Source organism: Aptenodytes patagonicus, chromosome 1 (assembly GCF_965638725.1).
Source record: "Aptenodytes patagonicus chromosome 1, bAptPat1.pri.cur, whole genome shotgun sequence".
Lineage (NCBI taxonomy): Eukaryota > Metazoa > Chordata > Aves > Sphenisciformes > Spheniscidae > Aptenodytes > Aptenodytes patagonicus.
Genome location: NC_134949.1, coordinates 200,319,029 through 200,391,117, shown reverse-complemented (window position 1 = coordinate 200,391,117; position 72,089 = coordinate 200,319,029). Strand labels below are relative to the sequence as shown.

General features: G+C 43.8%; 1 protein-coding gene across 1 annotated transcript; it reads left to right on the top strand.

The window, feature by feature from the left end:
* The first annotated feature begins 52,381 nt into the window (after positions 1-52,381).
* CCNA1 (cyclin A1) lies at positions 52,382-58,590 on the top strand. Its single transcript, XM_076355766.1, has 8 exons — positions 52,382-52,507; positions 53,786-54,029; positions 54,253-54,374; positions 55,105-55,328; positions 55,970-56,174; positions 57,120-57,233; positions 57,921-58,054; positions 58,371-58,590. The coding sequence occupies exons 1-8, from the start codon at positions 52,382-52,384 to the stop codon at positions 58,420-58,422; spliced, it is 1,221 nt and encodes a 406-aa protein (XP_076211881.1). The 3' UTR covers positions 58,423-58,590.
* Positions 58,591-72,089: the final 13,499 nt, after the last annotated feature.

The following is a 72,089-nucleotide window of genomic DNA, read 5'->3' as shown; positions in this document are numbered from 1 at the left end:
TACATAAGCTAGGCAATATTTGTGTATATATATGTATTTAGGTATATAAGCATGTATATACACACAAGTTCTTTAAACATCATTCAAACAGTAAAATCATTGAGGGATCTCAAACTGATCTGTAAAAGTTAGCAAACATGGGGGGGTGAGCCTGTGAATAAAAAATACATGAGAATTATCCAAAACCACTTACTAGTATGCAAATAAATTTCATTGACTTATATCAAATGCTGGTACGACTGTAACCTGATTAAACATCTGATGGGAATCATGCTGTGTAGACAGAGTGCTTTTAGCCAGCAGCCCTTGAAACACTGATGGAAGCACAATAAATCACTGTTGTGTGGGTACAACTGAATACATAATTATTCTACAGCTTGTAACAATAGTAAAAACTTTTTTGGTAGATGAGTAGATGATCTTATCTGCGGCGATTACCTTTTTTCTGCCTTCAAACCCCATAATCATTTGCAGATAAATTGTCCTGAAGCCATGTGAGGAAATGGCGGTAACAGCTGTCTGACAAAGGTAATATTGCAGCTTTCTAAAATTATGCCAGCTACTGACCACAGAGTGAACTGCCACTTTGTTAAGGTGCAAGAACACGTCTTCAGCACGTATGTGCAATGTTCATAGGCTTGAACTACAAGCAGGGGTAATGCACTTAACAATCTAGACAGCAGATGAGCGTGAAACATCTGGAAAGGGTAGGTGGCTCCTGAGAAGATCTCATCTGGGATGCCCACTCCCAAAGGGTGATGGAATAACGTGGCTGTTAACAGTACGGCTGTGGGAAGGAGGAGGCTCTACCAATTCAAAGATATAGATACAGGCCCAGATACCATCTGTGCATTGCATTTGGCCACTTGCCAGACTGCAGCCATCTTGAGTAAGGTTTATTCCCTGCCCTTCGCTGTGAGCAGTCATTTGCATGTGTGTAATCATTAAATGCTATCTCCTCAATCTGCCACATTCTTCTGTTGAATAGGGGTACCCACAGAGTAAGCACAGAAAACCTAAGCCATTTTATGGGATCCCAGATTTAACATTTCCTGCCTTCAGAGATGCTACAAGCATGGTCCTCAAGTCAAGCCTAAGGGAATTTTTCTGGAAAGGGTTCAAAGTGCTCTTGAAGGGTCTGCTGCGGCAGGGTCTGCTGCAGTGGAGATAGGTATGTGAGAACTAGGGAGACAGATGATGGACCAGCTTAAGTTGACTGGAGTTCAGTTTCTTAATTCAACAGTACATAAGTTGACAAAAATGGTCAGAAGAGAATACTACCAGGAAAATACCTGGCTCTATAAAGACTAGTGGTAACAAAGCTATTCTCTTGGGTGGTTTATAGCTAAATGCATCCCTGCTAGGACAGATCACAGTGAAGCTGGGCATCACAAAACTCAAGTTTTTCACAATATTGAGATGCTGCTTGGTCAGGTCAGAGGAAAAATAAATTCAAATGCTGATGGAGTATTCTATCATCACTCTTGGTGGCACTTGGAATACTGGCCACTTTATTAGATAGCAGCTATGTGTTTTCCAGGATGATTTGATATACTGTCAGACTGCAGAAAGCAGCTGAGGTGGTGAAATATATTTATTTTTCTTTTAGCACCAAAGTTGCAATGTGTGCTGCTGTCAAAAAAGAGAGACCATTCAGGGGCAAGAACTTTGCACTTCACAAGTCTGGGAGTGAAATTTTATACAATTAATAAACAATCCTGAATTATGCAATTTATCCTGTTTGTTTGTTTTTTTTTTTTTTTGGGGGGGGGTACACAGTAGATTAAAAATGCAAAATTAAAAATGCAAAATTAGAAAGCAGTGCATCTCACACTGTATCCATAATTAAAGAATTTTTTTAATGCTCCTGATGTTTGGAAGAAACAGAGGTCTGCATGCTGATTTTACTTCACCATAAATTAATTTATCTGGGAACATAAAAGATAATTTCTTCTTTGTCTTCTGGCTTGTTGTGGCTCACACCACCATCAAGCACTAATGTGTCAAAGTGAAAGATATGTATAGCCCTAGCGATATCAAGCGTTGCTTTTTTTATTGTTTTCCAGTGGCCAAGAGTGGCTTGGCATTTGTGATAAATTGAGTTAGTCATTTGATTGCATGTAGTGTCTTCATCTTTTAATAAGAAGCTGTAACTCTCATTCAGCTCTCTGTGTGTGCTATTCAAAAAATAATATTGACAGAATTAGGGCCTTGTGATATACTATATGTAAGAACAACTATCATCAAGATTTTGCTACAAATGACATGGGAGAACATCTGTTTTCCTAACGATTTAGGTGAAGCAGTCTGGGGCCCTGCCTGTGGCAGTTCTGTCTTTTCTTCTTGTAGTCTCAGCTCTTCACGATTTGAAATTCAGGCTAATCTCCTGTTGCTTGAACTAGGATGGGCCTGAGGGCTGTTACTCTGTAAGTAACAACATGTTTTCTTGCATCTTCCTTTGATGAAGCTGGTATTGGTCAGGTTTTGGACAAGACAATTCTGTGACCTGGTCCTGTGCAGGGATATATGTCACATTGCGTGTCTTGTTCGGTAAGGATATATGAAATACTAGCTAAGAGACATCTACTTATGTAGATTTCCTCTCCTTTTATGTTTAAGCTATGTCTGTCTTTGGATAGGTTTCGCTTTCTAGTTGGAGTCCCACTGTGTGGGTGCTAGTTTACGTAGACTTTTTCTTCCTCAGGTGGGAAGTGGATAGCTTTCCCGATACCCTTGCACTTAGAAATGACACCGTGTGTTTAACTAGATGGCATATCTGTCATGTAATTGCATCAGTTTTCCCTGCCTAGGGAAGAAAGCTGAAAGAGTCACACGTCTCTGTTTTTGTTGTGGTTTAACCTCGGTCAGCAACTGAGCACCACACAGCCACTCGCTCGCTACCCTCCCCCCCCCGCCCCAGGTGGGATGGGGGAGAGAATCGGAAGGGTAAAAGTAAGAAAAACTCGTGGGTTGAGATAAAGACAGTTTAATAGGTAAAGCAAAAGCCACGCATGCAAGCAAAGCAAAACAAGGAATTCATTCACTACTTCCCATCGGCAGGCAGGTGTTCAGCCATCTCCAGGAAAGCAGGGCTCCATCACGCGTAACGGTTACTTGGGAAGACAAACGCCATCACTCCAAACGTCCCCCCTTCCTTCTTCTTCCCCCAGCTTTATATGCTGAGCATGACGTCACACGGTATGGAATATCCCTTTGGCCAGTTTGGGTCAGCTGTCCTGGCTGTGCCCCCTCCCAGCTTCTTGTGCACCTCCAGCCTTCTCAGTCAGTAGAGCATGGGATGCTGAGAAGTCCTTGACTAGTGTAAGCACTACCTAGCAACAACTAAAACATTGGTGTGTTATCAAAATTGTTCTCACCCTAAATCCAAAACACAGCACTGTACCAGCTACTAGGAAGGAAATTAACTCTATCCCTGCCGAAACCAGGACAAATAATAATACAGAAAGCAAGTGATGCACAGTGCAATTGCTCACCACCCGCTGACCGATGCTCAGCCAGTCCCCAAGCAGCGGCCCCCCCGGCCAGCTTTCCCCAGTTTATGTACTGAGCATGACGTCACATGGTATGGAATGTCCCTTTGGCCAGTTTGGGTCAGCTGTCCTGGCTGTACCCCCTCCCAGCTTCTTGTGCACCTCCAGCCTTCTCAGTTGGTAGAGCATGGGAAGCTGAAAAGTCCTCGACTAGTGTAAGCACTACTTAGCAACAGCTAAAACATCAGTGTGTTATCAACATTGTTCTCGTCCTAAATCCTGTACCAGCTACTAGGAAGGAAATTAACTCTATCCCAGCTGAAACCAGGACAATATCCACCCCTTATTCTATACCATCTACGTCATGCTCAAGTCTCATATTTTCCAGTACATTTTCATTAATCACCACCCCTTTTCCTGGTTTTCTTCATGTATATATATACACACACAGATATCATTCCCTTAGTCTATGGGCCGTCCCTCAGAAATGTTCGGTGAGTTCATTTAGTCCATGACTTCGGGCTCCATCTGTCGTAATAATCTTCCAGGGCAGGAAAGATGGAGATGGTATGTGGTGTTGGATTGTTTCATGTTGAAGACAGTTCATACCATCATCATTGTGCTTTGCTTGGTTTCATCAAAGTTATTCTTCATTAATCTGGGTGATTCTTATTGTAAAATCATTAGTATGGCATATAATATTATGTAGCACTTAACATCACATAATTCAGATCATTGGCTATTCTCACCCAAAATCAAATCCCCTTGAGGTACACATCAGACTTCCCCATCCTTCCACATTATCCACCAAGTGCACCCAGGTCCTTGAGCAAAAGCAATCCTACGGATGGGTTGCTTTTGCCCGAGGCAGGAATAACCCAAACTGTTTTCCCCAACATATTTTTTATGTGCACTACAGGGACTTTATTCCCATCTACAGTACATAAAAGTTCTGACTGGGCAGGGCCTGCTCGATTGGCAGATCCCCTCGTGTTGACTAACCAGGTGGCCTTTGCTAAATGTGTATCCCAATGTTTGAACATCCCACCACCCATTGCTCTCAGTGTAGTCTTTAACAGTCCATTGCATTGTTCGATTTTCCCGGAGGCTGGTGCATGATAGGGCATGTGATACACCCACTCAATGCCGTGCTCTTTGGCCCAGGTGTCTATGAGGTTGTTTCGGAAATGAGTCCCATTGTCTGACTCAATTCTTTCTGGGGTGCCATGTCACCATAGGACTTGCTTTTCAAGGCCCAGGATAGTGTTCCGGGCAGTGGCATGGGGCACGGGATATGTTTCCAGCCATCCGGTGGTTGCCTCCACCATTGTAAGCACATGGCATTTGCCTTGGCAGGTTTGTGGGAGTGTGATATAATCGATCTGCCAGGCCTCCCCATATTTATATTTCAACCATCGTCCTCTATACCAAAAAGGCTTTAACTGCTTGGCTTGTTTGATTGCAGCGCATGTTTCACATTCATGGATAACCTGTGCAATAGTGTCCATGGTCAAGTCCACCCCTCGATCACGAGCCCATCTGTATGTTGCCTCTCTTCCTTGGTGACCTGAGGTGTCATGGGCCCACCGAGCTATAAATAATTCCCCCTTATGTTGCCAGTCCAGATCCACCTGAGCCACTTCAATCTTAGCAGCCTGATCCACCTGCTGGTTGTTTTGATGTTCTTCAGTGGCCCGACTCTTGGGTACGTGAGCGTCTATGTGACGGACTTTTACAAGCAGGTTCTCCACCCGGGCAGCAATATCTTGCCACAACGCGGCAGTCCAGATGGGTTTGCCTCTGCGCTGCCAGTTGCTCTGCTTCTATTGCTGTAACCATCCCACAGGGCATTTGCCACCATCCATGAGTCAGTATAGAGATAGAGCACTGGCCACTTTTCTCGGTCAGCAATGTCTAAAGCCAGCTGGATGGCCTTCACTTCTGCAAATTGGCTCAATTCACCTTCTCCTTCAGCAGTTTCTACAACTTGTTGCATGGGACTCCATACAGCAGCTTTCCACCTCCGATGCTTTCCCACAATACGACAGCACCCATCAGTGAACAGGGCATATTGCTTCCCATTTTCTGGTAGTTTATTATACATTGGGGCCTCCTCAGCACGTGTCACCTCCTCCTCTGGTGATATTCCAAAATCTTTGCCCTCTGGCCAATCCATGATCACTTCCAGGATTCCTGGGCGACTGGGGTTTCCTATTCGAGCCCGTTTTGTGATCAGTGCGACCCACTTATCCATGTAGCATCAGTTGCATGATGTGTACAGGGGACCCTCCCTCTGAACATCCAACCTAGCACCGGCACTTGGCAGCACCAAGCCACTCCTTGGCTCTCCAGTCGACGAATCAGCTCATGAATGGGAATCAAGGAGTCTCGGTTGGTGCGATATTGCCGCCGGTGCACTGTGGTGGTAGCGATTGGCACCTGTTGGTCTTCGACCTTCAGCAACCCCACAACAGAGGGGTCCTCCGAGAGACCAGGCAAGGTGGACAACTGTTTAATTTCTTCCGTCTTAAAGGCAGCTATACCAAAAGCACAGGGTGCCAGGAGGAGCTGTGCTTCAGTGCCGATCACTTCTGAAGCAGCTCGAACCCCTTCATATGCTGCTAATATCTCTTTTTCAGTTGGAGTATAGCGGGCCTCGGATCCTCTGTATCCCCGACTCCAAAACCCTAGGGGTCGACCTCGAGTCTCCCCAGGTGCTTTCTGCCGGAGGCTCCAGGTAGGGCTGTTCTCCCCGGCTGCGGTGTAGAGCACATTTTTTACATCTTGTCCTGCCCGGACTGGCCCCAGGGCTACTGCATGAACTATCTCCTCTTTAATTTGTTCAAAGGCTTGTCGTTGCTCAGGGCCCCATTTGAAATTGTTCTTCTTTCGGGTCACTTGATAGAGAGGGTTTATGATCAGACTGTAATTTGGAATACGCATTCTCCAAAAACTCACAACGCCCAAGAAAGCTTGTGTTTCCTTTTTGCTAGTTGGTGGAGACATGGCTGTTATTTTGTTGATCACATCCATTGGGATTTGACGATGTCCATCTTGCCATTTTATTCCTAAAAATTGGATCTCCTGTGCAGGTCCCTTGACTTCACTTTGTTTTATGGCAAAACCAGCCTTCAGCAGGATTTGGGCTATTTTCTTCCCTTTCTCAAAAACTTCTCCTGCTGTGTTGCCCCACACGATGATGTCATCAATGTATTGTAGGTGTTCTGGAGCCTCACCCTGTTCCAGTGTGGTCTGGATCAGTCCATGGCAAATGGCAGGGCTGTGTTTCCACCCCTGGGGCAGTCGGTTCCAGGTGTACTGGATGCCTCTCCAAGTGAAAGCAAACTGTGGCCTGCACTCTGCCGCCAAAGGGATTGAGAAAAATGCATTAGCAATATCAATTGTGGCATACCACTTGGCTGCCTTTGACTCCAGCTCGTATTGAAGTTCTAGCATGTCTGGCAAAGCAGCACTCAGCGGTGGCGTGACTTCATTCAGGCCACGATAGTCTACTGTTAGTCTCCACTCTCCATTAGACTTTCGCACTGGCCATATGGGACTGTTAAAGGGTGAGCGAGTCTTGCTGATCACTCCTTGGCTCTCCAGTCGACGAATCAGCTCATGAATGGGAATCAAGGAGTCTCGGTTGGTGCGATATTGCCGCCGGTGCACTGTGGTGGTAGCGATTGGCACCTGTTGGTCTTCGACCTTCAGCAACCCCACAACAGAGGGGTCCTCCGAGAGACCAGGCAAGGTGGACAGCTGTTTAATTTCTTCCGTCTTAAAGGCAGCTATACCAAAAGCCCACCGGTACCCTTTTGGGTCCTTGAAATACCCTCTCCTGAGGTAGTCTATGCCAAGGATGCACGGAGCATCTGGGCCAGTCACAATGGGGTGCTTTTGCCACCCATTCCCAGTTAGACTTACTTTGTCTTCCAATACAGTTAGCTGTTGGGATCCCCCCGTCACCCCAGAAATACAGATAGGTTCTGCCCCCTTATAGCTTGATGGCATTAGGGTACACTGTGCACCGTTGTCTGCCAGATCCTTATACTTCTGTGGGTCTGATGTGCCAGGCCACCGAATCCACACAGTCCAGTAAACCCGGTTGTCCCTTTCCTCCCCCTGGCTGGAGGCAGGGCCCCTCTAATCCTCATCACAGTATTCATTTCTCATTTCTTGTACGTACGAGTCAGAAGTTTCTTCATTAACATCAGGAGTAAGATCAGCCCTTCTACTCTGTCTGAGGAACTGCCCACTGGAAACTGGAGCAGCAATTTTCCTGGAAGAACCCCTTTCTGTGATTGTTTTCCCTTGCAGCTCACGTACCCGTGCCCCTAGGGCTGAGGTGGGTTTTCCATCCCACTTCCTCATGTCCTCTCCGTGGTCATGCAGGTAAAACCATAGGGTGCCCCGTGGTGTGTACCCTTTATATCCTCTCTCTTGAGCAAAAGAACGCTGACTCCTAATAGCCGAGATACTGGTCCATACAGGTGGGGAGTAGGACATATCCTCTTTGAGTTGCTGGAACTCCCAGGGCAGTTTTTCGGACAGTTTCTCCACAGCCAAGATGAGGGAGGAAGAGAGACTTTCTTCATATTGCTGGAGCTGACCAGCCAATTCATCCACCATTTGTTCCTCTCTGTCTTTCCAGGTCATCACTGCCAATGAGTTGGCATATGACGATGGTGTGCTCTGTACAAACTTCCGCCACATGGGTCTCGTGCACTTGACTTCGTCTGGATCTTTGGATAGCTGTTCATTGTTCAGGTCATCATAAATCACCTCCAGCACAGCTAATTCCCTCAGGAACTGGATACCGTTCTCCATGGTGATCCACTTGCCTGGGCAACTTATGACATCTTCCTTGAAGGGATATGTTTCCTTCACACTTCACAAGAGTCGCCTCCAAAGGCTGAGATCTTGTGTCCCTTTTCCAATTACTTTGTCAATGCCCCCTTCCCTGGAAAGGGATCCCAGCTGCTTGGCTTCTTTACCCTCTAATTCCAGGCTGCTGGCCCCATTATCCCAACATTGGAGCAGCCAGGTGACAATATGCTCGCCTGGACGACGGCTGAAATCTTTTTGTATATCTCGCAGCTCACTCAGGGATAGAGATCGGGTGGTTACTGCCTTTTTCATGAATTCTTCCTCTTCTTCCTCCCCGAGCAGTTGCTGGCCCTCCTCCTGCTGTTCTCGTGATGGCCCTTCTCCAGGGCAGTCTGCCTTGTCCACTTCTTCCTCTGGCTCCCTTTTAGAAGAAGCTTCTTCCTCCCTTACTAAACGAGCCGACTTCCGCTTCCAAGATTTCTTCTTGGGTACAGGGGCGACTGATACCGGCACAGGTTGGCTTTTTGGTTCAGCCACAGGGCCTGTTGCCGGGGTCTGAGTGGCCGCAGGGGCCTGTCGCTGGGGTCGGAGTGGCCACAGGGCCTGTTGCCGGGGTCTGAGTGGCCGCAGGGCCTGTCACCAGGGTCGGAGTGGCCGCAGTGCATGTCGCTGGGGTTGGAGTGGCCGCAGGGCCTGTCGCCGGGGTCAGAGTGGCCACAGGGCCTGTCACTGGGGTCGGAGTGGCCGCAGTGCCTGTTGCCGGGGTCGGAGTGGCCACAGGGCATGTCGCTGGGGTCGGAGTGGCCGCAGGGTGTATCGCTGGGGTCTGAGTGGCCACAAGGCGTGTCGCTGGGGTCGGAGTGGCCACAGGGTGTGTTGTTTTACTGCCAGATCCAGAGACCTTCTCTTCCCTTTGAGGGTACTGAATAGTGTTGAACAGGGCTCGGTAGGCATGGGCCAGGCCCCAGCACGTTGCAATGATCTGCATCTCTCTGGAGTTGCTGGGGTGACAGCATACTTTTTCCAAATATTCTACTAACTCTTCAGGATTCTGCGCTTGCTCAGGGGTGAAGTTCCAAAACACTGGGGGTGCCCATTGGCCTAGGTACTTGCCCATCTTATTCCACACACCCTGCCACTCATAACTGTCCAGCCTTGGGGCAGGTCTCTGGATGATATTTTTAAATTGCTTATTAACTTTAGACAAAACCAAAACAATATGCCAAAGAAATACCAATGGAAGTATCTTAACTACCCAAGGATGTTCAAAATACTGAAAAGTTACTGTAATGAAGGAGGAAACATCATAGAAGAAGGTAGTGACACTGCCATTCTGTATTTCCTCCGTAAAATAACTCTCAGAAAAGTTACTGTAATTGCTAGTTGTCTCCATTAAGTGGTATCCATAATACAGTAATGGCTTCACTGCGAAATTCAGATACCAAATTAAGCCCAAGGTCAATGTTTTAAAAATAAACCTCACAAGCGAGACATCACCAATCACTGCAGACCACAGCAAACTGCAAAAACCAACACCAATCTTTAACATGTACAGCAAAGAAACGAGCACGATGCAGATTAGACAAATCAATATCGAGAACAGAGGAACCAACATTGTGACCCACAACTGTTAACAGATATTAATTCCGTATTAATACGCTCCGGTTAATCTGTTATTACCTCAAACCCTTCAAGCCCCACACTGGGTGCCAGAAAGGACTATCGTGGTTTAACCTCAGTCGGCAACTGAGCACCACACAGCCACTCGCTCAATCCTCCCCCCCCAACCCCCAGTGGGATGGGGGAGAGAATTGGAAGAGTAGAAGTGAGAAAAACTCGTGGGTTGAGATAAAAACAGTTTAATAATTGAAATAAAATAATAAATACCAATAATGATAATAATAATAATGTAATAATAATAATAATAATAATACACAAAGCAAGTGATGTACAGTACAATTGCTCACCACCTGCTGACCGATGCCCAGCCAGTCCCCGAGCAGCGGCCCCCCCGGCCAGCTTTCCCCAGTTTATGTACTGAGCATGACGTCACATGGTATGGAATGTCCCTTTGGCCAGTTTGGGTCAGCTGTCCTGGCTGTGCCCCCTCCCAGCTTCTTGTGCACCTCCAGCCTTCTCAGTCAGTAGAGCACGGGAAACTAAAAAGTCCTTGGCTAGTGTAAGCATTACCTAGCAACAACTAAAACATCGGTGCGTTATCAACATTGTTCTCATCCTAAATCCAAAACACAGCACTGTACCAGCTACTAGGAAGGAAATTAACTCTATCCCTGCCGAAACCAGGACAGTTTTGAAATACAGGCTCCTCAAATTGATGGGCAGGAGCTCAGCCAGAATGATTCTAGTTACCCATTAAGTAATCCCAAACAACAGTCTGGATCTGCACAGCTATGTACATAATGCTCTGGATGAAATGTGGAAATAGGCTGTGGAAATCAGTTCTTGTAGTTCCCAAGTCTGGGTGCTGAGACCATCCATGGCCCTCTCAGTATCAGGGCAAGTTCTGTGCATGTGTCTTCAGTCTCTCGGTCTTTTGGTTACCCAAAGAGGTGTTGAGTAGGATGCTTGGTGGATCAACATCTTGAGCATGCAATGATATTCATCTGAAAGTGCCTCTGTGTGGCCAATGGCAGAACTCAACCAGTACAGTTTGAATACTGAGTGTTCAGCTGACACTCTGTTACGACCCAGACTGGGTGACTCAGGGGGTCATAGCGGTTTCGTGATTCCCTTGGGCTAAATTAAGGTGAAATGACACCAGGCGATCAATTAAACGCTTTATTTATGGAGCATGCAACCTGAACTTGGAAAGCATAATAATAGGTGGCGTGGATTCTATTGAGGAATTTATAAGAAGAAAAGGAAAGAGAAGAAAAGGAGAGAGAGAGAGAGAAAGAGAAAGAGATCACCACTCTTGGATCCTGCGATGACGATGATGGATGTGGCAATCCTCCGATGATGGGCACGTGCACGGCTTCTTGGAGTTGTGCCTTTTATAGTCTAGTCCCCGCCTCTCGGGGGGTTATGTAGCTCCTGATCCTTTGTGCAGGCGCCATTGGGGGGGGTGGTCGTGAGCCCCTTCCTCAAATAAACTCTGTATGACCTCTGGCCATGTGTGGTGCGTTGTCATGCTGGGCCTATCAGAACATGGAACTGGGCACCCTCCGGCATGCCCTCTGCGTCCTGAGTTATCTGACCTCTCCTTTAAGGTTTATCGCTGCTATGCAGACCGTGACTTGTTTTACCACAATGCTTGAGACATTAACTCTTTCAGTCTCTCACACACTCTATATAAACAGTTTCCAAACAATTCATGGATCAAATATAATAATAAATATATTTGTTAGACAAAGTGTTTTGTAGAAATCCTGATATTTGGTAGGTAAATCTTAAACTGGCAAGAGGATCTAGACTTCAATTTACTAATGTGTGTTTTTAACTTTATTAGTTACCCCATTCAATTAAAGGTATAAACCTTTGAAGAATAAGATCCTGCATTTGTAAAATAAGTAATTCGCAAGGAATAGCTTGTTCACCATCAGGTGCAATAATTTGAACCTTCAGCTTGTTCTTAACTTTTCAGTTTGCTGTCAAAATAGTATTTTTTAATATTATAATATTATTTTAATAGTAAAAGGTACCTACATCTTTTTGAACTAACAGAAATACAATTGGAACTTTAGTATCATAGTTCTGCTCCATTCCAAACTGAAACGGAAAAAGTTTATGTCTAGCAGAATGGGACTAAAGATATACTGTTACTGTATAGCTAGATGGCAGTATTCACATTGCTTTGAGAAACAACAGGGTTAGTTGAAAGATTTTCAGAAAAATGTCACTGCTCTGTAACAGTTAAATGACATGGTCCTATTTTGAAATGTGCTGCATAAAATGTGCTGAAAACCTGATACATCTGAAAATCTGACCACTTCGTTTAGCTGTCTAAATCAGAGACACATAATTTGGCCCTACAGGTAATGAGTATGAAATGTAGTATTTCCCTGTTGATCATTTTATCTGATTATGTGTCTACCTCTTTCAAAACAGGCTAATATAATATTATAAATGATTATTTTAATTTGAGAATTTTATGAATAAGATACTGCAATAAAATAAAAATATTCTTTTTACATACATACTCCATTTCCTTAAAATTTGAGGAAATATTAATGGAAAAATTGAATCTTTGCCATTGACTCAGCAGGCCTTGAATCATACTTAAAATTATCTTTTACTGTTTTTCTTCAGTAGAAAACCTCCCAAATCTCATTTGTTTGATTACCAAAGCAAGTAAAAGGAACATAGTAAAATGCACAAGCTATTGAACATGTCTATAATAATAGACTAGTCTGTAAACACAGTGAACAGGGCAACAGATTCCATCTTCAAATCCCAAGAAGTTACTTTAAACAGCATTAAAGGGAAACATACGTTTATGATAGTATCATGAAATGCTACACCAAGCTTGCTTTGATTATATAGGAGTTTTCTTCCTCTAAGATACATAACAAAATACTTATTCAACAAAGTCTTTCTGAATGTCCAAGCTCCTTCTATCTATCCCACCAAGCCTTACCTATCTGCATCAGGCATAACCCCACCACCTCTGGCCTTGCCCTGTGAGGGGGCAAGGACACCTTTCAGAATGTTACAGCATTTTTCTTCCTGCTCACTTTAGATGTTTATTTGTCTAGTCCAGGCTACCGCGCACAGTGGCACAAGCCTTCCTGTCCCTAATGTGTTAGCCCATGTGAAGGTGAGCCTGGGAAGACCGGGGACAGGGGAGCTTGGGCCCCGCTGGCTCACACAGCCTGGGGCTCACACAGAGCTTCTACTACGAGCAAAGTTGTGGGCTGGCTCCACCTTGTCCTCTCAGCTTTCTGGAGGATGACCAATATCCTGAGGCTCATTTGCCAAAAAGCCTGCTTTGCAATTATATGCAACCTTGGATGCCTGATGCTTTATGAGAACCAGAGTTTGCTTGCGCTCAGCTGAAGAGCAGAGTGAGTTGCAAGGAGCTGAGTGGCAAAAAAGCACAGAGGAATGAGACCAGAAAGATATGGGTATGGGTATGGGTATGGGTAAGGAGGAGACAAGTAGGTTTGGGCAATGATTTCTGTGCAGCACAGGCAATATTTTGTAAATCAAAACCAGAAAATAATCTGGGCTAAGTAGTGTTGCTTTATGGTATATTTGCTGTTGGATGTAAGATGCTGTGTAGATGGCCAGTGACAACTGTGGATTGTTTAGGTCATTTGAAGGAGCATCTTGGAAGGTGTTAGAAGAGCTGAGTACTCTGGAGGTTTCTTCTACACTTTATTGTGTGCTGACTCTTCTGCATGAACAGAATTGTGAATTCTTTACTTACTGTCATTCTTGTAGGCAGTTGTTCACATGTTTATTTCAGTTGACTGGAGGTTAGCAAATTTGATGCTCATCTACAAGAAGGGCCGGAAGGAGGATCCAGGGAACTACAGGCCTGTCAGCCTGATCTTGGCACCAGGGAAGGTTATGGAGCAGATCATCCTGAGTGCCATCATGCGGCACATACAGGACAATCAGGTGATCAGGCCCAGTCAGCATGGGTTTATGAAAGGCAGGTCCTGCTTGACCAACCTGATCTTCTATGACCAGGTGACCCGCCTAGTGGATGAGGGAAAGGCTGTGGATGTGGTCTACCTGGACTTCAGTAAGGCCTTTGACACCGTCTCCCACAGCATTCTCCTAGAGAAGCTGGCGGCTCACGGCTTAGACAGGTGTACTCTGCGCTGGGTCAAAAACTGGCTGGACGGCTGGGCCCAGAGAGTTGTGAATGGAGTTCAATCCAGTTGGTGGCCGGTCACAAGCAGTGTTCCCCAGGGCTCAGTTTTGGGGCCGGTCTTGTTCAATATCTTTATCGATGATCTGGATGAGGGGATTGAGTGCACCGTCAGTATGTTTGCAGATGACACCAAGTTGGGCAGGAGTGTTGATCTGCTCGAGGGTAGGAAGGTTCTACAGAGGGACCTGGACAGGCTGGATCGATGGGCCCAGGCCAACTGTATGAGGTTCAACAAGGCCAAGTGCCGGGTCCTGCACTTCGGCCACAACAACCCCATGCAGCGCTACAGGCTTGGGGAAGAGTGGCTGGAAAGCTGCCTGTTAGAAAAGGACCTGGGGGTGCTGGTTGACAGCCGGCTGAATATGGGCCAGCAGCATGCCCAGGTGGCCAAGAAGGCCAATGGCATCCTGGCCTGTATCAGAAATAGTGTGGCCAGCAGGAGAAGGGAAGTGATCGTGCCCCTGTACTCAGCACTGGTGAGGCCGCACCTCGACTACTGTGTTGAGTTTTGGGCCCCTCACTACAAGAAGGACGTTGAGGTGCTTGAGTGTGTCCAGAGAAGGGCAACGAGGCTGGTGAAGGGTCTGGAGCACAAGTCTTCTGAGGAGTGGCTGAGGGAACTGGGGTTGTTTAGCCTGGAGAAAAGGAGGCTGAGGGGAGACCTCATCGCTCTCTACAACTACCTGGAAGGAGGTTGTAGTGAGGTGGGTGTCGGTCTCTTCTCCCAAGTAACTAGTGATAGGACGAGAGGAAATGGCCTCAAGTTGTGCCAGGGGAGGTTTAGATTGGATATTAAGAAAAATTTCTTCACCAAGAGGGTTGTCAAGCATTGGACCAGGCTGCCCAGGGAAGTGGTGGAGTCCCCCTCCCTGGAGGTATTTAAAAGACGAGTAGGTGTGGTGCTTAGGGACATGGTTTAGTGGTGGACTTGGCAGTGTTAGGTTTACAGTTGGACCTGATGATCTTAAAGGTCTTTTCCAACCTAAACAATTCTATGATTCTATGATTCTGTTTTTACTGATTTTACTGCTAACTGCTTAAAAATGGTCTCTAAATGTATGCAAAATTATATATCCATAGTGAAATGGTACTCCCTAGAATCTCCCTGTCCATGACATTCCTGTGCTGAGGGTTGCATAGATGTAGAGAACAACGGGGAAGCTCCTGCTCTGGAAGGACTTGCCTTCTCAGTAGGAGACTATAGACAGCAGGGGATACAGACGAGAAGTCCAAGGAAGCCATGGGACTGTTCAGAGCCACATTCAACCTTAAACTAAAGTAAATTAAAGAGTAAATTAGAGTGTTCTAATGTCTTCTGAAAATCAGCTCTACTACACACTTTTAAAGGGTCCATGGGGCCAGGGTGGCTGTGGACTACGTCAGACAGGCTGGTTCCCCGGCAGAGGAAGAGAAGAGGGAGAGCTGACAGCAGTGGCTTTCCTCAGGTGCTAGCCACCACTTCAAATGTGACACTAGTCATAAGAGCCTTTAAGATTGTGCTGACCTGATCTGGAGGCCAGAGGAGATCCTGGCATTGCCAGGATGATGTAGGCATATTGTCTTTTCTGGTAAGCTGTTGCTGTGGCCTCAGCATTAAAATAAGGCTGAGTTTAGCCCTGCTATCACAGTCCAATTATTTATAAATTTCAGCTCACTGTCCTTGGAGGTACCATTGAGAGAACCTTTTCTGCTGCTCTCTGTACTTTCTTATCTCTAGTTCATAGACTAAACTGCAGAAAGCAAAGCCAGCTAACGACCTAGTGTGCGGAGGTGTCAGCCTGAAATCAAATAATACTGCAGTAAAAATCAGGTTTTGCTCAGGGTCTGTCTATATTGCAGACCATAGGATAGTACAGAGATGCTTAAACCTATTTTCAGTATTTCTGCATAACACTGAAGGTTGTATTATGGACATATCTACTCGAAATCGTAATGTAGAGTCTAAGCATGATTTTATTAGCAAAAATGCACTATTATATTTCTATTCAGTAATTCTGGTCTTATAGCCCTGTTCTAACTGCCTTGCTTGCTAACCCATAGACTAAAAACTTTCTGAATTTTCTTTATTTCTGTAAATCCAATGCCTGTGCTTTTTAGTTTATAGGAATGTTTATATTTATCAGCTCAATGGAGGAAAGCTGCTGTCAGAACATGAAATGAAGCTCCAAAGTTTTTGCAGATGTGTAAAATCAGCCAAACGTCAGTAGTTCATTAAATCTCATAATCAAAAGCTGTATAATATGGAACAAAGGTCAATAGTTCATTAAATCTTATCATCAGAAGCTATAAATTTGGATGAAACAGTCACCTGAAAATTCACAACTCTTATCAATACTTAGGGAGCTTAGTGTGAAGCCTTGGCCTTGAATGTACAGGTAAACGTGCTAGGTAATAAATTGCTTATCAATATGACTGAATTTACTTTTAAATTTGCCAAAACATAGAGAAAAATGAGACCATGATGATACAGACATCTAAGTACATCCTTAATGTTAGGTACTGACGTGCTGCAAATGGACCTACACTTGTAGGATTTTGTCCAAGTGTCTAGAGAATTTGTGACCCGTCAACTGTTCTGTGCTTATGCTAATTCTTCTTTCCTAGGTTAGAAGGCTGCATCCTTTACTCAGAGATACCTCATGTTTATTCCAGCTTGGCAGTCACAATACTTAAGTACCTGAAGCATATATAAAAGTTGAACTTTAAAGAAAAGCTTCTTTGTTATTGTCTTTGTGTACTTCCCTAGGTAAGTTACCCAGTACAAGTGTTGGCATGTTGTTCCAACATTGTGTACATAAATTACAGTAGAATTACTGTTTTCTTCACTCAACCTTCTTGGGTAAAAAAGAAATATGTATTAAATTCAGTGAACATGAAACTCTTCTGAAATGAAATAGGTATTTTTTAATTTTCCAGAATTTATATTAGACTTCAGAATTATTGTAATTGAAATATTTAACATCTTTCCTTTTTATATAGGCATTACAAGGAAAACCCTTCTGGGAGTAATTTAACACAAACAAGTCCCAATAACTAGCACTGGGAACTCTTTAACCTACTGGATAAAGTGTCTGCATGATATTGAAATGCAAGTAACAAGGTTATATCCCAAGGATTACATCTTTATGAGAAATTTTTCACACCTTTTATTTCCTCAGTGTCTGAGACATTACTACATTCCAGTATAATTATTTTATTACCCTCAAATATTATTTATTAAAATATTTAAGAAAACATAATATGCAGCATAATTAAATCTAGACTTTTACGTGCATAGGTCTCAATACATGCTATTAGAGAATTAACCTAGTTTGAAGTCTGTACTTGTAGGACCAAAATACCCTTCCACTTTCCCTCTTGCAAATCAAATGAACTAATATTCATTTCACCCTTCAAAAGCTCAGGAATTCATGCTGCCTGCACACTAGTGGAGTGCAGAGAGGCTGAGGGCGTAATTACCTTAACAGTCAAATCATCCTGGTTTAAAAACCAACCAATGGACCAACCCATGAAGAACTGTTTCTTTTTCTTTGATTTGGCAGGTTTTTAATGCCACTGATGCAGTCCATGGTAGGTCCCTATCGCAGTCACATCTGCAGACCTGATGGGATGATGAACTGCAGCATGGAGGTGGGGAACTTGTTAAAATAGCCTTGCTGCTAGAGAAAATGGGGCACCGCCAGCACCCTAAGGATCTAAAATATACCCTCTAAGTTATTTCTTGGGTGTGTAGTAGTTAGCAGTTCATTTCTTTTGTTAGCGTAAGCTAACAATAAGCAATAAGGCAGGGTTCACCATTCTTTGCTGAGAACTTCGGCTCTGCAAAACTAAGGTGCCGTGAGAAAGGGACACGTCTGGGCATAAGGAAGCACATGCATTTGGAGGATGGTGGCTTGCGTTGTCCAGGGAAGTAACACCTCCATACAGTATCAGCTGTAACGGTGAAAGCTAAATTAGCTTTTCTCACAATATGCCATGTTCCATCTTGGTCTGGTCAAATGATTACTTTGTTCAAATTTAAAGAAAACACATTAATTCTCTCAAACTTGTTTCTACTTGTAAAATGCTTTAAATTCAATAAATATTCAATACACATTTACTCAAGCGGAACTTGTTCCACTGTTCTTGTCTACTGCATAAATTTTATAAGTATTTTCAAAAGCTGCCTGAGTAAAAATATAGATATTCAAGAGCAGAATGTTGTTCTCCCGGCTTCAAGGATGGGTAGTTAAGTAGCTTATACAGTTTTCTTGTTTTGTTTGAAGCTTTTAAAAACAAAGTAGTTCCTGTAGACATTTTTATCTGGTAGGCATGAAAACAGTGAGTGTATAAAAAATGCTTTTGGGCAGAAATTAAGGTGCCATATTCAACCTACATTTGAGTTAATCCCTATTGAACTGAATTCTGTATTAACAGGATTATACACATCAGAGGTGAGACAGCTTCTAGTTCATTGTCTGGTCTAGTTTGAAATACTTAAAGTAAGAGGGCTTATATCACCTCTGAAACATAGCGCTCTCATTTTGTTGTATTAGACCTTTCTGCCTCACCTTTTGCACTTATGGTAAAAGCAGCATTCTCCGGTGTTGTCAACTATTGCCCTATCTTTAATATTCCCTTCTGGAAAAGATTATAGCCAAAAAGATCTGGAAAGAGATTACCAAAAAAAAAAAAAAAAAAAAAAAAGAAAGAAACATGTTTACTCATGTAAACAACAAGTATGGCAGATACTGCATTTCCCTAAATAGATGCAGGAAATGCTCCCTCCTAAAACCATTCTTGCCTCTTGTAACCTTACTGAAAGTAATTCTGCTCGCTTGTCAGCCAGCACTGACTACCCTACCCTATATTATAACAGCACCTGATGTCAAGCCCTACAAATGATCCTAGATGTTATTCTGTATTAAATACACTCAAATAGCGGTGTGTTAAGGTATAACAACTAAACCAACATGAAGAGTCATGAACAAAACTTTGAGAGACTGATGAACAAAAAGAAGCAGCTAGCATGAACAAGCTAGCAGGCTGATATCACATATAAGGAGGAAATATAAGACAAAGTATGACTGAAGCAGTACAATACAGATATGGAAAACTGAAATGTTTTAACAACAGTTCAGTGATGGCCAGGACGTTGCACTACCTGGGCAAGGCAACAGCAATTCTGTGCTAATGTAAGGGCTCTGGAGGGGAGAAGAGCCTACTCCAACCTAGTGCTTAGGTACTCTTTCCAACTGTAAAGCAGGAAAACTTTCCAAGCTTGATGGGGTAATGGGAAGGTTTATATTATTAAGAGCAATGGGCCAACAAGTGTTCATTGTCAATCTTGGTCAATCTAGAGTACCTCAGGCAACCAGGTGGTATAATTAAATCAGATCGGGTAATTATGCTGGAAATACCCACATCAAACCAAAGATGATTCAGAAGTTCCTTGGACTAATTCTATCATTAACTGCAGAAAAACCTAGCTAATTATCTTATTATAATATACTGTATAGCCTTAACTCATAATCGATAGGTTTACTTTGTGGACACATTCTTGAAACAAACATTTTACTTAGAAAACACAGTGTAAATGTCGTAGGGCCTTATGAATAAAGTATTTGTTAGTAAAATTATTGAATACAATCCTCAGAATCAGTAAGATAATCACACCACTTTCCCACTGCTATAGGTGCTTACTGTTATAAAGGCTGTTGCCACGTGTGTTATTGAAGTGCAAAGCATGGTGCAGTGCTTACTCGCACCAGCTGCTGGCCAGCACAAATTATCCACCTTGTGCAATAACCTCTTTCTGAGGAGCAGCAATAGTGGCTGGAGCTGGTGAGGGCCAGGAGCTCTTCAGCTGGAAGCAGAAAAGGACGTATGTCCATGGCCTTATTCATATTTTGTCATTCAATTTCTATACAACCCAGGAAGTGTCTTACTGTGAGACAGGTACAATACACAAGTTTGTTGTGAAGCCCTTGGAAACCGAAGTGATTTCAATCTCCGGATAGATAGAAGAAGGTGTGCAGAGCCACCAGGCTGTATTGTCACACTGGCTCCTGGAAAAGTGTCCTCTGCACATGAAGGGTCTTGTGGGGGTACCCCAAAGGGAAGAGAATGCAGCTTCCCAATCTTTCAGAAACCTGAAGGGGTGAGGATATCCCTAGCTGCAGAAGCTGAATTCACGTCTTGCCTGCTGTTTTTTGCAGATGTGCTGATGCTCCTTTCTCATTCCTTTAGGGCTGGAACAGACACAGGCTCATGCCTCCAATGCACCATAACCGCAAAGTAGTTGCGATGTGTACCAGCATGCACAGTATTAAATAAAAACATCAATTTTTTTCAATTTCCAGGGAGGTTCTGGCCTCTGTCAGATCCCTTATCTATCCTATCACTGTAGAATAAATATTCCCCAAGGAATCATTAATATGGCTCTGTGGATTTTTGTGTATACGTTAGCAGCTATGTTGACCTGGGGCTGTAGCCTTTTAAAGCACATCTTTTGCTGCCTTTTTAAAACATCAACATTTCTAAAACTACCAGATGAGAATGTCCTCATGGTCAAGAATTTGGGAGGAATGAAATGTCTCTAGGTTTGCTGGCTGCCCACAGCTGTAACAGAGGTGGTCTGTGCATGAGGAGCTGATGCCTGGCTGCCAGCCTCGCTTCTGCCTGGCTCCCCTGGGCACAGCTGCTGTGGGAGCTGAGAGCTGGGCTTGGAGAAAGTCCAGGAGCGGTGGGGAGGTTCGGGCAGTCACTCCAGTACTGCTCTGTCTTTGTCGAAGTCTCTGCATTTCTTGCACGAGTGACAGTAAGGAACAATTAATTTGGCAACCTGCACGAAGGCGGTACGTCCGTCGCAACTGTTGTACGTCTGCAGCGATGATGCCCTGGTGATGTGGAGTGCCAGCCGTGCTGAGAGCAGCTGGGGTGTTAGCAGTGGTGCTGGCAGGTGTGAGAGCACTGAGTGGCATGAGGGGTGGTGGGGGAGCCCCAGCCAGGCAGCCGGGGACGGGGACGGTGCAGCCCAGCTTGGCATGTGAGGGCACACGGGTCTGTGTGTCTGGGATCGGGGGGCAGGTGTGTGCTGTGGGAGCTCCTCCAGCAGCACTTGCTTGAAAACTAACAAACTCCATCTCGCTTCACCCCTGCCAAGAGCCAGATACAAAGTCCTTGCATTTCCCAGCCTCCTCCCATGGTACGTCCCACCGCGCTGGGAGGCAGCTGCCTACGCTGACCCTGCAGTTTTGAGTCAGTGTGAGCAGTAAGTCCTGCCTATCAGCTGGAGAAGCTGACTTTCACAGCTCATCCTTTATCTTTGCTGTAGAATCACTGTGGGCTCTTCCTCCGAAAAGGCTGAGTTTCTGTGATTCCTTTGTCTGGTGTATGCAATTAATTAAAATCTCTGGGTGAAAAGCTCTTCTGAATGAAATGTCCTGTATGGATATGCTATTATCATTGCCAAAAACGATTTTGAAACCCTGCTTATCTCTATCTTGTTTTTCCTAGTTTGGTTTCTTTAGAAAAAGGCATAATAATAATGAATAATGTGACGATACCATCTTTTTTTATTGCTTTAGTTTTCTAGATATGTCAGTATTATCTTTCTCTGCAGTCATCATTGCACTGAGTGGATATAAACTCTTATTAGGAGACTGCATTACAGCATAAATTGCACATAGCAATCACCTTGAATTTGCTTGTCTGTCCTTCAAGCAAATTCTAAGCCAGAAAACCATTAGTAATACTTTAGTACTCCTGATGTACATCACCTTTACAAACAATTCAAGTGTTAATAAATTAAGTTCATTCCAAGAAATAGCATCCTGTGTTCTTGGAAATGAAACCAAATCCTATCATTTTACCATTTTTTAATTAAAGCTGGACAAACAGTCGGTTTATGATTTGGAGACAGCCAGTAAAGAAACAATATGCGTTACTCATCCATTCTTCACTTCTGAGACTAGTAGCAGCCAGAAGCTGCATATAAATATTCTACGTTGTTCAATAAACAAATGTCAATAGATGCATAGAGAAGGCAGCTCTTGATAAACAATCTTTTATGAAAGACTTCTTAGAGAAGCTCTTACCAGTGGAAGAGAGTGGCATCCCGTGTATTTGTTTTTGGTATAAGTTTCTACGGGTTGATGTGTACACTAGTCCTAATTAGCATGACTGCACATCAGCTCGAAGCTCTCTTGGTAGCTAATATCAGCAGTGCTACAACTAGCTGTGTAACTGAAGAAATGTGTGGTGGCCACTGTTGTACTACACTATTGGAATTACAAAGATGTTGCGGTCTCTTAGTAAGAGACACTGCAGGTTAGAAGACCAGGTATTTTGGATCTTAAAGCAGCAGGGCTAAAATCTATACAGAGCTTCAGATGAATTAACAATTTCTTGGAAATAGGCTGAGCAAAAACCTTTTTTAAAAATCTAGCTATAGATTTTTTAAAATCTAGCTATAGACTTTAAAAGAACCCTAGATATAGATCTCTGCACCACAGAAGGTGCCGGGTGAATGCTAAAACAAAGACCGAAGGGCACTGGAGAGAAACATCCTGTAATCTTTTTAATACTCTTCCTCTCACCTTACCTGCAGCCATTAGGCACAGAGGGATGTGCCATGGAGCACCCCACCAGCTTTGCCTACCTGCAGCGCCCAGCAGCAGCCGGCTGTTTGTTTTTCTTCTTCATCTATGTCTCTCAGCTTTTCTTTGAATCTATGAATCCTGTGGTTTACCTTTTATTGCTCACCAGAGGGAGATAACAAGAATTAACCCCTTTGTTCCAACAGTGATAAAAGCATGAGAGGGAGAGATGGCATCCTTCATCTTCCTTCAGATCAACAAAAGTTGGTCTGAGAGAATGCCGTGTGCATGAGGTTGCGGATTAAGGGGCTGTGTTGGGCCAATGTAGGGAGTGAACATGATGCCAGGACGGTTTGCTTCATCCTCCTGGCAAGCCAGCAGCAAAAGATTTGCAGGAGAAAATTACTGTCCGCAACGATTCATATACGTTTCTATACAGAACATCTATCTCTCAGTGGGAAGAGAAGGGAAGCAGTGACAAATTGTTCAAGATCATGGGTAGCCAAAAGATCCTGACCCTGCAAGCTGCATATCAGAATCTCCTGTAAGCTTGGGGAACAGTTTGCAGGCAGCAGCTCTCCCAGGGTCCCAGCACTTCGTTTTTGCAGGATGAGGTTACACTGGGCAAGCTGGTGATGGCAGCCTTAGCAGCACGCGCTGGTTTGCTTTTTCCCACCATGGAGAATTCAAAAACCCCCTCAGCACTCTCTGCCTCATGGGGGGACACATCTCCTGCCTGAGGACTGTTCTTGGACCATGAGGCCATGCAGATCACGAGTTAAAGGGTGACCACTGCTGTTCTAGACAGCACTCAGCACAAAAATCTCAACTTTTGCTAAACATAGCTTTTTCACAAAGAGATGTTCAACATACAGAAATCAAAATAAGTATAGAGCCCTTGGTGTCCAGATCATTAGACTGAAGTTCCTTCTCAAGAAAGGTATTTCTCCCTCTACTCAGAAAATGAAACTACTACATTAGCCGATGTCATAGTCTATTTACACTTTAATTTTTCTACTTGAAGACATTCTTATAAAGGTCTGCCCTGACCACTGCTCTGGAGCTGAGGTGGCTGGCAGCAGCCTATATGGTGATTAGAGCACAGAAAGGGTCAGGGTTCACATCCTCTTAGTCAAGGAGACATCTGACATGAAGTCTCCCCCATCTTAGCTTGGGACGCCTGTTACCTGAGCATTGTTACCACCAGCACTAACGATTTTGTGAATCTAGGCTGTCATTTCCCATGCTTTTCAATGTCCTAAAACAAGTCCTCAGACAAAACATTTTCTTTGTTACAGAATAAAATAAATGCAAAACCCTGAAAATACTTATTTTATCTCAGTATCCCTTCTTCTTAGAGTTGTTTTTTTTTTTGGTTAAGGCACAAGAGAAGAAAGGATATTGGCACAATCCTGGTCTGTACTACCAGGCAGCAGATTCAAACCTTGGGGTTCTATTACTGTGAGAGTGGGGGAATGGAGCTCACTGACAGCCCCCCTCCAGGTAGGAGGCTCCCCCTCAGTGAGGCTCTTTGGCAATACGTTCAGCTGAATGTCAGGTATATCGGTTAATATGGCTCTTGCTACATTGTTTCCTGAAAAAGTCATGCATTTTCCTTACTCAGAGCCTGTGCACACTCTTTTCCATGTAATTTCAAAATACAGTCTGTTCAAAACCATTGTCAAAAGCATAAAGAAACAAAATTATTTTTCCTTAAATATAGCATATCTTATTTTTCTTATGATCTTACTTTGCAATGGTTTTCTACAGATAATGCTGTACATGGTACTGTATATGTTGGCAGTATTATTGAAAAGCTAAGCGCAGGGGAAGAAAAAATATGAAGTTTATCTCATTATCTTTAGGAGCCTCCAGATAAAATTGTAAATGGGTGTTTTCATAAAGCTTTCCAGTTCTCACCACCCAGTACTAATTAGAGCTTTGTATAAATTCACACATCTTGTCACAAGCACAGGGTAAGTATGGGAAAATTAAAAATGCAAGCTTTGCTGACATGCATGTGACCTTTTAATTTTGCATATTTTTGCTATCTTTGTTTTGAACAAGAATTTTGAACAAGAATTTTGAAGGGGAAGTTAATGCTGTCCTATTAAGAGAGCTCTTTTATATATATATATGTACACACACATATATGTGTGTGTATTACTGTACTAGCCCTAGCAGTACCTGCACCTGGAACACAGAATTCACACACGGAGCTGAGCTAATACAGACACACAGAGACATTCAGCCTCCTCCCAAGAGCCTTGCAATACAATTTAAAATAAGTTGCAAGCGTGAGGAATAACAATCACTGAGAAGAATGTGGGAAGAAGACGGGATATCACAGATAGCACTGCGAAACACAAGCCATTGTAGATTTAGCTTTAAGCCCTTCTTTTAATTTCCTATGCAGTGAGCACCTGGCTGGGCCGGTATTTCTGGCTGCCTCTGATATCAGAGAGAAGCAGGAGCCTGCTCTGCTGGGAGCCGAACAGACAGATTTGTTCAGTGGGACATTTCTCCCCTCTCAAGGCCACTTAGTGTTTCCAAAGTGGCCCCAAAAAAGCTTGTCTTTCTGAGAGCCAGGCTGCCTTTTTAACTCAGGGCAGCACCGGGGTGTAATGTTTCCTCATTATTTGAGGTCTCTCTCTCCCGTCAGTCAGGGTTGCCTCTGACTCAGGGAGCCGATGCGCTCTGCACTGCAAAACCTTGTGAGAGGCGAGGTGATGTTCTCATTACAGTAACTGTGAATCCCTTGGGAACATCCCTGCCTTCAAGAAACTCAATTTGTTGTTTGACTTGTTTTCTTCAGTGAGGACGCTGGAGAATGCGGAGGAAAGGTTTGACACACGTTGCCCACACTGACACGTCAGGCAGAATCATGGGAATACGTCATTTATGAATCACTGTGTGTTAAGTCACCTATAGCTCTACAGAGAATACAACCTGTAAAAAACATTCTTAAAACGTTACCTGAGGTACTGCATAGCAAATCAATTAATAATTAGTAATCCACTAATAATGAGCAATTTTTACAGTTTAATAGAGTTCCGTGCTGAACTTCGATGAAAAGTTGTTTCAAGGGTTATAGGAACTATAGATTTTATACGTGTATGTGTGTGTTTGATTTCTCACTGCCTTGGATTTTGTATAATTGCATGCATATGGAAAAAATGCTGGAAAGCTCTGTTAAATCACACTGGTAGCGATATACAGTCTGGATAGTTGCAGATGACTACATGGCTGGAGAATCAGACCCTCTTCTGCGAAGACAGTGGTGAAAGACCAGGTTCCAAAGCCTAACTTGGACAGCAAGAGATGGGAATAGCTTTGTAGCAATTCATTAAACAATAGTGCATTTATGCTATATAGCACTTACTGTAGTGGCTTCTGAATGTGTCATTTTAGCAGTCTTTTTTGTTACCAAGTCTCAACAGATCATGCAAAAAAACGAACTGTGACTTGGCAGTCACAACATTAGTCTGCTGCACATTTAAACAGACTGTTGAAAAAGAAATTTTTAACAGCTAAAATCCAAGCACCTGGCAAACAGAATGGTTTGCAAGAAGATTGGTTTATTTCACTTGACAGTTTTATTAAACTTTAATCGCCTTCTCAATGCGTGCATTGTCTAGTACCTGCTGTTCCTATGGCCTCAATCAGGGACTTTTAAAAAAGATGAATACTTATTTTTCTGATTCTCAAGCACAGTGTAGTTCTGCTGTCTTTCATTATTAACCGTAAACGAGAGACAGAAATTGGTGAGGTAAAATGAGGCAATAAAACAAAATTAAAGTGCTGTCAACACTAGATTTGTCAGGAATTTAATGAGCTTTGCAATAAAGGGTGCTGATTATAGGTAATATTTCACAATGCCATTCACTCAACAAAATAATATACTTTTAGGAGACAACTGTAACTGTGTTCTGAAATGATGGAGGTACTTACAGATGAGAACGATGGGTGCTGTGAGCAGATGCCATTGCCACTATGCTCCAATTAAAGGCTATGTGCACTGTACGAGGTTAAAGTCGTCTCTTACCCAGCATTTGCTTTACAGAAAGCTTAAATAACAGTAACGGAACACTCAACTCAGCTTGAACTGTCTCCTGCTAGCCATTCCCATGGTTTAATGCAAATCCCATGTTTCCCCCATTTCCCTCTGATCTCCACATCTTCTCTCACGCTGCAGGAATGCGTTCGGCATGTGCAGCTGAGGCATGTCAACAGTCAGTAGCCAAAGGTGTATGATAAGGCTGCTGCCCAGTCTGGCTGCTGTGGACCAGACGCCCGTCAGCAGCCCAGCCTCCAGGGGACAGCCTTTATGGCAAGCACTATGCAATGTTTACATTTCTGGCACAGGGGCCACAGTGAGACACTTCAATTGCTCTGTCACTTCCCCGGGTACCTGAGAAACTTGCCCTCCAGTTGTTTTCTAGGAACGTGAAAAACCTGAAGAATTTACTGAAGAACTTAAAGGCAGATTTTCCAGCTGGGTCATATCTTTCATTTACCTTCAATGCTTTTTTTCTCAGCTATAAATCTAGTTGTTTCCGTAGGTTACTTTCACTTCACACTTGTGCAGATGAGAAAATGAGGTCAGTCAGATCTGCTAGGTATCATCCTCTACTTATTTGCATTGGTGTAACTTAGGTAGCTGCCAAACCTGTAAAAACAAGAGAGGAATGAGGATCTATCAGCACAATGACTCACACCTGGTGGGTGTGCACAAGCAATATCAGAAGTGTCTTGCCCGATGGGGAATCTGCTTGGAAACTGTCCTTTGTGTCCACAAAGAGCTGTGTAGAAATGACAGTCTGAATAATGAAGCAGCTGACTCCAGTGTGGACACAGGTACTTAGGTGTCTAAAAGCTGGGAAGTGTTTCAATTCACAAGGCTGTGGATGTGGTCTACCTGGACTTCAGTAAGGCCTTTGACACCGTCTCCCACAGCATTCTCCTAGAGAAGCTGGGGGCTCACGGCTTAGACAGGTGTACTCTGCGCTGGGTAAAAAACTGGCTGGACGGCCGGGCCCAGAGAGTTGTGGTGAATGGAGTTCAATCCAGTTGGCGGCCGGTCACGAGCGGTGTTCCCCAGGGCTCAGTTTTGGGGCCGGTCTTGTTCAATATCTTTATCAATGATCTGGATGAGGGGATTGAGTGCACCCTCAGTAAGTTTGCAGACGACACCAAGTTGGGCGGGAGTGTTGATCTGCTCGAGGGCAGGAAGGCTCTGCAGAGGGACCTGGACAGGCTGGATCGATGGGCCCAGGCCAACTGTATGAGGTTCAACAAGGCCAAGTGCCGGGTCCTGCACTTTGGCCACAACAACCCCATGCAGCGCTACAGGCTTGGGGAAGAGTGGCTGGAAAGCTGCCTGTCGGAAAAGGACCTGGGGGTGTTGGTCGACAGCCAGCTGAACATGAGCCAGCAGTGTGCCCAGGTGGCCAAGAAGGCCAACAGCATCCTGGCCTGTATCAGCACTAGTGTGGCCAGCAGGAGTAGGGAAGTGATCGTGCCCCTCTACTCGGCACTGGTGAGGCCGCACCTCGACTACTGTGTTCAGTTTTGGGCCCCTCACTACAAGAAGGACATTGAGGTGCTGGAGCGTGTCCAGAGAAGGGCAACGAGGCTGGTGAGGGGTCTGGAGAACAAGTCTTATGAGGAGGGACTGAGGGAACTGGGGTTGTTTAGCCTGGAGGAAAGGAGGCTGAGGGGAGGCCTCATCGCTCTCTACAACTGCCTGAAAGGAGGTTGTCGCGAGGTGGGTGTCGGTCTCTTCTCCCAAGTAACTAGCGATAGGACGAGAGGAAATGGCCTCAAGTTGCACCAGGGGAGGTTTAGATTGGACATGAGGAAGAATTTCTTTACTGAAAGAGTGGTGAAACATTGGAACAGGCTGCCCAGGGAAGTGGTGGAGTCCCCATCCCTGGAGGTATTTAAAAGACGAGTAGATGAGGCACTTAGGGACGTGGTTTAGTGGGTGGTGGTGTTGGGTCGACGGTTGGACTCGATGATCTTAGAGGTCTTTTCCAACCTTAATGATTCTATGATTCTATTCTATGATTCTAATTGCACACGCACCTTTATGCTACTTATTATTTTTGGCTGCAATCACACAAAAAATACTGTCTGTCTTTCTTGTTAGCAGAGGTTGAGAAGATTACATCAAAGCTAATCAAAAAGGCAGTTTTAGAGCTGAAAGCTATAATATGTCAGTCCAAGTCCTGAAAATCCTTATTGAGCCTGGTAGTCTGACTCACTCAACCGTTTCCTCCTTATCAGAGCCTGCTTCATCTGAAGAAAGAGTACCGAAGAGTCTGAGAATATCTGATCACATATTACCTGGAGATGGCTCAGTACAGCTGTAAGATTCGATACATCAGTATTTCTGAAACTAAGAAAGAAATCGTTTTTATGCACTAAGATTTTAATTGCTACCCCGATCAACAGTATTCAGTATTCCTCAAATATGCAGCCATTGCTTTATTTTAACTACATATTGTCACTGATCCATGTGATATCAAGACATCAGGGCATCAAGAATGTAGGCCTGAGCCTATGGACTATCATGTGAGGCTATGGCAGACGTTCTGGGTAATCTAATATGGACAGGAAAAAAAGAGCAAACCCACAATTAGCTGTGACCACTATCAATGGCTTACACCTTACAGTGCACAGAGCACTGGACTCAGCATTGACATTGAGTTACTTAGCACTGAGTGGTCCAGGGCAAGCCAGGGAGCTCTAAATCTGGGGCATTTTCCGGTATCCTTGTAACTGTCAGCCAAGGCATATATAGTATCATTTTGCTTTTTGATGCATGCCAAATCACTTTTGGACTGAGATTTGTCAAGGTGATTTTCATTCCTTTTGGGGCGCTCTGTAAGATGCTATCAAGGTTGTGAAAAAGATTCACTAGCTCTTTATTAAAGTCCTTACCCAGTAAATGCTGGAGTGAATGGAAAAACTCTTTTTGTCTCCAGTCATGGTTAGATGAAGACACAAATCTCCTGGGATTCATTACAAAATCCAAAATGGTGCAGCCCAGTTGAACAGCCGGTAGCCTGAAAGTTGATTCTGATCAACAGCCGGGGAGTTTCTGGGCTGTCGGTTCCCTTTGGATCCTCACAGTCTGCAGACATGATCTTCTCTTTGGTCTTTCCCTCATTTCACAGGGGCGAGATCCAAGCTCAGTGCCCATCACCACATGTACAACACAAGACACCTTCAGCCCAGTACCTGCGTCACCCCACACTCCTCGGGACTGAGAGGGGAACCACCCGCCAGTGGCCACGTTCTTGGCAACTTCCTAATCTCAGACCACAGTTATTCAGGGTGTTTTTCCATTATGTCATTTGTTTCAGCCTGTTTTTATTGACTGGGTAAATAACTCTTGATTACAGCAGTTACAGTTTTCCCTGTGGTTATGTTTGGCAACAAGCTGCTCACCCTTCTTTAACTGCACTGTTAATTAGGAGATCTATGTTTCCCTTCTTGTCAAAAGCAACTAAGCTCCCTGCCACTGGAATTGCTTCTCCTTCCTTCTCCTCCCTTCTCCTAGGGTGAGAGAACAGCGATAGTTTGCTTGGTTACGCTTCAAGCCTTCTGTATGCTTTTAATAAAACCTGTAATTAATACTTTGAGAGGGTTTTTTTTTTCCTGTGGCTGAGCACATCTTGAGCACAATTTTTTAATGACAGTAAACAAAAGTAAAGAACACTTAATTGTGCTCTCAGCACGACTCTGACATTTCTTGTAACGATGCAATAGCCTTGGGTGGCTAAATGTGAATGTCTGAAAGAAGTTAGTATAGTATTTGTAACAAGAAACCTGACTTCATTAATTAATCAAGCATTAGAGGGAGAAATCTGCCCAAACACTGCCAAATCTTTGGCAGTGTTAAAATTCAGGGACACTGGACCTTCTGGGAACACAGGGCAAGCCATTAGTGCCCTTTTCCTAGGTTTTAGAAGAAAGCAGCAATAGTCTTTGACCTGTAAAAATGTATAAAGAGCATGAAAAGCTTGAACTGACTCCAGCTGAAGCCAAAGACAAAACTAGACATGTCAATATAAGCAGAAATAAGCCCAAAATATCCACACATGGAAAACTGATAACTATTATTTCTACATACAGTCAGTATTATTTCTAAATACAGAGTATATATTACTTATTGCCATCAGATATCACAGACTGAGAGTTTAGTTTTAGACTTCGAAAAAAATAAGACATTAATATGCTTCTAGATACAAAATAATCACAAGAGATTGTGTTCATCTCACATAACTTGTTGAGATAGTCTCCATCTAAAGCCAAAGGAGGGAGAAAGGCACCTCCTAAGATTGACTCAGCTTTTCAGTCTTTAGGCCCCAGTTTAAAATAAGATGTGCCTTTCTCTTGCAAGAGAACATAAATTTCAAATTTGTCTTCAAGAGAAGATAAATTGTCAAGCAAGACATACTCTACTTTCTATATCTGGACTACAAGAAAATTTTCTCTGATTTATATGCCACTGATCACTACCATGACCAGAAATCTGGAATATAATCATAGAATCATTAAGGTTGGAAAAGACCTCTAAGATCATCGAGTCCAACCGTCAACCCAACACCACCATGCCCACTAAACCATGTCCCTAAACGCCTCATCTACTCGTCTTTTAAATACCTCCAGGGATGGGGACTCCACCACTTCCCTGGGCAGCCTGTTCCAATGTTTCACCACTCTTTCAGTAAAGAAATTCTTCCTCACGTCCAATCTAAACCTCCCCTGGCGCAACTTGAGGCCATTTCCTCTCATCCTATCTCTAGTTACTTGGGAGAAGAGACCAACACCCACCTCGCTACAACCTCCTTTCAGGCAGTTGTAGAGAGCGATGAGGTCTCCCCTCAGCCTCCTTTTCTGCAGGCTAAACAACCCCAGTTCCCTCAGCTGCTCCTCATAAGACTTGTTCTCCAGACCCCTCACCAGCCTCGTTGCCCTTCTCTGGACACGCTCCAGCACCTCGATGTCCTTCTTGTAGTGAGGGGCCCAAAACTGAACACAGTAGTCGAGGTGCGGCCTCACCAGTGCCGAGTAGAGGGGCACGATCACTTCCCTACTCCTGCTGGCCACACTATTGCTGATACAGGCCAGGATGCTGTTGGCCTTCTTGGCCACCTGGGCACACTGCCGGCTCATGTTCAGCCAGCTGTCGACCAACACCCCCAGGTCCTTTTCCGACAGGCAGCTTTCCAGCCACTCTTCCCCAAGCCTGTAGCGCTGCATGGGGTTGTTGTGGCCGAAGTGCAGGACCCGGCACTTGGCCTTGTTGAACCTCATACAGTTGGCCTGGGCCCATCGATCCAGCCTGTCCAGGTCCCTCTGCAGAGCCTTCCTGCCCTCGAGCAGATCAACACTCCTGCCCAACTTGGTGTCGTCTGCAAACTTACTGAGGGTGCACTCAATCCCCTCATCCAGATCATTGATAAAGATATTGAACAAGACCGGCCCCAAAACTGAGCCCTGGGGAACACCGCTCGTGACCGGCCGCCAACTGGATTGAACTCCATTCACCACAACTCTCTGGGCCCGGCCGTCCAGCCAGTTTTTTACCCAGCTTACTGTCTAAGCCGTGAGCTGCCAGCTTCTCTAGGAGAATGCTGTGGGAGACGGTGTCAAAGGCCTTACTGAAGTCCAGGTAGACCACATCCACAGCCTTTCCCTGGTCCACTAGGCAGGTCAGCTAGTCATAGAAGGAGATCAGGTTGGTCAAGCAGGACCTGCCTCTCATGAACCCGTGCTGGCTGGGCCTGATCCCCTGGTTGTCCCACACATGCCTTGTGATCGCCCTCAAGATGAACCGCTCCATAATCTACCCCGGCACTGAGGTCAGGCTGACAGGCCTGTAGTTCCCCGGATCCTCCTTCCGGCCCTTCTTGTAGATGGGCGTCACATTGGCAAGCCTCCAGTCATCTGGGATCTCCCCTGTTAACCAGGACTGCTGATAAATGATGGAGAGTGGCTTGGTGAGCTCCTCCGCCAACTCCCTCAGCACTCTTGGGTGGATCCCATCTGGCCCCATAGACCTGTGAGCGTCCAGGTGGTGTAGCAGGTCATTGACTGCTTCCTCTTGGATTACGGGGGGTTCATCCTGCTCGCCACCCCTGTCTTCCAGCTCAGGGGGCTGAATACCCTGAGGATAACTGGTCTGACTATTAAAGACTGAGGCAAAGAAAGCATTAAGTGCCTCAGCCTTTTCCTCATCCTCGGTGACAATGTTCCCTCCTGCATCCAATAAGGGATGGAGATTCTCCTTGGCTCTCTTCTTGTCATTAATATATTTGTAAAAACTTTTTTTGTTGTCTTTAACGACAGCGGCCAGATTGCGTTCTAGCTGGGCTTTTGCCTTTCTCATTTCTTCTCTGCACGACCTAACGAGATCCCTGTACTCTTCTTGAGTCGCCTGCCCCTTCTTCCACAAGAAGTAAACTCTCCTTTTTTTCCTGAGTCCCAGCAAGAGCTCCCTGTTCAGCCAGGCCGGTCGTCTTCCCTGCCCATTCTTCTTACGGCACAATGGGACAGCCTGCTCCTGCGCCTTTAAGACTTCCTTCTTGAAGAACATCCAGCCTTCCTGGACCCCTTTGCCCTTCAGGACTGTCTCCCAAGGGACTCTCTCAACCAGCGTCCTGAACAGGCCAAAGTCCACCCTGCAGAAGTCCATGGTTGCGGTTTTGCTGGCCCCCCTCCTTACTTCACCGAGAACCAAGAATTCTACCATTTCATGGTCGCTAAGCCCAAGACGGCCTCCAACCACCACATCTCCCACTCATCCTTCTCTGTTTGTAAACAGGAGGTCGAGCGAGGCACCTCCCCTGGTCGGCTCACTTACCAGCTGTGTCAGGAAGTTGTCTTCCACACACTCCAGGAACCTCCTAGACTGCTTCCTCTCTGCCATGTTGTATTTCCAGCAGATGTCCAGGAAGTTGAAGTCCCCCACGAGAACAAGGGCTAGCGAATGTGAGACTTCTGCCAGCCGCTTGTAGAACGCTTCATCCACCTCTTCATCCTGGTTGGGTAGTCTATAACAGACTCCCATCAGGATATCTGCCTTGTTGGCCTTCCCCCTCATTCTTACCCATAAACGCTTGAACATATCATCATCACAATCATTGAGCTCTAGACAATCGAAACACTCCCTAACATACAGAGCCACCCCATCACCTCTCCTTCCTCACCTGTCCCCTCTGAAGAGTTTATAGACATCCATTGTAGCACTCCAACTGTGAGAGTCACCCCACCATGTTTCTGTGATGGCGACTAAGTCATATCTATCCCGCTGCACAATGGCTTCCAGCTCCTCCTGTTTGCCGCCCGTGCTGCGTGCATTGGTGTAGATGCACTTGAGCTGGGCTAATGAGGATGCAGCACTTTCTGTATTCATACGATGTGCTCATGAAAGGAATTTTGTATTTTTCTGAATAATAAAGTGTTGGTCCTTGCCTGAGGTAGGCTGTTCAACTAGATGAACCACAGGTCTGCTGGGAAGACTGTCATTATATACCTATTCATGCATTCTTATTCTTACCTATTTTCATATTCTTGTAAGAGCTTTACACTACATTTTAAAACCTCAACCTGATTTTCTGAAAGAAGTCATATTTATGTAGCCATTGAATGAAAAATGTATTTATTGGCTCTGAAGAAACATACTATTCCCCACTATGAAGTGCCCTGTTCAATACTTACAAATCTTTTACCACTTTGTTTGTACTATAGCATTTCCATATAGTTTGATTTGAAGGCATCCAGCTCTTCAAGTTTTGAGATTCCCTTGTGTACCAAGCAACTACACAGATAGGTTCATTACAGTGCCTTAGGTCAGAAATCACAAGATGCATTTAAAAACTTGAGCCTGGGAGGGGACGAAAGATGCCACATCAATGCAGCCTTCAACACCTATTGTGAAGATACAAAGAACAGCAACTCTATCACATTCAAAGTATGGGTTAGATAAAGTGACAGGGCGGTGGATTGAAAACTGGCTGAAATGCCAGGCTGAAAGGACTGTAGTCAGTGGCAAAAAGTCCAGATGGAGGCAAGTCACTACCGGTGTACCCCAGGGGTCAATACTGGGGCCAATCCTGTTTAACATCTTCATTAATGACCTGGATGATGGGAAAGAGTGCACCCTTAGCAAGTTTGCACAATACAAAACTGGGAAGAGTGACTGATACACCATATGTGTGTGCTGCCCTGCAGAGGGACCTCAGCAGGCTGGAGAAATGGGCTGACAGAAACCTTATGCAGTTCAGTAACGGGAAATGCCAAATCCTGCACCTGGGAAGGAACAAGCCCAGGCACCAGCATATGCTGGGGGCTGACCAGCTGGGAAGCAGCTTGGCCGAAAATGGCCAATGGGATCCTGGTAGACAACAGGTGACCACGAGCCAGCAATGCACTCTTGCTGCAAAGGCAGCCAATGGCTTCCTGGGCTGCATTAGGAAGAACATTGCCAGTAGGTTGAGGAAGGTGATCCGTCCCCTCCGCTCAGCACCGGTGAGGCCATACCTGGAGTGCTGTGTCCAGTTCTGGGCTCCTCAGTACAAGATACAGATTTACTGGAGTGAGTCCAGCACAAGGCTATGAAGATGATTAAGGGACTGGAGCATCTGACAAGTGAGGAGAGGCTGAGAGAGCTGGGACGGTTCAGCACGGAGAAGAGAAGGCCCCGGGGGATCTCAGCAATGTGTATAAATACGTGATGGGAGGGAATGAAGAAGAAGGAGCCAGGCTCTTCTCAGTGGTGCCCACTGACAGGATGAGAGGCAATGGGCACAAACCGACACACGTGAAATTCCATCTGATCGCAAGAAAGCACTTTTCTTACTGTGAGGGTGGTCAAACACCAGAACACATTGCCCAGAGAAGCTGTGAAGTCTCCATCTGCAGAGATATTCAAACCCAACTGGGCATGATGCTGGGCATCCTGCTGTAGGTGGCCCTGCTTGAGCAAGGGGACTCAACTAGATGATCTCAAGACCTCCCTTCCAACCTAAATGATTTTGTGACTTCATGATTCATGATCCTTGAAAATCCTGGTATTACTAACAGCTTACTGTAACTGCAGTTGCCTGCAACTGCAGACTGCATGGCTGTTTGCTCTGTCTTTGTAAAAAGTTTCCAGAAGCTTGGTGGAAACTAGCCCAAACACATTTGTTGGGGTTTTTTTCCCCACAAAATCGTATTACTTCAATGAAAATTCCTATAAATGTTTCTCCATATATTTCATTTTGGAATATTTTCATTTTAGAAAACTTTGAAACTCCTTCATATTTGACTTTATGCATTTTTATTTATTATTTTTGTTTCATGACAGGTCAGGAATGGTAGTGCTACAGCATAGATGGAATATTTAATTCTTAAAATCAGTAAAAGCAGTTAATACATTTTACTGATCAAAACAGCTTATATTTTTTTGAGATTAATATCTCAGGTTGTTTCATTTCAGTGCACAGGGAATCTAGAGAAAGTATTCTGTCCAACCACAAAGTAGTAATTTATCTTCATGATTCTAGAGTAAAATTAAAATAACAAGAATATTTCCTCTATGTATATGCAGTATGTTCATGGTGGTGCACATTATATACTACCATAGGTATTTTATGAAATAAATCAACATTAAAAATATTTGAAATTACATTCTCATATTTTAAAAAGAAGTTTTGCGTATTAATTTTTACGTGCAAATCCCATTTCATGAGAAACTAAAATGTGTCTTCAGGCAAGGAAGACATTTCAAAAAGTCATAATTTCCAGCAAATTAGGAATTCTGTTTCAACTCTCGCAATTTCTCCAGATTAAGAGTGTTTTACTTATCAGTTTCATAAGCAGCAACAGAGAAAGAGCATCACATAAAAAGAGGAGGACCTGATCCCCTGGATGTTATGCTTACATAAACCGGAGTGGAAAGTCTCCCAAAGTCAAATGAGAGTTTCTTGTGTCATGCCAATAAATGTGAGAGAAGAACCAGGTGTAGAGGTAACCAGTTGGTTATTTAGATACTAATTAACCTTTCCAAGACTTCAGTACACCACTGTTTCACAGGCACGCAGCAGAGAAGTCCTTCTGGGCGTTTCCAGCCAGGTGCTGAGAAGCCCAGTTTCCCCGAAAGGGGACTGTTTGCACATTAAAGATGCTCAGCGGCAACCAGGACCGGGTCCAGATTGTCTCTGGTGAAAGAGCGTATTCTGGGACTGCCAAATAACCACGCTGGCACCGTGTGCTGGGGAGGGACCCCGGAGAAGGGGAACGGCCGTACGGTGCTTGGGCGGGACTGCTGCACAGAGGAGCTGGCCTTGCCTGCTGGGGCTGATCTGCTGCGACAGGCACCGGGTCATTCGCAGGCAGAAACATGATTACCATGTTCCAAAAGGAATACTAAGATTAAATGGACAACAAGGAGACAGTAATTACAGAAGAAGGGGAAAGCAGTGACATTTATGTCCTGTTTTGGTATATCTGGCTCCAAAGACTTCCTTATTCGCCCTAAAATAGTGGGATCCCATGTCTCCATCACCCTAGTGCTGAGACCTATGCAAGAATCAGGTATAAAGCTGTCAGCAGTGCACAACTATATGCTGGAAAAGGACCACCAGGAAAATTCTTCATGGTCTTAAAGGGTATCATGCATTGCTGTCTGAAAATGAGATCTGAAACCCTAAAAAGCTGGTAAAAAGGTAAAAGCTCTCTACTCTTTTGGTACTAAGCAAGTATAAAAAATAAAAGAAGAAAGTCTGAATACATATGCTAGGCATTAAAAGGAAATCTAAATTCAGTAAATGAAACAGAGTTCTGTAAGTACTGTCTCTGACAGTATATTCTATTTTGAGAAAGGCATTTATTTCTCACTATCTTATCAGTACCACAGTGGTAGTCTGTAAGCTAAACAGAAATTATTTTTTTCTGGCTAACAAATGAATACTTAAAGGCCTGGGCTGTTTTACAGATAAGGACTCTTCTAAAATGGCTATAGTTCCTTCACCTCTCAGATGCCTATCTCTTTTCAGGAAGGTATCAGAGGCAAAGGTTTCCCCGGCTTTAGAGACAACCTACGGATGTTTATTAACTACCTGAGAATAGGACACAGTTGGCTTCTCGGGTGGTAAGTAGGGAATGATGAAAACGGAGAAGGCAGCATCTGGAGGACAGAAGAATGTGACAGCAATCTCTTGACTGTCCAGACTAAAAAGCGAGGAAAGAGTTTGCAGTTCTCTTACCGTGTTTTCTGAGGAAAGAGCTGCTTCCAGTGTAGGGAATTAGGTAAATATAAACACACAGGTGAAAGCATCATCTAGTCAGTGATGCTATAGCCCAAATATAGCTTTACAGGAACTAATTTTCAGATAAGAGTTGTTTTGATCTTAGAGGCCAAAAAGTCTGTTAGATCACCTCGTTGAGCTTTCTATCTATTAGCATACCATACATTTTTTTCCCCAGTTACTCCAGTATACAGTCTGGTAGCATGTATATCTTTTAGATAATTAATATCTTAAGTAAAGGCATACTGAAAACATTGAAAGACATCCTGTTTTCCCCTGGGGGTTTGCTGTTATGGGTAATCAATCTCATTGTTACAAACATTTGCTTTATGTCTAATTGGAATCTGACTGTTTTCAGGTACCTGTCATTGAATCTTATTATCTCAATGTCTGCTAGAATAAATGGGCTTTTCAGGCTTGGTATCTTCTTCCCATGGGAGTCCTGATGCAATCCTGTCATCTTTCAGTCTTCTGCTTAGTAAGATGTTGAGATATTTAAATCTCTTTCTGTAAGGCTTTTTTTTTTAAATAAAAACCTCCTCCACATCTTTTTTTTTTATTATTTTTATTAATTCTGTTCTGCATCCTTTGCTACATTTTCAACATCTTTTTTATATGCAGACATTGGGTTTTCCTATTAAAATCATAATTCGTGTTTTCTACATTATAGAGTTCTTATTCTCCACCACATTGAATTTGGAAATTCAAACTCTGTGATCTCAAAGCTTCTTGGCTTTCCAAGATGTAGCCAAGATGAATGTTAGCAAGCCAAAGAGCACAGATGACTACATGAGTAGAGCTTTTTAAATTTTAAACAATGTAAAATAGATGTGCTGAATTTTCCAGTCCTCTATTTTCCCCTTCTAATTACCCATCTCCACTGCTTATATACAGATTTGCTCTCTATTTAGTAATTGGATTATTCTATTGTTTGGATTTCTTTTATTCACACTGTTAGGATTTCAGGATTCACGCTAGACTTTTAATATCTCTCCCTCTCACAAGGTCATTTTTTCCAGCTATGCATTCATGAGAGGTATACGCTTGCAATTACAGGTGCTCTATAAATCATCATCACTGTGAATCACGGACATAAATAAACAAGGTTGATGAAAGACCTCTTACTCCTATCAGTTATAACATAAAACGGGTTACACAGACAAGCTGTGACCTGTGAGATCAGATTGGTATCTAGAGTTTTAATCTCTGTTCTTGGCTGGGGTAGAGAAAAACGGCTATCATTTATCACTAGCAAAGCATGCAGTAAGCAATACGAATGTGTGAGCTCAACTACATTAAACAGTAGCTGCTGTGTACGTACATAAGCAGTGCTGTACCATACATCTACTACAAACATTTATTAGCAATATGCTGTAATTATCAACACAGATTCATTATAGATGACTTGAAACAGCAGAATTCAGATAATTGCCATGGGAAAGTGTAATTGTAATGAGCAAGCATCATTAACTAATTTACTCAGATAATCAAGGGCCAGCTAAAATTGCATTATGGAGAAACCACACAGTATTCCAATTAAAACACATAAACCAAAGAAAAAAGGCAGGGGAACTCTCTAAGTAATGGAAGAGTTTGGCTACATCTGTTTCTTCTTTCAATACACTTTCCTGGCCATAAGGCTAATAATCCTGGTATGCAGTTTGTGATGAACAGTGCATTGTTGCCAGCAGCTATATATTTGTAGTTTTCTTTAGTTTGAAAACGGCAAGACTGCAATGCTCCAGGTATGATCAGTACAGTACAGCCTACTTGCTTCACAGGTTATGAAATCCACACTAATGGCCTGATATCTAAGGAGCTCATCTAACAGTTCTGACGAATCTTATCACTGACTTCTAGGGAAAATAGGGGAAAGAGTGCCAGGGACACAAAACCACCAGGCAATGGCTCTGTTAAGCCATCCTCTGTCTAAGCGCTTATCTCTCCCTTCACCCATGCATGGTGGCATGAAGTCATGTACTTAATATGTAAGGCATAGAGTTCAGAGGACAACTTCTCTTCCAGTTTAGATAAAACCATTGCCAGACTCCAGCAATGCCAAATCTTGCATGCAGAGCTAACTGAAAAACAACAGTTGCTTGTCATGATTCATTCTGATAAATAGTTGTCATTCTGATCATTCCCTCCAAAACCAAAACATGCATTGCTTTTGTTCAGAGATTGTTCATGCCTTCAACAGAGATTTTCAATTTAATTTGAAATAAATGCTTGTAATATCAAAAGGTTAAATTACTGAAAGATAAGATCTGAAAGTTTTGGTGTTTGATTTCTTTTTATTATAAGTCAAAAAGGAAATCCCATATCAAACTTCTATTCTATTAAGAAAGCTATTAAAATGGCTTCAGACAATTATAGTGATCAGTTCTGCCCACATCCTTTAGTTTAGCTGTAACAAAATTTTACGGTATGAATTTTAGGATGTGAAAAGGCCCGAAGAAGTCACCACCCTGTCAACATCCAACATACAGCATTTACACCAGCATTTCAGAGTTCTGCTGAGCTGAGGCCTTCATGAATAGCTTTTGCCTTCACAACACTATAGATGTTGATCATTGCACCTACTTTTCAAAACAACAAAGGTAAAAAACTATTTTCCAAGATTCCTGTTGCTATAAATTTTGCCTCAATTATTGTTACAGGTAGTTGATCTCCAACTAGTCATGCATACAAAACTCATCTGCTTTATATGCATACAAGCCACTCCGTTTGAGTTACTAACATGAGCACGTAGAACTGATAGCAACAAATAATAAATAACTGCTCTTTTAATGTCCAGATGCTGCACTCTGAGAACTTGTCTGTGATTTGTAACCTGAGAAACAGAACCCAAGAGTCAGCTTCCATAGGACCATCAAGTCAAAACATGAATTTCTTTTGAAACTTTTCAACTGTCAGCTTCTGAGTAGAAATGAACAGCAGCTGTCAAAAACAGCTGAGTAACAGATGCTGTGAATATAGGGACCATAAATTAGGGGCCTGACTGAGAAAAGATCTGCTATACAACAAGGGCACTTTAGCATGCACTTCAGCAATATCTGGCGGAAGGGACTGGAGCTAGACGGTTATTAAAGACAGTGATTGGAACAATCCAGAAATGTCTATTTCTGAATTATGCAGAACCGTTTCAAGGTTCTGTCAAAGTTACAGGTGTTTTCCTGTGTTGTTCTGAAATGAAAAGCAGGGTTGACGCATTAATGTTCTGTGAAGGACATTCATTTAAAACATGCACAGTGCTAAAGTACGCTATCAGCTGCTTTATGATACAGAGAAGCTTGTAAGGGAATAAAATAAGGACAGCAGAAATGTTTGATTTTAAGCTTGATATTTTCCGTTCACATGCAGCACTAAAGGGTACAGTTTATATTCTGTGATTGTTTTGATACTGAAAAACCTAATTTTCTTGTCCTTCTGGGTGAAATGGGAGTAACTGCAGTGGTGCTGGGCAACCTACGTAGTCACAAAGCTAGCAGGAGCAGCCCTGGACTGCTGTGGAGGAGCAACCCCAAAGCTGGAAATGTTTGGAGCCATATTTGTCACCTGTCACACCGCTTGATTCAGAAACATCTTTGGGGTCAGCTTCAGGCTATTCTGCTGATACCCTGTAGTGCAAGGCACTGGGGCTAGTGTACCTTACGATCCCAGTAAGAAAGGCACTCAGACTCCATAAGCTATTGTTTAAAATACTGTTTTCTGGAGCTAACACAAGAAAGAGAAAGAATACAGATAATCTTACATCCCTTCAGGTGCTGGGAACCCCGAGCTGTGCAGCTTCAGACAGACCTCTGCTCAGGGCATGTGGTACAGATCCCACCCATAGAAAGGTTCACTGACATTTTGGTTTCGAGACCTCTTATAGAATTTTCTTAGACAAAAAATATTGTATTCATCATTTCTACCATCAAACAACCATATGTTCACATGAGAACTTGCTGCTCCACTTTAAGATAAAGACAAGGCCACGCAGGTGGTGTAATTGACAATACCAAGTGGGAGTTGCCTGCGGGCTCCTCTGTTACCCTCACCCAGCTGAGTTTATGCTGTGGCCAAGAGACCTGCGCAGCCCAGCACAGGCCTGAAGGACAAGCTGTACGTGCAACACAGCGCAGCACAGCACCGGCCTGTACCTACTCAGGTTCACTGTTACGTGGATCACTAACTCTTTGATGCACAATAGTCTTCTGGTTAGGATCATTACAACCCTGAAGGGGAAAATCTTGCAGCTGCTTGAGGCTTTAGGCTTTGCTTCCCTGCTGTGGGCATTAGCTGGTGTTCTATGCCAGCTTGGTAGCTTCCACTGCTCCTTGAGGTGAGTTCTGCCTACTATCAGACATGAGACACGGTGCCAAAGGATTGTTCCTGGAGGGTCCCTTTATTATCTAGCATGAGGGTGATGGGATTTGCAGGTAGGCTGTGCTCCAAGGTCAGGGGACCTACAGAGTTAATAAGGATGCAGAGTGCATCAGGCTTCTCCCTGCATCAACCACACCATGAACAATGCAGCTGCAAGCACAGAAGCGAGCGTTATCTTCCTGTAGAGGGAACAAGATGCTTATGGCTCTGTCTGGGATGTAGGATATATTCCTGCTACCGTTCCTTGTTTACATAGACATCCTGGGACTTTCACAGATCACTTCTGTTTTCTACAGCAAGTGGAGGATGAGTATGTGCACAATACAGGCAAATCTCACAGTCTTACCTTGCACAGCTGTCCTGGTTTTGGCAGGGATAGAGTTAATTTCCTTCCTAGTAGCTGGTACAGTGCTGTGTTTTGGATTTAGGATGAGAACAATGTTGATAACACACCGATGTTTTAGTTGTTGCTAAGTAGTGCTTACACTAGTCAAGGACTTTTCATCTTCCCATGCTCTACCGACTGAGAAGGCTGGAGGTGCACAAGAAGCTGGGAGGGGGGCACAGCCGAGAGAGCTGACCCAAACTGGCCAAGGGCATATTCCATACCGTGTGACGTCATGCTCAACCACCGACACACGGCCACCTCACTTTTACTCTTCCGATTCTCTCCCCCATCCCACCGCAGAGCAGGGGGGGAGAGTGAGAGAGTGGCTGTGTGGTGCTCAGTTGCTGGCTGAGGTTAAACCATGACAACAGCATTTGCCAAGAACACGAATTGTGTACTGTAACTCTGAAGACATTCAGCATCTGGGGAACAGGAATCTGCTTTTGAGGGCTGCTCTGGGATCATCAGAGCTCTTCTTACACCAGCCTCACATGGTTGTCTCTGGGCTGTTCTGCAGAATGGACTTTAAAGAACACTCTGCTTACTAAGGTCCTACATTTATTGTTCTCTCTCATGCCCCTGGCTCCAAATCTCTATGTAAGAATTACTCCACACCCACTTTACATTTAATACATGTGCTATAGTGGCATGCAGTATAGTAAGAATCAGAAATTGTGTCATAGTAACAAAAATTGTCCCATGTAACAAAATGGGCTGCTTGATGGATCCTGCAAGCAATATGACCCTCTCGCACTGACTGGCAATTTGGCTTGAGGAAAATCACTCGGTTCACTTTCCAGATAAATTTCAGCTCTCAGATTTGATAATCTGCTATCATACATGGAATGAGTAAGAGTTATTAGTTTAGGTAGTTTAGGAAGAGAGCTTTAACTCTAAGCCTTGGAGTTAAGTGATCTTATAAAGTCAGTATATTTAAAAATACACAAAAGTTTGTATTACAGCAGAGCCCTAATACACATAGAGAAAATGTAATTTTGCACAATGCAAAATTGTATGTATGAGGTGGTTTGACTATTTTCTTTTTTATAACTGAAAGATTTAGTGCATGAAACCTAGTAGAACTTGCTTAACAGAGAGCACTGGCAAAGTTACAAGAGCAAGCTTAATCACTAAATGATTCCAAAAGGAAAATATGAAGTATTTTCTAGAGAAGCCTAAAGAATACTGATGCATTACAAATTAAAGCTACATAGACATCATTCACAGAAGCATCATAGAGGGGAAACGTAGATTTTAAAGTACATCAGGTGTGCATAAGCAACAGTTTAAAGAAATATGTCCATTGGAAGAAGCTACTTCCTTTTACATCCTGTAAATTACAGGTGAATATTACACATAGCCTCAGCTGACAAGCGTATATGTAGCCCTATTTAAATTATACCAATTAACACTAGATAATCAGTACAACCTGCACCATTAAGTTTAGATTAAGGGTTAGTAAAAAAAAAAAGGTTATAAACATTCCAATGTAGTTTCCATCTTCTAGGACTCAGAACATAGTTATTTTTCTAAAACTTTCCTGAAATATTTTAGAAAAGCAATTTAGTGTTTTCTCTGATTTAAATGCAGTATTTCTTCCTTTTTATCTCTGCCCTCTTTTTGCCTGTGAAGGCAACAGAATACATTATAGCTTTGGTTTTCTTCTACTTTTTCTTTTGGACAAGTGTAACTTTGCAAAAGCTCCGGGCATTTGGAAAAGTTACGGAATGGCAAAAGGAGAAACACAAGAAGATGAAAGGAAACCAGATGACAGATATTACTAATTTGATTGCATCCTGACAACCTCTTTCAGTTATGGCCTCTTTTTGAGTTTCTTGAGGGTGCTGAACAAGCACAATCCTTACTCTCAGACTATTTCTTCTATGCTTAGGAATACAGGCTCAGAAAAACTTCAGAGTATTAGGTTCTCTTATCTATCAAAACAGGGAGTCCACATGTCTACTGCCAATGGGGACTGCTCTCTGGCCATGCTAACCTTTGGATTATGCTCACAAACTGTTGAAAAGCACAATCTGCCATGAGCCTGAACTGCACAAGGGACCATGTCAGAGCTGTACTAACAACTGTACTGTACAGATGACTGCACTGCATGGTAGTGTACATTTTCTCGCCCTTTTTAATGCACTATTGTAAGCCAAGCAATACAGACTGTGTCTGTGACTGCCCACGCTACCAGTGACACCTGACCCTATCTGTTAGGTTGTTAGGTGCACAGAGCTTTTTCTCGTTGGGCTACAGAGTTGTCCAAACTCACCGTTCACTGTGGGCTTTCATGCAGAGGAATACTAGGTAAGTTCGGACTTCAGTGTTGGTTTGGGCCTGTGCTAAATATCCAGTACAGACAGAGAAAGCCAAAGTGATCTGTCTTATATATGTGGAGAGTTGGTGGCTCAACCAAGGCTGTGTCTTGGTCTCGTTGTATGCCTTGGCCAACAACTCCTGAGCCCTGGACTCATGTCTTAATTGTTGACCATTTTTCTGATTTTGATAGTTGAAACACTGAAACTCAAGATAAAATTAATTTACTGGTATGATAATCAAAGCAAACTGCAGCCAGGGGACTATTCACAGCTAGAAATCATAGACATATGAAAGGCGAGATCATGTTCTTCACTGCTTTGCTGCTCTAAGACCATGCAACAAGATCCTGATGGGACCTTGCAGGTCGCTGAGTCCAGGCACTGCTCTCACTGCAGTGAGAGGATTATTTCATAATCCTTTTTATAAACTTCCTGAACTCAAAGACTGCTCCCACAGCACATTTTCCAGGGTAATATGCAGCCGTGCATTAAATTTGCTATGCAGTGGGACTTCCAGGGTTGCTCTGCAATAAGCTGACCTCAGAAGAGTCTGTGGCACACATGGACCTGCTGTGTGATTGCTCGGTACATTGGTCTGAAAAAACTTGCCGAATATTGAATGTGACCTGGCCAAGGTCATAATAACTCAGTGTCTAACCTGCCTGAATGGGTTTTCCTATATGAATATTGTGTTGTAATTCAATGTGAGACTTACTTAGAGAAACAAGGCTGTGACGTTGCAACAGTCTTACATTAACCGCTTCCCATCTTATACTGACATGTATTTGTAAGATAATGGCTGTTTTATTACCAGTGAAGATGCTACTTCCAGGCTGCAGGCCAAATAGCTATTTAGGCTAACCTGAAAAACTAGGGATCAAAACACACTAGGGACCAAAAATACTTGAAAGGGTGAAGAGAGAAGGGGACAGCTGACAGTGGTCTGATTTGTGGACAGGTGGAACTGCTGGGAGCTTCTGAAGCAGCTGTGTCCTTCTCAAGCTCAAAAGAGGAAGAAATAAGCTGAAAAATATTTTGAGTCAAAATATGCTATTATTTCCTTTCAAAAGGCAGTTTTGCCCCTGTATGCTTATAATTAGAGCATGAGTGAATTATGTGGTTTCAAGCCACAGAGGTAAAGGATGGTCCCTGTAAGGGCAACATGACCAAGAACCCAGGAGGGGGGTGTGGTGGTGGTGGTAGCCCGAAAACTCTCAGTTGAATGAGGAAGGAAAAACCAGAGTGTGCTTCATCTCTCCTCCTGCTCCCAGGCACAGTACCAAGCACCTGCATTTGTACAGACAACATCTCTCTCTCCTGCAAACAAGTCTTGCAAAAAGGTTGATATAAAAAAGAAATTGAAAAATAAAATCTAGCTCTTCAATCTCTAAAGAAACCCTCTATGGCACTTCTGGGAGGTCTAACATCAGGGCAGAACTGGAGGCCAGGCACAGTCACTCTCCATGCCCCGGATCGTGAACTGAAGCCTGTGCGGAGCTTGCTGTGTAAAAGCTGGGACTTAAGAGTCGTCCTCAGAGAGGAAAGCAGGAGCCCATCACTGCTCCCATGGCATGGCAGAAGTGAAGTCCCTTTAATTGAAAAAGGTGCCAAATCTGGAAATTTCAACATTCAAAGAAAAAACTGCAAAAAGGAGAAAGAGCTAAGGAGCTAGGAAAGATTCACGAGACAGAAATGAGTCCTAACCAGCCCTTTAATACTATGTTCTCCAGAGCCACAGAGGAAGCATCCTCGCCAAGTCAGGAATTGCTCTTGACTTCTCTGTCTTCCTAGAAATCATAAGTAAGACAGTAATTACTGCAAGAAGCCCTAAGGAGTCCACTCGGGAAGGCTTCGGTTTCCTCTCAAGCACACACAGGGAAGCTCAGAAGTAAATGATTAATGGCCTAAAGCTTTATTTGATCTGCTGCTACAATTAAATAGTGGCTGGCAAAACTCACTGGCCTCCCTCAGATACTAATCCATATTGGGCTGTTTCAAAGAGTTTCTGAGAAACTGGAGCTTAGATAATGTCATTAAAAGCTATCTGAGAGGTGTTTCAGTTACATTGATGTACTACGTGACTACTGAGGATATCCATATGCTGCTCATATATAAAAATATGAATAAGTCATCTGTTGGATAGCTGAAGTTCTTCAGTTATAGAATCATAGAATCATAGAATAGTTTGGGTTGGAAGGGACCTCTAAAGGTCATCTAGTCCAACCCCCCTGCAATGAGCAGGGACATCTTCAACTAGATCAGGTTGCTCAGAGCCCCGTCCAACCTGACCTTGAATGTTTCCAGGGATGGGGCATCTACCACCTCTCTGGGCAACCTGTTCCAGTGGTTCACCACCCTCAGCATAAAAAATTTCTGCCTTATATCTAGTCTAGATCTACCCCCCACTAGTTTAAAGCCATTCCCCCTTGTCCTGTCACAACAGGCCCTGCTAAAAAGTTTGCCACCATCTTTCTTATAAGCCCCCTTTCAGTACTGATAGGCTGCAATAAGGTCTCCCCAAAGCCTTCTCTTCTCTAGGCTGAACAACCCCAACTCTCTCAGCCTTTCTTCATAGCAGGGGTGTTCCATCCCCCTGATCATTTTCGTGGCCCTCTTCTGGACCTGCTCCAACAGGTCCGTGTCTTTCTTATGCTGAGGGCTCCAGAGCTGGACGCAGGACTCCAGGTGGGGTCTCACCAGAGCAGAGGAGAAAGGCAGAATCACCTCCCTCGACCTGCTGGCCACGCTTCTTTGGATGCAGCCCAGGATACGATTGGCCTTCTGGGCTGTGAGCGCACATTGCTGGCTCATGTCCAGCTTTTCATCCACCAGCACCCCCAAGTCCTTCTCAGCAGGGCTGCTCTCAATCCCTGCATCCCCCAGGCTGTATTGATACTGGGGGTTGCCCCGACCCAGGTGCAAGACCTTGCACTTGGCCTTGTTAAACCTCATGAAGTTCACATGGGCCCACTTCTCAAGCTTGTCCAGGTCCCTCTGGATGGCATCCTGTCCCTCTGGCGTGTCGACCGCACCACTCAGCTTGGTGTCATCTGCAAATGTGCTGAGGGTGCACTTGATCCCACTGTCTGTGTCCTTGATGAAGATATTAAACAGTACCGGTTCCAATACAGACCCCTGTGGGACGCCAATCGTCACCAATCTCCATCTGGACATTGAGTCGTTGACCACTACCCTCTGGATGCGACCGTCTAACCAATTCCTCACCCACTGGACAGTCCACCCATCGCATCCATACCTCTCCAGTTTAGAGAGAAGGATGTTGTGGGGGACCGTGTCAAAGGCCTTACAGAGGTCCAGACAGATGACATCTGTAGCCCTTCCTGTGTCCTCTGATGTAGTCATTCCATCATAGAAGGCTACTAGGTTAGTCAGGCAGGCCTTGCCCTTGGTGAAGCCATGCTGGCTGTCTCGAATCACCTCCCTGTCCTCCATGTGCCTTAGCATAGCTTCCAGGAGGATCCGCTCCACAATCTTCCCAGGCACAGAGGTGAGACTGACTGGCCTGTAGTTCCCCAGCTCTTCCTTTTTTCCCTTTTTCAAAATGGGGGTTACGTTTCCCCTTTTCCAGTCAGTGGGAACTTCACCAGACTGCCACGACTTCTCAAATATGATGGGTAGTGGCTTAGCAACTTCATCCACCAGTTCCTTCAGGACCTGCGGATGGATCTCATTGGGTCCCATGGACTTGTGCACCTTCAGGTGCCTTAGATGGTCTCGAACCTGATGTTCTCCTACAGTGGGCGGCTCTTCATTCTCCCAGTCCCTGCCTTTGCCTTCTGTGGCTTGGGTGGGAGGCTCGAGCACTTGCTGGTGAAGACCGAGGCAAAAAAGTCGTTGAGTACCTCCGCCTTCTCTGTGTCCCAGGTAACCAGGTCTCCCGTTTCATTCCAGAGAGGGCCCACATTTTCCCTCATCTTCCTTTTATCCCCGACGTACCTATAGAATCTTTTCTTGTCTAAATGGTATATGGATATGATGGGTACTTGGATGTAAAGGATATTCACTGACTGAAGATGAATTTAGTAAATAACTTCCATCCATGTATTTGGCTAGGAGTGAGACATGATCTTTGTATGAATGTGAGTTACGTGTTAGACCTGTAACTACCAAGTTCTGACATATCTTGTGACAAATGCCATATGGAAAGACTGAGTAGTTAGTCAGAAAAATATGTTTGGGCAGAGGTAAGATTATTTTTATAAGCTACAGGCAGTTTTCACAAACAGCATTTACCTATCTGAAAATATGTACTTGCATAATATTTCATCTATCTCAGTATCATACCCAGATATTTTTACTGAAAATAAAAAAAAAACCAGCTCTGGCACTGCCAAAGTAAGATCCCTTGAAAGAACAGCTGATATTTTCAATGTTGACAAAGAATAGGATAACATTTTTAAAATTATGAAAAATTAAACAGCACTTAAAATTATTCAGGCATGGACTGCTAGGTGTACAACGACAAGGGATGGCACTACCCCCACTGCCTTCCTGATGCTGGTACCTCAGTCTCATAATTTCCTTTGTGCTGGACCTACAGTTCATGGAGCTGTCCAGAAACCCAGCTCAGAGAACTGACCGGGCTGGTAACAACGCTGTGTTGTTGTTGCAGCCATGTTACTTTTCAGGTGGACTAGGTCCTTGGTTTGTCTCATGACCACACAGATCCTTGTGCCAGCAGAAGGATGGCAGCAGCAGTGAGCGGCTGGGAGCAGGGCAGTCCTTGTCCGTGGCAGGCCGGACCATGCTTGAATGCGGATGGGTGCGCAACCAGGGCAGCAGGGACATAAAAGTCTTTGGGGATCTGAGCCCTAGAACCATCATCTCATTGATGTCCTGAGGGAATGAGTTTCCTAAGTCATTCCCTTATTTTTTATATTTTAACATTTTACTCTCGAATATACAACTTCAATTCTTCTGAAAGACTGAAATCAGAGACTGAAATCAGAGTCCTGATACTCCTGAATTAGAAAAACATTGCTAAATTGTAGTTTAAAGAAAGAAAAATTTTACTTTGATGGAAAAATCCCTTTTCTTCCTTTATTGCTAAGAAGTGTGACTGGGCTTTTTTTCACTCATAAAATATATACATTTCAAAAACCTTTTGTTTAAAAATGTTATTCAAACTGAAAATTTTCATTAAAATGTGGAATAGTCACACATTTAGAAATGGTTTTGATTAACATCCATCTTCTTAGACTGTGATGGATTCTACATATATCGTAGCACAGGATTTTTCCAACATTTTTTAGTAATCCCATCAAAACAATAGGGATAGAGTATTTAAAGTTCCACTTAAGCTGATACTTAATTTCAAAGGCTGGCAGCTAGAGTGATTTTTTCCAGAAATTAAAACTTTGCATGAAAACGTTTAAAGAAGTGTCGCCAAGTGAAGCCTTTCTTGTGCAAACCTGGGGTTTAGAGATGACATGAAAGAAAGAGAAAAACACAGAAGCATAGTGTAACCTTCTGTCCCCCTGACCTGCATGTGCCCACACCTGTAGCTGTGACAGCTCCACTATGATAACTACCTGATTACGACCTTGCTGCTGCAAGGACACGGAGCTCCTCCCGTTGAAAAGAAAAAGTAGTGTTACATGGCCAATGGATCAAACACAGGTAACATTTTTCACCTTGAGATATACCACTTACCTCCTACAGTAAATTCTTTTTTTGGGGGGAAAGTCAGTTAAAAAAAAAATATGAGAAAAGCGGGAAGAAAAAAATACAGACCTTCATACAGCCTGGATAACAAGACCTGCAAAAAACAATTCTGGCATAAGACCCTGCTTCATGCATCCAAGTTTTGGATCATAGATCCCACATTTCAATCACACTGGAGAGCATCTCAAGAAGTACCACAGATTCCCAAGGCAGAGACATTTCTGACAGCAGTTTCTTTACCTTGCTCTTACAGATCTGCAAAAAGGGAAATCCCCAATTTCCCATACTGTTTCTTCTGGGGCATCGCAATCTTGATATCTAACCTAAACCTCATGCTGAGGTTTAAGCTGTTAAACTGCTTGCTCTGTTGTCTTCACTACGGACTTTCAGAGGGCTCATGCGCCACACAGGCTATATTCCTGTTTGTTCATACTAGGACAGCCATGAGCATGGTGACTCATGCTCAGTCTGAGGTTCACTAAACTCCTGGTTCTTCTTCACGGAGCTGCTACCCACCTGGCTGTTCCCCACCCTGCATTTCTGCAGCCGATGGCTCTGTCTGACCTTGTGCTTGTGCTTCAGGAGCATCCTGCCTTTCCAGAACATTTTTCCGGTTTGTCAGGATAATTTCTGAAATCTAATCTTGTTCCCCAGCATAGCCACAGCCCTTTCCAGCACCATCGGTGGCGTTATCCACAAATTTAGTAAGCGTGCTCTCTGTGTCATTATCCACATCACTGGTGAAAATCTCTGATGGCTTAGTTCCTCTTATAAAGCTCTGTGTTTCCACCGTTGACGGCTGAGAACTGCTCTTATGTACAGCTGCACAATCAGTTCTGCAGTTGCCCCCTTGCTTAGACTTTATCAGAGCGTCACGAAAGTCAAATCCACGCCTAAATCAACTAAAATCTCCTTTTTCTTGTTTTTCCTTTATCAAGGAGGGAAGTCAAATTCTTCTGACCTCAACTGTTCCCATAAAGCTGCTGCTGTCGCTTATACATCCTTTTCTTACATTCCGGACGTTTAGAAATGGCAGACAGTGCGAGGCGAGGGGCGGCGGCAGGGGCCGCGGCTCTCGGGGCGGGCACTCGCGCCCCGCGGCTCCGCGGGCGCTGCGCGGGGCGGTCCGTGCCCCTGCGCGGCGCGGCGCGGCCGGGCCCGCGACGGGCGGCCCCCGCCGGGGTCTCCATGACGACCCGCCGCGCTTGGGTTGCCAGGGCGGCGGCGCCGGGGGTTGCGGCCCGGGCTTCCAACTGGCCGCGGCCAACAGCCGCCGCCGCCTCCATTGGCCGCCGCCTATATAGGGGCGGCGGGCGGGCAGCCTCCTCGGCGGTGCGCGGCGCAGGGCGGCGCGGCGTGGCGTCCTCCGTGGGCTGGCGGCGAGCGGGGCCGAGCCGGGCAGCGCGGTGCGGGCTCTCCGGCAGCGCGGCCGACCGCCTGCCTTCCTGCGGGGCGGGAGGGGCTGCTCGAGGCGTAACCAAATATTTGTGGTGGTTTGTTTGTTTTTTTTTTTCCCCCAACTTTATTATGTTTTTGCTTTTTCCTCCGAAAGGTACCGACGTCGGGGCGATGCGCCGCACCGGTGAGAAGAGCCGGGCGGGGCGGCGGGAGCCCTGCCCCGCTGCCCCCCGCAGCGGCGGCCGGGCCGTGCTGGGGGTGCTGGCGGAGAACGGGCAGCATCGGCCCGGCGGCCAGGTGAGCCCCGCCCGCGGCGGCAGCCTCCCTCGCTGCCCGCGGAGCCTCCCCGGCAGCGGTGCCACGGCCGCCGCGTCCCCCCCCCCCTCCCCGCCGAGGGGCTGCAGCCTCCTGCCGGGCTCCCCGAGGAAGCCCCGGCCGGCCGCCCTCCCCGCGAGCCGGGGGGAGCTCCCTGCCCCGGTGTGGGACCTGGGGCTGGCCGCCTGCCGCAGGCATGAGCGGTGCACGCACCTTCTCTCGAGGCTGCAGGTAAAGGCCTGGGGGTGGCGGGGTAAGTAGTTGAATCGGGCTCCACTTAATGAGTGTGTTTCCCGAGAAACCCTGCTAGTAACCGCTCAGTCCTAATCTACTGACAGTCCCCCGTGGAAATGCTTTGAACAAATAATCCCTCCTGGAAGGAAGGGAGACTTGGTGAGACTTTATTTGGGCCCTTACCCTCTAAAGTGTAGGGGTGGTTTAAGAAAAGTCTGTTCACTGATGCTTACCCAAAGGTCCCCATTGCTGTGTGGTTGGCCATGCTCCCTTCAGGGTGTCAGAGCCTTCAAGAAGCTGAAGTTCACAGCAGGGCATCTGTCTGCGTTTCTGTTCCTTGGGCTCTCCTGGAGTTTGCTGATGTGGCTGGGAAAACGTTATTGTGCTGACTTAAGGACCTAAACCAGCAGCTGTTACATGTACACAAACTCTTCTTGGTTATGACTGTATAAAGCCCTTAACTCAGTTGGTGGCTCACTGATAGTAGATGATGTGAAGGATCATATCCTGGTCACGCATTGTAGTCCTAGGGGTTGTGATGCTTGAGCTCAAAAGTTCAAACTTTGGTCTGTAACTCAGCAAAAAATGCATTCTTGCAGGTGAAGTCCTTCATAAGTTTGTGATGGTGCCTGAGCGCTTCCTTTTGATACTTTAACTTGCTGTACTTTAAAGCAGCTGCTCCTTGTCAGAACTGAATGTGGAGCAGACCCTGCACTTGCCAGCCCCGTCAGAACCGAGCAGCACTCTTACCTCATTCTCCTTGGCGGTGGGCACCAGAGATGAGGCTGCTCCCCTGGTTCCTGACTTTCACTACACCTCACTCTTTCTGTGAGGAGTCTGTTGCAGCAAGACCGCAACAAGCGGTACTTCTGAAGCACCAGCTGTAGCTGGTGGTTTTTCCAGTGAACTTCTAAGTTATTGGTGTCTTGTTAGGCAAGGAAAGTTATTTTCTTTCCTAAAACAAGTGACACGCTTGTTTTATTTTTGAGTTGCCCTCCCACAGCATTACTGTGTGCTCTGTTTCAGGGTACTACTGTTATCAGACGCTTCTCTGGCTCTGAAAACACCATCCCTTCATCTGGAAAGGATGAATTGCCCAACCGCATGGTCAATGCTGCATCAAAGCAAGGGTTTGCTATCTACATAGATGAACCAGAACAGAAAGAAAACTATGGCTGCCAAGTGGCTGAAGAGCTGGAATCAAGCCTGTGTGAACTGGATACTAGTGCAATGACATCCAGCATTCACCTACTGCTGGATCTGAGTACAGGTAACTCTCGTTACTACTCAGGTAGTATCTATAGCACAAGTACATACAGGGTGGTTATGAATTGTGATGCTGGTAAGCTACTGAGTAGCTTACGTTACAATAAACACTTCAAGATAACTTGGATTGTGTCTACATGAGGTACAACGCTTCTGTGCTAGAAATAGCAGGAGAAGGTGAAGAGGCTAATTACAAAAATGTCTTGCTGGTTCCTCTTACCTGTTAGGATCTCCTATGATAGTGGACACATCCTTCCAGTCCCAGCCTGAGGATCACATGGGAGATGCCATAACTCTGACTGTGGGAGAGTATGCGGAAGATATTCATCAGTACCTCCGAGAGGCTGAAGTGAGTGGCTTGTAACAAGCTTATAGATATTTGTGGTCTCTGTGATGGGCTGCAATACTGCAGAGATGTATGGTTGCCCCAGGATAACCTGAGGCTGCCACTGAGCTACAGAGGAGAGAAAGCAAGCAGTAAAAGCCATCTCTGAAGCTAGAATCATAAGCAGCTTCTAGACAGTGATAAGATCTTTCAGGATTACTCTGCATCCCAGAAATACCCCACTGGTGGAGCATCTCTTGAGTCCTTGGGATGAAGAATTCTTGCAGATGTGAGTTGAATGCTGCAAAAATACTAAAGCAGTTGGATGTGATCTCACTGACAGCTCTCTTGCTATAGTAGTAGCTTTTCCTACCTTTGTGTATCAGAGTAGTGAAGTGCAGTCTCCCAATAGGAAGAAGGGTAAAAATGTGATTTGTTCAAAGTCACTTTCAGATCCCTCTGAACGGCTCATGTGCTTGATGGCAAAGGTTGTCCATAGTCCAGGAGGTCTTTTACTATTCTGCTACGAACACGGTAGCTCCTATCTCTTCAGTGTAGAAATACTACTTTCTAGAGATGCTACTAGCTGCTAATTAATACTACTAGCACTGTAATTATAGTTAGTAGTAATGAGTTATAATGGTTAACAACTCATGCTCCTTTTGGTATAAGTATAAAGAATGTTAATCAGCTCAGCCATTGATGTCTCTTTTTGGGGTGAGCATCCTGATTCTTCAACTCTCTCTCCAAGCAGGTAAGATTCAGGCCCAAGCCCTACTACATGAGGAAGCAACCAGATATCACAACAGGAATGCGTGCCATCTTGGTAGACTGGCTGGTGGAAGTCGGGGAAGAATATAAACTTCGGACAGAGACTTTGTACTTGGCGGTGAACTTCCTGGACAGGTTTCTTTCCTGCATGTCTGTTCTCAGAGGGAAGCTGCAGCTTGTAGGAACAGCAGCAATTCTTCTGGCTGCGTAAGTGTTTATCCTCTCCTGAAATCTCAGTGAGCTAAAACTTATTTTTGGACTGAGCCTTTTAGTTTAATTTGGAGGACTGAAGCTTGCAGTGGTAAGTAGCTTTTCATGGTATCTCAAGATTAGCAACTTCACCTACTTTGGCACTAGCAAAATTAAACATTTAGTGTTCGTGATGTGAGGAACTGTAGTGGGAAAACCTTGTAATCATAACAGCAGGAGCAAAACAGCTACTGCATTATGCTGCTAGCCTAGAAGGCTACAGTAGAATTACAGTTGCAATCTGCAATTAGCCTTGAACTGCTTTAAGTAGGCAGGGTACCTAACATAACCTAGGAGTGCATGGGGTTTTGTCTGGAGTGCATTGTGTTACTGAGACTTTCTCTCTGAGCGCTTGCTATTAGTCAAGAGCTAACAATGTGAGTGTGTTTCTATCTAGACTGATGACTTGGAGTTCCTCTAAACATCTCTTACCAAATTTGAAACTAAATTGTTACTTAGCCTGGAGGAAGGACCAAAATAAGAGCTCTATGCAAATCTTAGTAATGTCATGTGCTCATCCTGATACAGGTTCAGCAGAAAGCTTTCTTTTACCATAACTTTCAAGCTGACAAATGTGGCTTCTGTATTCCTTTTTTCAGGAAATATGAAGAGATCTACCCACCAGAAGTGGATGAATTTGTGTATATAACAGATGATACCTACTCTAAGAGGCAGCTGCTAAGAATGGAACACCTGCTTCTCAAAGTGTTGGCTTTTGACCTAACAGCCCCAACCATCAACCAGTTCCTCCTTCAGTATATTCAGAGGCATGGAGTCTGTATCAGGACAGAGAACTTTGCAAGGGTATGAATTATCCTCCTTTCAGGACTGAGGGGGGAGAAGTGATCCTAAAAGCAGAACCATTTGTATTTCACTAAGTTTTCTGAGCAGACAGGTTCTGCTACTACACTATGCTCTATCAGAAGATACTCTCTCATGCCAGGTCTTATCTGGGACTGCAACAGGCCTAAAACTGGATGTTTTGTAGCCTACTACCTTCAGTAGGCAGCTTGTGTGCTGAGACTTCTGGATAAATGTCTCATGGAAATGCTAAGTTTGGTCTATCTGTCTGGTCAGGAATAATGCACTGACTAGGCAGCTAGGTGGTAGGAATCTGGTGGTTTTTTCAACAGTGCCTGCATAACGAGTCTGCCCTGGATGTGGTGGTACTACATACTGCTACACAATGATACAACATATGCCTGCATAACTGCATAGGCAACCCTGCTTAGAAACAGGTTAACCCAAGCTTATAGCAAAACATCTGACCTGCTGCTTATGTGCAAAGGATATAGGATTGTACAGTGACTCTACTCCAACAGAGCCCAAATGCTATTTCTTAGAGCTGTCCATTTATCCCTGATCTCCAGTTGAGCCCCACCTATGTGAACAAGAGCCTTGGAGGTTGGGAAGAGTGTGTCTTTTTTGTGTTATTTTTACAATACATGAATTTTCTAAGTCTCTATCTGTAAAATTACATCAGAGCCGATGATGGGACCAGAACTTCAGATTAGTGTAGATTGTTTAGGCTTTGACAAAGTGTGGTCTTTCTGTCCCCACTGAAACATGCTAAAGGTTCTTCTTTTATAAGATCAACAGGACTAGAATGCTATCTCTACCCACCAGACATGTAACTCATGTTGTTCACATGAAACTGAGACCATTGACAATTTTCAGTGCTTGCTACATTGGACTGATTGTACCAGCTAGGCTCATTCTGTTTGGAAAACTTGTGGTTTTTTTGTTCAGTATCTTGCAGAGCTGAGTCTCCTTGAAGCTGATCCTTTTCTGAAGTACCTTCCTTCACAAACTGCTGCAGCAGCCTACTGTCTAGCAAACTATACAGTGAACAGGTCTTTCTGGGTAAGACTAACTGCATGTTAATGAGTAGCTCAAGCATTTTATGTTATCATTAGAACTAGGCTGAGAAGCAGAAGGAGTAGCTTCAAAGTATGTTGTTAAAAGGCTGAAATCCTAGGATGAGTAGCTACTCAGGAACTATCCTGTTCCTGAGCTAATGAGACTACCTGATAAATGAATGTTAAATCAACCTGAAATATCCTGCCTCTTCTCTGAAATGGGAGGGACCTTGCTGTCTTGCTAATTTACATCAAGTCTGTACCTAAGGCCTTGTTAGACCTTAATCTCCAAAACTCTTCCCCCAAATACAATTCAGGGGCTTTCTGGGAGGGAGGGGAGAGCTGAATGTGTCCACTTGAGTGGAGTGATTACACTGAGTGGCTGTTTTAATGCAAGCTTTGATAGGCATCTCAGTTGTGTGTTGGAGGAATAGCTTTAGCAGAGAGCAGGATCCAGAAGAGATGTAATGGATGCCACATGCTTAGAGCAGAAGGAGTTTCTTGTCAGATCTGGTGCCAAGGAAGACCTAGAGTGAAACTGATGGCAGGATACACTTGAATCCTCTTCAAGCCTAAAGAATCTAGAGTGAGCACTGATGTAGTGAAAATGGCTTCTGCTTCTGTAGAAAATGTACCTTCTAGGTGAATGTTGCCTACAATAGAGTAACACTGGTTTTTCTCCTCTGACCAGCCGGAAACACTTGCTGCATTCACTGGGTATTCATTAAGTGAGATAGTGCCTTGCCTGACTGATCTGCATAAAGCATGCCTTGATGCTCCCCATTGCCAACTGCAAGCAATTAAGGAGAAGTATAAGCACTCAAAGTAAGTAACCAGGAAGCCAGTGTTCTGTAACCTGGAGGCTATAAGCACAGCCTGTCTCTGGTTTAGCAGCTTGGGCTGCTAAATAGAAGCTGGTCAGCTTCTATTCCTCAATCAGAAGCCTCTGTCAGTCTCTTGAGGGGAGAACTCTTCTGACCAGAAGAGTAGTTCATCTGTAGGTATACAGATGTACTGAACAACAATTCTTCTGCAGTGTTGCAGGATAATTCTTTTCTTCCCTAGTGTATTGCATGAGAAGGTGATATCTCTAAATTTGTCAGCTAAACTAATATTTTTAGTGACTGCATTTGTATTCCAGGTACCTGCAGGTGTCTCTTCTGGAGCCCCCAGCAGTTCTTCCTCTACAATAGACACTGTGGATCCTGGACTTGAAGATTGCTTTGTCCCAATCAGCAAAGCTGGTATAACACTTCATGGAGCACTGCAGGTCATGTGTCTGTAACCATAGTGATCAAAATGGTTTTTAGCTAGTACTTTTTAATTAGATGCCTTTTTAGACTATAGCTCTTTATAACTGACAGCACTTTTAATAAATGTCTTATTACACTGTTCCTCTGTGAATCTTCTGACTCCAGTTAATATCTGCAGTAACAGTGAATGGAAGGGGTTGTGTTTTTTTACAAAATCATTGTGAGCAGGGCTTTTAAGCTAGCTGGAGCAGATAAAGTGTGGCTTGAACCAACACAACCTGACATCTTCATAGACACAGGTAACTTGCTGTAGTATCTTATCTGTTTCTTCCTCTGCTATGAGACAAGATCATGTGGACATGAACAGAACCTATTTTCTGCAACTTGTTTACCATATCACAGCAAAACCATCCAGATTCAAGTGGTCTGTGAACTCTGAACTTGTGTGTAGAAGACTATCAATGTTGAGGTAAAAGTCTAACTTCCCTTTGTGGAGGTGAATAAGGGGGATTCCTCTGCGGGGAGCTAGAGGAAGGGGAGATTGGCTGGCAGAGCCTTAGGAACACTTCAAACACTGGTGGACAGACTGCAGTAGAGAGCAATGCTAAAAAGCTATGAGGTACTGGAACAGTAGTACTGGAACAGCCAGATGGCTGCTGTGTCATACTTGTGGTATTGAGTAGTCTTACCGCATAGCTCTGAGATGACCTCTTCTGCCACTAGAGCACTGCTGAACATGTGTGCTCTGCAGTCTCTAGAGAAACCTCACTCTTGGCGGGAAGGAGGGGGGTGATGGGACAGGACTAACTGTTAACTATCTTATCCTGAGCTGCTACACTGTCTTGTACCCCCCAGTTATTTGTTAGGTAGTGTTCTTAAAAAAACAAACAAAACACTACCTTGAGTACTCCTAAACGCAACCCCTGTGCAAAATTAGTAAAAAAAAAAAATCAGTTGGTCAACATGTAGAGAACTCTATTGAGCTCATCTAAATGACAAGGTAAGTCTGAGGTGTTCTCTTACTGTAAGATTTTAAAAACCTTCAGTGCTTACTGCTTCCTAAGAGTAATCTGTACAGGTCATTATGTGTTTCCAAGCAAGAATATGCTTAACGCTTGACATTAACATGCAATTCAGCAGACATACTAAGTACAAGCTAACAAGCCTCTTTAATTTTAAAACCTGATTATACCAGTGTGTGTCATGAGGCTCTTCTTGGCTTCAGGGGTTTCACTTCCCTTGATGTGTCTAAGACTTTCTTCCCCCTGCCTCCTCGCTGTCCAGGCTGGTGAATCCTCCTAGTAATGCAAACCCTTGTATTCCTCCAAAGTGGAGGTAGTGGTAATGACTGGTTCATTTGTCTCACAGTAAATATCCTTTAAGGGAGGGGGAGCATTCAGTTTCAGTCTAGCCTATGCAGTTCTTGGTCTCTTGCTTCAAACACTTTCTAGTCAAGTAAATGAATCTGTCTTGGTATTTGCTGATAATGACAGATGTGACCAGATATCCCATGCTTGCATCTGGTATCCACTTCATGGTGGGGGCCTAGATCCATGGATTGTCTCCATGCAATGAATTTCATGGCTTGTGGATGTATGTCTTAAAGGTGGGCTATGAACTTCACTCATGCCTGCAGCCAACTCCTTTAAAGTAGGTGGCTCAGTACAAAGGTCAGGGCCAGTGGTGCCTAGTTACAATGGGGAGTGGTGAATTTCTTGGTTGCCTGTTTCACAAGGAAATGGTGAGTGTACCGAGCAAGAGTATTGCTAAATCTACCAGGTTTGAGTACCAGCTTGTTTATGGTGTTTCAGGCTGAACATAAGGTGTCCTGAAACCCCACATTAATAAACCTTACTCTACTTGTAAGTAATAGTGCTTACTGAACTGCAATTACTGTAGTGTTGAGTATTCTGTAAGCAGTAATGAATGTCTCAAGTGCAGAACTGTTTCCCTAGTGTTATAGCAGCTTGAAGGTATTCGTATGGTCATGTCACAATAGTAATGGGGAAGAGCTGAGTTTTGGTCTTATGAACAATCTATGACGACAGTCATGTTTCATGTTCCTGGGCCAACAGATTTGGTGCATCTAACACAGTAGGAGGTGTTCAGGTCTGAATTTACTAAATGTTTTACCATGTGGTGTCTTTCTAGAAGCCAAACTTTCATTCTGTTTTACTCTTTTAGAGTACACTTAGCTGTAAGACAGTTATAATAGTTGCATTCAACTTCCTTGAAGCTTTAATTCTCTGGTATACAAACTTGCCTGATTTTTTTTTTAAACTATAATATCTGAAGAAGACTGCTTTGTCTGCTTTGTTTGTTTTGTTGTTATTTTGCAACTGAGCTAGTGGCTTAAATGTTCCTTTAGTCCAAAGGCTAAAAAGGGAAAATTAAAAAAGCTAAGTAGTTAAGGTGAAGAATCACATAATGCTGCGGTGTGAATGCTGTTTTGTGCAAGGTGGATTAAATTTTAACTTGTGAGACAGAAGAAACTGATCTTGAAGTGGCCTCATCTGAGATCTGTGGGTAATAATGGCGTTTTGAATGTTCCTGCTCTATTCTCACTTCCTTTTGTTGTATTTGCTTACTCAGAGCAAGGAAAAGACTTGTTGCTCTTGTATGAGTGAGCCTTGACTCTTCCAAAGTGAAAACTGGGTGCTATCTCCTCTTTCATTCTATGTGAGTCATCACACTTAACTCTGGTCTACCCCTCATGTGGGCTCTCCTCTGCAGCTGATACTTCAGAAAGGTATGAGATGCTTGTTAGGCATATTGAGGTAATAAAGGTGAAATAATGCTGTTTTAATAAGATGAAGTGCTTTAATGCAGATGCAAAAACACTTAAGAGTACTTAAAAGATGTACTGAAAATAATCAAGTATACAGGAATATGGATTTATAAGGAGGGAGACGAAAGCAACCCAAAAGAAAGCTTTCAAGTTTTCATTGATGTAGTGCCAGTGCTATTGTCTGAAAAACTAAGACCTGTAAAGCTCACAGCTTTGTGTGATGTTTGAAACAAACAGAACCGGACTTCTTGAAGACAGCAGTATTCTGGAAAAGAAATAAAGGGGAATCAACATTAAAGACTAAGCAGAGGCAGTCTCAATTCTTGACAATCCCACTTAGTGGCTTGTAGACCATGGCCACAAATAAGACCTCATTTTCTTTGTTCAGGAAATATTTAAACTGTTGCAGTTTCAGAATTGTCAAGCCTGATGTTGCTCGGTTAGCTCTGCTGTGAAGATCAGTCTGACTTTCAGCATGTGTATTTCAAAGGCTGAATATTGACTTCTATGCAGGTCACAGTATCCTCCCTGCAGTTCAAATGTATTGGGACAATAACTGGGAGTAAAACCTACTGGTGAGACAGCAGGCTGAGCACATCCAAGGAGCTTTGAGTGATCATCCAATACTCTAAGCAGAGTGGGTTAGAACTGAGAAGTGTTGAGGATTTTAACTGTTCAAGAGCTCTTTAATACTGATATTAGAAACAAACAAAAAGCTCCCTAATCTTATTCTAGCAGTTTCCATACTATCATGCTGTGACTTTCAGAAGACCCAAATGTGTTGTGGTTGCATGATCCTGTTTCTTTTTTGTAGTTAATTTTTTAACCAATACCTTCTAATGTTAAATATTTTAGCTGCCTCTGGTGTCCTGAGAAAGCTGTTCTTTATAGCTGGGGATATGTTGTGGATCCCTTGTTCCCTTAAGATTAAAATGGACAAACAGTACTCAAAATAATACTCTGGGAAGGTACTGATTTAACAGCTAGGGTCTGTCTTTGTTTTCCTCTTCTCTGGAGTGAGTTAAGGATGCCCGAGAGGTAATTGGGTAATTAGAGAGAATGATTTAACTGTGGTCAGGACAGTTAAGCTGTTAATTCATGACTGAAGGGTGTCTGCCTTGCTGGGAAATCTGGCTGTGTGATTAGTCTGTACATACCTGCTTGTTGTCAGTCCTACAAATGACTAGAGTTAGGTCTGATCGCTGAGGTTAGTACTTATTTTAACCAGTGACCTTGAAGCAGCTTGTGGGGCTGCTCTTAAGGATGAGAAACAAGCTAGCAGCATCAGTGATTGCTTCCTGGAATTAAGCTTTCTGTCTCGCAATTTTCCTCAGCACCCGCTGCCCCAGAGCAAGACCATCTTTGTATACTGAAGAGCTGTGCAGACTCTGCTAGGCAGCTGTGAACTGGAGGAGGTACAGACCCATCCCCTACCACTCAGATGTTCTAGAGCCCTGTCAAATTGAGTCTTACCAACTTTGTTAGGTCCTCTGCTGGTTATAGTGGATGTATGTATTTTCCCATTGCATCAGACAATTAAGAGTCTCACTGAATACTTATTTTTCGCTCTTGTCTGCTTCATAGTTCTTCTCTTGCATGGTAAGCTCAGACTTTCTCTTGGATCCTTGTTCAGAATGCATCCACTTAATATAAATACAAAGCTTTGCATGATGAGATGCTCATAATGAACATCCCTGGCAACGTGTTTATGGAGGATGCACACTATATCTGATGTTCTTGCAGAGATGTAGAGAAAAGTTGGCTTAGAAAGCCTGTGTGATGAGTAGTTAATATAGGCAGTCCCAGCTCTTCTGTACCCTGCTTGGGGTTTGTCAGTGTAGATGGCAGCACTGCAAACATCGAAGAGAATTAGCACAGACAAACTTCCAGGACAGTCTACAGAAAGATACTGAGCATATGATAGTTAATCCTAAAGTACATGCCTACCCTCATCAAATTAACTTGCATCTAAACTAAGCCAAGACAAGAAAGACCAGGCAGTCCTGGCCCTAATCCTCCTGAAGATGCTAAAATTATGGCTCTGTCCTGGAGTTTTGTACAGTGCTTGTCTAGCTAGGCTGTGCTGGCACTGAAAAATAACTGGACTGAGCAAGGGCTGGTTCCTGGCCAAATGTCTGTCTCCATTTGGCTTGTTTCCATGATGCTTAGGGCTAGCTCCTTTTTTTTAAGCAGACTTCTCCTGGGGAGAGCTTGCTGGAGCAGGACAAAATAGTCAGTGTGAGCTAACAGGCTGTGTGGGTGGCTGTGTTCAGTGCTCATGCTTGCTGTCTGCCCCTCTTTTGTCTTAGCCATGTGCCCAGAATGACCAAGTGTCCCTGTCACTAATACCAGTAAATACCTAGCTAAACCATAAGGGAGTCCTTGGTACTTGTCTTTCAGATGTTCAGACCCTCTTCACCTGAACAGAGGAGCATTACTGGAGCCAAGTGCTGGAAGAACAGGCTCATGATAAAGCACTGAGTTCTGGCAAGAAATAGTATTCTCCCTCCACCATCTGCAGCCAAGCTGCCTTTTCTGTTTGTTTATTATTGTTTGTGTTTTGATGTGTAAATAACTTGAAAAATTAGGAAAGAGAGCTCTAGACCCCACAGTATTCAATAGATTAGGCATTTGGTACTAATCAGTGAGCTGCTTGCAATACAGTACTGTAAACTCTATCCCTATCTAGGCAGAAAGTGGAGTGTGACATGTATCTCAAAACAATCATCCTCCATTTGGTTCTTTTTGTCCCTCATAAGGAGGACAGAAATGTCTGGGAATTAACAAAACGGGTGGCAAAACAGACTGCAGATGAGCAGCAACAGCACTGCTGTTCTCCCATGTGATAATGGAGTGAGATGTCAAGGTGGCAGAACCAGGTTCATGCCAAATCACATTTGCATAGCACATGCTTAGGAACAATATACCTGTCTCAATGCTGTGATTTATTGTCACCTCTATTTATTGAAAAGGCACACAAAATATTCTCAGGCTCAGCCATACAAGAAAAGACCTTGAGCTTTTTATAGTGTTAAACCAGAAGCAAAGAGCCAATTGACTTAGAGTAAAAATGCTAGTGATATTGTATTCTGATGGTCTCCAAAGAATACAACCAGAAGAGGGCACCAGTGGCCTTGGTCTGTGGCTTGAGGGGAAAGTCAACCTTAGCGTTTCCCAAAAGAATGCTGGGTCAGAGCTCAAGAAGGCTATTTGGTCATTTTTATATGTTTTTGGGTAGACTAGCAATATGTAAGATCACTGCAACAATACAGTTATGTTCAGTTATTTTTTCATTAAATGTAACCAGGATTTAGTGAAGCTGCAATGTAAGGTTGTCAGCGGCACTGTCTAGTTCTCTCACACATGGTGCTCCCGGGATACTTGAAGAAAATAAACGCAACTTTTCAGAACATCCATAATCTCATACTGTGAAGTCTGACTTTTTGCTCTTGTTTATCCAACATTTTCAGTTAGATCTCTTTCCTGGCTATACAAATCAGGCTATCTGACATTGACTTAACCTGCTTCAGACAGGATAAAAATATGATGGAAGCTGATGTTCATGATCTAGGTAAGTGTTCTGTTGAAGCAGGTCTGATAGAGGAGCATCTCCTTATATTGCAGGTTGGGCAGATGAAGCTCTTGTAATATTACAGAGCTTGTATGGTTTGTGCAGGAAAGAGGGGAATTCCTGCCAGATAACAGCCCTATTTGGAGGAAGGGGGAAAAAATTTAAAAAATAAATGATAATTTTTAAGTTAGAATGTGTTCTTCTTGCTCATTGAAAACTTCAGTGTTAATTCATGTTTCAAGGTAATCTAGCCAGATGGAGAATGCTTATGTAAGACACCTATTGCCCAGCTTGTGGTGTTTAAATGTCCTTTTTTTCAGATCTTAGTCACGTTTTCCTTGTTCTGTTCCCAACTTGAGTTGAGTTTTACTTTCACAAGCTGCTCACCCATTCAAATCTATACTGTTTTGCCTGCAGCTATTTCTAAAATGTATTTGTTTTCAGCTCTAGCCTCTAAACAGAAGGCAGGAGGTGCACTGGTAGAGTCAGTGGAAAGCTTGTATCAGAGTAGTCATCTGAGTGCTGCAGCAGTGATCTAACATTATTCAACGCACAACTTGTCAGGAAAGCATTTTTTTAAGTCAAATTGAAATGTTTTCTCCTTGGACAGTTATGTTGCTGAGCTGCGACTGAGCCTAGGTTCCTTATTTTTGAGCTTTTGTGGATATCTATACAGAAGTATTTTAAGACAGTTGCTGAACAGTTGCCATGTGCAAAGAGGCATGGGCTGTCTGAGGCACTCCATGAGCATTGGCTAGAAGAAAACAAATGTTTTGTTCTGGCTAACAGTAGTGGCTTTTACTCGGAGACAGCAACACCTCACAAAAGAGGTACGGGGGAGAGCAGAGCATGTTCACATCATGCATGCATATCTTCCGTAGGCACTTGAGCACCTGTGAACAAATGCAGTTTTCCACATATGCCTGTGCATCTGCTAGCTGAACATTGTACTTCTTCCTCTGTCTTTTTTTTTCCCCTCTTCATTCAGTGACTGCTCGCAACTTTCAAATGATGTGGAACGAGGATGTGGCTCTGCAGAGACTCCTTTGCCAGCAGAATAACACTGTGCAGGGCTCCTGGCCCAGAGCCAGCAAATAATAAATCTCCTATCATGCCAGACTGACACACTAGTGCACACTCATTTTTAAAAGCATCTCCCTGCACCAAGTCTTAAACAGAAGTTGGCTCCTAATCACTTTTAGCCAGTTATCCTGTATCACCTGGTGAAAAGACAAGCCCAGCAGGGAGTAAACAGGCTCTGATGGCTCTACTTTTTTCAGCAAGTAATCAGGGCAGAAAGCTCTGCTGCAGTTTGCCAGATCATGCCTCACAAAACTACTTTCTGTAAATAGCTTCTTGTCTTAGCGCATGAACATTAGGCCATCGTGAAACCCACAGCACAACCACTGCCAATGCTCCCGGACCACTGAGCTGGGCAGTATGTAAGGGATATACGAGTAGGTTCTGCTGTTTAATACTGTTCTCTGGGCCAATTCAGAGGTTGCTGTCTGGGAACTGCTGATCTCTGTAACTTCCAGTTGTGTTAAAGCAAATGCTGACTGGACTTAGACTGGGAAAACCCTTTATTTTATTGTCAGATGAAATTTCCAGAACCTTTCATAGCTATCTTGTAAAAAGAAAAAGATTTTTTTAAAAACAATAAAAAACCCCCACTCACCAAACTTAGATTCACTGATCTAATTACCAAGAAGACTACATCATCAATATTGTATCAATACTGTACTGAATTGTCTCTAGCAGAACACAATATTAATTAAAAAGTTGCCGTTTCCTCTGTCTGGAGAAGAGAAACTCCTGTGTGCTTTGGGATGGGAAAAGCTTCCACAAGTGGTTGGTAAGTGTCTGATAACATGATTTTTTTAGAATCTTTGGGTTTTTTCCTTGTATGGTGTAACACAAGTGATCACTCTAAGGATGCTCAAAGAAATTCCCAGAATCTCCTTGTGCTAATTCATATTAATGTTACTCTTGAATTTTTCAGTATCTTTAAGTGTAATGGTGTAAAATTCAGTGTAACATTGAAGCTAACGAAAGCTCATTACAGTATTAAATGTAATGAATCTATCTGCCCTTGATAGTCTATAATTGACTTTGCTAAAGGATTAAAGGCTATCCCTGGATTTTTATTACCCTTCTTGAGCGCCACTATCTCAAACTAGTGAAAACTTCACTAAATCTCATGCTGTCTTCAAATGGGGCCTGCATTTCACCTGGCATATGAATGACCCAAAATCAGCAGCTTTTTGCTTTTTTCTAGAAACAGGGAAAGGCTATTATTAATATTGCACCCAACAGTAAATGTTATAGAAATATTCAACATAGTGTAACTAGTCAATGATTACAGTATTGATTATCAATAGAGTTGATTCTATATCAGCTCATGAAATGTTAACCACAGCTTGTTTACCCCATGGTCAGAATTTAAGATAGGAACATATTTTACAAGTATTTTGACTGTCTATGCTCTGCATCCAGGGTTGATGGTGACAATTGTTGATGGGCTTTCAGAAAAAGAGTTGCTGACCTGGAACTCTGCATTGTTAGATAAAAGGCTTGGCTCCTTGCATTTTTCTAAGTTCTGTATGTCACTGCAGAGAGCCAAGCAAACACATGAAGCCTCCAGTGCTCACCAGTAAGCACTTGGACCAAAATGAGTGGGTAGACTCATTGTGGCTGATCCATTGTGCAGGGGCTGAACAGGAGCAAGGCTCCTTGTTCAGAGAGCCCCTAACATGATCGCTCTTTTGCTTAGTTCATTAAGTCACATTTGTATTCATTCTGTCTTTAATAATGCTTTGTAGGGTTCTGCTGAGCAGAGTGCTTTTCATTTTTCACCAGTGGTTCTGCTCTCTGGACCCTTTAAATTACTCTGTGTATGAACAGTTTCACATGGTACTTCAGCCATAGAAGAAACCTATATATATCATTTGAGACAAGTGGTATGTTAGGATAGTTGGGGCAATGGTTAACTAGAAGGCCTGTTGCAGTTCAGGCTTTGGCAACAAAAAGTGATTGGGTTTTTTGCTCAGTATAGAGTCAGAGTATATAGAGGCCTTAGTTGAAACTGTCTGTATAGATGCATAGATTTTTAAGGTCAAAAGATTATCAGACTTTCTGATGCCTTTTATACCTGTTTAACCGTGTTTGATTGCTGCTAAATCACCCTTGATACCCTATTTTTAAATTCTACATATCTGACTCTAATTTCAAATCCTTTAGTTTTTCGTTTTCCCAACTGGGTTAAAGAGCCCTTCACTAACTGCATTTTCTTCCCACATGAGAATGTAACCACAAGATTAAGTTACCCCATGGTTTCTCTTGTGGAAAAAAAAAAAACCCAACAACAAACTGAGGTTTCTATGCTTTTTATGGTAATAAATGATTTCTAGCTCTCATGTTTATAGCACTCTTCTCTAGTTACTGAACATCCTCTTAAAACATGGGCATTGGAGGATGGGATACAACTCTGTCATGGTCTCATGAATGCAGTAGGTGTAAGCTGCAGGACTGCAAGGCCCACAGTCTCTGAGGAAAGTAATTTTCTAATGAGTACTGAGAGTAAGTGCTGGCAGCTACATGCTGCTGAAGATATGACTCTTGCCGAAGCCTGCTTGTAATGAAAGCTGATTCACCAATTTTTTTTCCCAGTGTATACAAATCAAAGGCAGTCTCTCTGCCTCCTGGCAAGTTATCAAAGCCATCAGTTAGGCAGGAGTTGGCCAGATGTCTTCTACACTGAGAAGCACTGCTAAGATATACTAATTGCAATTATTATGCCAGTATTAAATATCACCATCTGTTTTTCATTTGAAGTCAATGCCACTAAAGGACTTTAAGCTGTTCAAGGTATTTCTTTAAATTTCAGAGGTGATGGCATGGATTTTGGTCCCTATTTTGTTTCTAGTAATGCTTACCTCAGTGGTGCTTGGATAGTCAAACATGGCTGTGACTTCTTAACTCTTCTTTTTTGTCAGTGTAGTGCAAGCAAATAATTAAGGTAAAGGAGCATAAACAGTTTATGTAGGTAAAAGTCTGAAGGGGGCAGGTGACTTGGTGGTGAAGGACACAGCAAAGCCTGAGGTGCGCAATGGCATCTTTCCCTTTGTCTTTCTTGTCAGGATTGTGTTGAGGCCTCCCCTGTCCCTGTGAGGGCTGGGGGGGATGGAAGGCCTGCAGTAGAAGAGGACTGAGTTAGGGATCATCTAATTAAATGGGTATACTGAGTGTGTGTGGCAAGGTGTTGGCAGGGGAGGCTGCAGGGTGGCCTCTGTGAGGAGAGGCTGGGGCTGCCCCATGCCTGACACAGCTGGTTCCAGCTGGTCCGATGGACCCACTGCGGGGCACAGCTGAGCCTCGCAGCCAAGATGCTGGAGCCTCTGGGAAAGCGTATTTAAGAAAGGGTGGAAAACACCAGACAGAGGAGGAAGCCGAGGGAAGACCAAGGTTGGAGGAAGAAGAGGTGCTCTGTGGCCCCAGAGCAGATATCCTCTGCAGCCCATGGAAAGGATCCGTGCCAGAGCAGGGGGAATGTGAGGAAGATGGACTGGCGGAGAGGAGGCGTTATAGACTGACTTCAGCCCCCTGCACTGCTCAGAGCAGGGAGAGGAGTCTGGAGCAAAGCTGAGCCTGGGAAAGCAGGGAGGAAAGCTGTTTTAAAGTTTGCCTCTTTGTTTCCCACTAACCAAATTGGTAGTTAAATATTTATTTTAATTGGCAATAAATTAAGTTAATTTTCCCCAACTCAAGTCTGTTTTGCCCATGACTGAGGAATTAGGGTTTGTTTAGTCTGGAGAAAAGGTAGCTAAGGAAACTTAATTGTTTTCTAACAAGCTTCCTTTGAACAGCTGAAAGCCAGAATGGGATTTCTCTGAGGGGCATAGCTGAGGCTGGGAGGCAGCAGCTGCAACTTGCAGCAAGGGAGGCTCTGTCTGCACATGAGGAAAAATATTTCACCATGAGACTGGTTAAGCACTGGTGCAGGTCGCCCAGAGATGCGGTGGGACCTCCATCTTTGGTGTCCAGAGGTCAATGGAACAAGCCTGGAGCACCTGCTCTAGCTGTGAGGTTAGCTCTGCTCTGGGCTGGTGGCCTTGAGTGTTGGTCTAACCTGGGATCCTTCTGTCGTCCCACAAGATGCACTGATGGAATGGGGAAACATAACTTTAGAGGGGCTGTTTTTACCCTGTGTTCCTATTCAACATGAGCAGCTAAATGTTAATTAAAATGATGGTGAAGGATGACAAGAGCAACATTATGTAAAAAGGTGTAGAGTAGTTTCCTGATCACCTGAGCAACAGAGACTCCACCTTTTAGTATGTTACTATGTGTGCTTGTTTTTTATATATACATACACATTGAGGAAAAATGGTGAAGGTTTGTATCCAGGCTGCCTGTGGTCAGTGCCTGACCTGAACACCATGACATCTAAGGCTGAGAAAATGCTGGCAGTTTTGGGCACCTATTTCTGAGACCTGGAAGAAAGGAGTTATGGTCACTGAGAAGCAGTCCAAGTGCAAGTTAATATTCAACAGTAGGCAATTTTCAGTGTTGAACCTTAGGATGGATAGTACTGCTTGGGATACGTTCTACAGAGCCTGGGTCAGTACAGAGTTGTCTTGCTATAGCTTTGAATCGCAGGTATGTTGCTTTGCTGCCATATATGCCAGAAGTATGTAGTTCTAATTAACTGTGTATCATAATGTCAGTAATATTTTTTTCATCAATGCTTATCAAAGCCATGAGAATGAAAATATTGCTTCCCTTCTTTTGCAGTCAGCTTTTTGTCATGTATGTGCCTCCTGCAATCTGGTGGCCAGATCCTCAGAAGTTTAAAGTGGGAGATAGGAAACTTATTTTAATGGTAAAATTTTCTACAGCTGTGGTGTGTAGAGGGTTTTTGTATTTTTCCTCCCTTTGTGTGCACCTGTGCACAAGCCTCTGACTGGTTTGAAGGTGTTCTTGGTCATCTGTGTGCTGACACCCTCTGTTAATTTTGAGATGCTACACAGAGCTTCAATGTATGATCTACCACCTGTGGCCCTCAGTTCTGTCACGGTCATCTCTGTCACAACTGGTGAAAGGAATGTTGTCATAACAGTTTTCATAACTGTTTTCATGCCCATTGATCCATTGTGCCATCTGCTACTATGATGAACAGAAAAGTTATTTGGTAACTTTGACCTTTGTACTGTAGAAGATGAAATAAAACCAACTCACTCCATGGCATCCAGTAACTGTTTATTAGACACAGTTTTGGGCTAAAGCTGAACTTGTGTGTTGGGTGTGAAAGGCTCCAGCTGACTGACACAAGCCATGGAGAAAGTTTTCAGGAGTGCCTGAATGACCTAGAAGCCTAGGTCGTCTTGAATTTGAGACTTACACTCTTGAATTATTTAGATATTTTGAAAAACTTACACACACTGGGTAAACTCTATGGAAAGCATTTAGGGATTGCTGCTAACTACCTATTCTCACCTGAGATTCTGAGCTTATGTGGTGCATCAGCTGCTAACTCTGTGCTGAGGGCCTGGGATTTGAGGTGTGTCAGAACTGGTGGCAACACTTTACCAGGGTTTACTGTACAGCATGTTCTCATTTTGAAATGCACTGCAAATTATATTAACCAATTCACCCACCTCTAATTTATTTTAACTGCTTGCACTGTTAGTGTGGTGATAGGTTGTTGTAAACTGTGGCAATATTTCTTCCATGCTATTTAGGAATATCTCATAAGTATTGCAGAAGCTGAAGCACTGTAAGGTACCAAGAGCAGAGATGTGGTAGACTGGAACATCAGTGAAGGTTTGGGATTTTCAAAGCAGTGCCAGACTCAGTTGCAAACACCTTCTAAGGTGGACTGCAATTTTTGGTCATATAACACTTCGCTAAACATTGTGCTATTGATCTTGATTATGGCAGCAACTTAAAATAGTTTTCACATTTTGAAATGACTATGTAAACATATTTACTCAAACTTCCACAGGAACCAGGGCTGTAGAAAAGTCTCAGCAGTAACCTGGCAAGAAATGTCTATTGTGTTTACTCCAGAGTTGGCAGTTTTGCATATTTACATGTTGCCTCTACATTAATAATTCTAGTCATAATTGATTTCCATTTCTGGAAAAGACTGAGTATTGCATTAGATGTGTTGAGCAGATCAGCAGCTGCAGTGTTATAATCTCTTGCCCTTTCTTGTGTTTTATGGGAAATGGCTTCAAGTCCATGCTG

Excerpts from the sequence above, each read along its gene's own strand:
- CCNA1 (XM_076355766.1), top strand. The coding sequence starts at position 52,382 with ATGCGCCGCACCGGTGAGAAGAGCCGGGCGGGGCGGCGGGAGCCCTGC. Across the intron at positions 52,508-53,785 it reads AGCATCGGCCCGGCGGCCAG|GGTACTACTGTTATCAGACG; the intron begins GTGAGCCCCGCC and ends GCTCTGTTTCAG. Across the intron at positions 54,375-55,104 it reads AGTACCTCCGAGAGGCTGAA|GTAAGATTCAGGCCCAAGCC; the intron begins GTGAGTGGCTTG and ends CTCTCCAAGCAG.